This window comes from Leucoraja erinacea, chromosome 17 (assembly GCF_028641065.1).
Source record: "Leucoraja erinacea ecotype New England chromosome 17, Leri_hhj_1, whole genome shotgun sequence".
Lineage (NCBI taxonomy): Eukaryota > Metazoa > Chordata > Chondrichthyes > Rajiformes > Rajidae > Leucoraja > Leucoraja erinaceus.
In genome coordinates this window covers 16,371,355-16,439,064 of record NC_073393.1, presented here as the reverse complement: position 1 = coordinate 16,439,064, position 67,710 = coordinate 16,371,355, and the positions used below count along the sequence as shown (strand labels likewise).

Genomic DNA, 67,710 nt, shown 5'->3' with positions numbered 1-67,710 from the left:
GGTGTCCATAAGAAATGCATATACTCCTGAGCTACACTGTATAGAGATATAAAATGAGTGGATGGCATTCATACAGTAAATCGGTTAAAATGGAACACACTGCCCTGAATAAATGCTTAACCCAATGCCAAGAATTGGAGGAACTATATAAAGAAGTAGCTACTTTGGTTACTTCTGCAACATTCACGTGGTATATATTGCTCATTTTCTATTTATATAGCACCCTTTTATTAACTATTTTATCATCATAAAATAAGAAGGTTGTGGATTCAAATTTCACTGCAGAATGTATCGTGTACGATCTAGACTTCATTTGGCCTGTTGGGTGAATGTAATGGCCACTAGAGGAATATTTCAAGGACATTCTGAGAGAAACGCTACTGTAGGTCTTTAAAAAACGCAGTGGGTAGTAGGGGATTTTAACAGAAAACACTGAACACATCAGGAAACATCTGTGAGGCAAGAAAGTGACTGAACATTTCAGGTCAGGAATCTATCTATATTACTAAATCTCTGATCTTGACCGCTTTTGGCCGACTGTGCTGCGATTTCCGAGAGAACGCCGCCACCTACTGCGGTCATTTTTGGCCTCCTCGCTCAGAGACCCCCTCCGCCATATGAGTGCAGAGGATTTGTTCTGTCGATGAAAAATGAGGGAGATATTAATGTTTTTACAAAATTACCCATTCTCTCTGCTGCCCCCGCTGGCGGCAGGGGGAGGGACTATAAAACCAGGAAGTGTCGTGCCTCTCTCAGTCTCTGCCAGACCAGGAAACGAGAAGATCACGGCTCTCTGAGCTGTGAATAACACTGAACGCACGTCTACTCCACGGTGAGTCCCCTCGATGCGGCTGTAAAGTGGCTGCAGCCCTTTTTAACAAGTTTGTGTTCACAAGATGAATTTTGGTTGTCGGGTGTCTGCAGCTCAATTGTTTGCCTTGGCTTGGCTTTTAAAATCGTTACAACAGTTGGATGCCTGCCCAAGCATCCATACGGCCCACAATGTCTATACTAGCCCTCTGGAAACTAGTACCATCAGCCTGCAACACCCATACTAGCGCAACAGACAGCCCCCCCCCCCCCCCCCCCCCACTGGCGAGCAGTATTGGGATTGGTGGAGGTGGAATATTTCGTTGGTGACCAGCCCTCCCGTGTGATGCTGGGACCCAACTGGTCCCACTTAGTCTAGTCCTTCATACGGGTTAAAGAAGCAAGGGGAAGAAAACCTAACATTAATAGAAAGGAATAGAAAACCAAGGTCATAATCAGACCAGCCATAATCTTGAGGAATAGCAGAACAGGCCTGAGGGGCTGAGTGGCCTAATCCTGCTTCTAACTTGTACGAAGATGAAATGTTAAAAGAACAAGGACAGGGAAAAGGGTTGGGGACAGAAAGAACAAACAAAAGGGATGATAAATTATTGTGGTTACAGCAACAATGATTGAGCAACCAATAGGATGATGCCAAAGAGGGCAGTAGAACTACTGTGAGCTGTCTGAAAAATTGTGGCTATGTTTTGTGATTATTAAATAATGAGCAATCCAGAGTTTTTTAAAGTGCAATATAATAAAATGAGAACTGTTCCTTCAGCATCTAGTGAGCTTCCCTGGAACAGTGGCAACGTTGTAAAAGGCCAACATAAGAATGGGAGTGGGATGGAAAATTAACATGCCACACGGCCATAATTCATGCTTGCATATGGGCTGGAAGATTCCTGTAAGGCAGTCTTTCAATTTACATATGGTGTCTGCAGTGCAGCGCAGGGTGGGGGGGGGGGGGAGGGAGCAACTGGGACCTGAACAGCAAATAGTTTAGTTTATTATTATTGTCACGAGCCTCAGATATAGGAAAAGCGTTGTTTTGTGTGCTACCCAGTTAAACCATACCATGAGTGCAATCATTCACAAATAAAAGAGTGGAACGATTATCGTGGATAACAGTCGACCCTCTTCTGGGACAGAATGCAAAGAATCGTTACTTTCTGGCACCATCTTTCAACTCTTAGGTCCCTGAATTCAAGTCTGAACTTGCTCTCTAAAGAAGGCATTTCTGCTTCAGTTGTACGATGAACAATTGCCATTCTGAGCAGTTTCTCAGGGAATGTGACAGGGGATTCCGGTTTCTCCGCTGTCCGAGACTCGAACTCCCAAGGCTCCATCGACCGGGCCATTGGAACCACCACCCAATCATTATGAAACTGAGAACATATCTTACTAATCACTGATTGATAGACAAAGACAGGAACAATCCATGGGAGGAGTAATGAACAATGAGCCAAATGTTACCGTGAGAAGAGATGATTGGTGCAAAGTCAATAATCAGTAAGAGGGGTTTAAAAAACAGAGTGGTGAATGTTCCAATTGTAAATAAAAGAATGCAGAACATTTTGTAAATACTCCACAGCTTGCCCGGAACCTCACTGTGGCTGTGCAGGAGGCAACAAACTGAGAGGTCAGAGTGGGATTGGGATGTGGTATTGTAGTGGCAGGAATGGGAAACTCATGGTCGCTCACACCGACTGAACGCAGAGCTCCGTGAAACGGTCAACCACTCTGTGTTTGATTTCTCCAACATAGAGGAGACTGACAGTGCTGGGTTCCTCTGTGGGAATCAGGCCTCCAAGGAAGTGAACATTCATTGTCCACCTCAGTGGAGACCTGATCCGCTCAGTATGGGGCTCTAGTATCTTTGGTATGGGGAACTGCGAGAATTATAGACAATTGCTGTTACCAACATAGGAAGTGTTAGAGTTGCCAGGTGATGAAATGGAGGGAGGTAAAAGAGTGGAAATTGGGCTTGGGGATGATTGAAGAGTAGACTATGATTATGCAGAGGGAAGAATGGACTCAGAATGTTGCAATATTGGGGCCCAACGATGTGAATAATAGGCTGTTAAAAGTGATGAAAATAGTAACAAAGAGCCCGATTTCTATTTAACCTAGAATTCACTGTGAAACTTAGTGGTCTCAGCCCTGCCTTCTTGTGAATCATGTTGATCTGTGCTCACTCCATAATAACAGTTTGACCACATGAGGACTCATGTTTGACCACATGAGGATTTATGCCTCATCATTCTCATGAAATATGATGCACAGATTTGCAGGCACAGATTTCACAGCCGACACGGCTCATACAAGTACCCATCTTGTCCCTAACATTTTATACTCACCAAATTACACACAATAAACCCACTGAGTGAGGGAACAAAGAATGGCCGGAATGTACAATGCTTCCGAAAACTCCTAACCCATGATGATTTCAATTTTAGTCCAAGGCACAGGCAGCAGTCAAACCAGTTGAACAACTCTCTCACAACAGATATCGACGCCAACCAAATGCATATCATTGATTAACTTAATAAATAATAAACTAGATACAACTATTACATTATGTTTCCATTGCTTGACATGTATATCTCTTATATTGTTTATTATTTTTCTATCTTTTAAAATTAATATTGTACACTTTTGAATATCTTGTGGAAGAGTTGAATAATCTTCGAACAGTACTATTCCATTCTGTTTACTGTTCCACTTTAACTCCTTCACCAAAGATAAGATCTTGTCAGAACACAGATCAATGGAACCAGATTACCCTTCCTTGTTCAAGAAAACATTTGTTGTTATTGAAAAGGGAAAGAATCACAGTTAAATCTTTCGGTAATGTCCACAAGAATCTTCTAGCAGTTGTTGTGGTTTGCAGTCAACAAAAGAAACACTGGCCAATTCCTCTCCCTCTGCTCACTACACTACAGTCAAGATTTTAAGCAGTCAAATCTCAATGTGATATTTCTGCACCGAGCTAAAAACATATTAGGATTTTCTGTTAACCCAAGTCTCTGTATTTATTGGACACAAAAAGCTGGAGTAACTCAGCAGGACAGGCAGCATTTGTGGAATCCTTCCATCCAGAGATGCTACTTGTCCCACTGAGTTACTCCAGCTTTTTGTGTCGATCTTCAGTTTAAACCAGCATCTGCAATTCCTTCCTAAACATTTCTCTGCATTCGTTGTTCAGTGAGGCTGAACATGCATCTAGGCGGGCTCCCTTGTTTATGCTAGGTTTCGTTGAGGTTGCTGATCTCTGATAGGTCAACAATTGGGGTCTATGGTTAAAAGGACAGCGGTGGCACAGCCAGTCGAGCAGCTGTCTCAGAGCACTGGTGACCTGGATTCAATCCTGACCTCGGATACTGCCTGTGTGGAGTTTGCCTGGCAACCATGTAGGTTTCCTCTGGATTCTCTCATTTCTTCCCAAATCCCAAAGACTTGGACTAACGTCTGCCCGCGACCTGGAGAGAAGAAACCTAAAGCAGTATATACCAGAATCTGATGAATCAATTGATCATTTTCTATATGAATAAGTATCTCAAAAATTATTTTATAGCATGGGGGCATAGTAATTGTTGGAGATTCAATGTTGTTTGCGTATATTGCCAAAAAACTCTAAGTCGAGCAGACATTTTGTAGACTTGCTTATTTTCTAAGCTGAGCATTGCTGAGCATTTTTTTGAGAAGGCTGTGTGCCTTTAAGACAAATCCCCCATATAATCTGTGCTTTCAGCTTTGAGCATAATGTCTCACGAGAAGGATGAGTCATGGTGCTCATGTGGTCAAACTGTCAGTGGAGGTCAGCCTGATTTATTGGAAGACAAGCCCGAGGCCTTCACTATGAGTTGTTGGAAGTGGCGGCAGTGAGAGTTGGATTAAATGTCAAATTACGTCAGCAGATAAGCCAGTGAAAAGTAGGAAGGGAGAAACCGGAACTGCACACTGCCAGTATCCAGCCAGGATTGAACTCTGGTCACTGGAGTTGCGAGGATCATGAAACCAGTCAACAAACTGTCAGCAATGTTTTGGGCGAGTACTAGTACACGGGGAGTAGAAATCCAGAAAGGCATTGAGATGCACAAGTCTTGAAGTAGCAAATGCTCGTATTCAACAATGAAGATGTGTTTCCATTTATATGGTAACAAATAGCTGACTTCCCTACTGTACATTACATGAACCAATTCCATCAGGTCTGCAGAAAAACTCTTGAAGTTGGCATTGTGTCGGAATCCAGTCCCCCCCCCCGACCCCCCGTCATTCTCCTGACATACAGCCAATACACCACATAGAAATAGGCCTTTCAGCCCACTGCCATGGCGACCATCAACCACCCATTTATTCTAATCCTACATTCGTCCCACTTCTCGTAGATTCTACTTCTCACCTACATGCAAGGAGCAATTTACAACAGCCAATTAACCCTCAAATCACATCTATCTTTGGCTTGTTGGAGAAATCTGGAGCACCCGTATGATACCCATGTGGTCATAGGGAGATTATTTAAAATCCACGCAGACAGCATTTAGGTTTGATTGAACCCGGATCCGTGGTGCTATGAGGCAACAGATCTGCCTCTAGTGCCAAGCTGTTGAGCCATTAATGGAAATATACTAGGGTGGTTCCTGGAGTGGGCACTTGTGTGGAATGTTGACAATCTTTGTTCTTTGCTCTATTTGGGCCTGTGTTGGTTTGCTACCCGTTTCAAAGAGGAGTCAAGGCCACTGACCCGGCTGATTTCCTGGCAGAAAATATATTGATATCTTTTTACTTCACAATAGAATTAAGAATTTCAACTCCCCTTTGTAATCTGACTTTGTTTAATGTTTTTTCATGGTTCACTATTTCACAGAGTACCAGAAGGATCTCTCTCAGACACCTCTCTGAAGGGTTAAAAACTATCATCTGACAGAATTCCTTTGGTCATGACTCAGTTCTTTAACTTGTGTTGAGTAGATACAATAGTGCTTTGAGCCAAATGACCGGTTTAAGATTTGCTAATTCCACTTTTGAACTACTGAGGCAACTTCGGAGATCCTGCAAAATTTCAATTTAACACAGGAAGGGGAGAGAGAGTAGCTCATAGGAATGGCATTTCCATTTCATCTGTTCATTCATGGGAAGATACAAGGAACGTTTTGAACGAATGAACTGCAACAAATTCCTGTCCCCAACTGAGGCTGTTGGGGGGGGGGGGGGAAAAGAGTCTAATTTTCAATGGGAAGATACAAGGAACGTTTTGAACGAATGAACTGCAACAAATTCCTGTCCCCAACTGAGGCTGTTGATTACACAGATTTGAAAGATGTCCCAACAGCTGAATAATTAATTTTCACAATGTGCGCAGATGAGGTACAAGCGAAGTGCCCATTAAAGCCTCTGGAACTGCAACACAACATGAGCCTCAATGCAAAGGGATTTGGATACCCCTCCCAGCTCAAAGATCAGACACAACTTGGGATCAACACCCCAACTCTTCTTAGGGTCAGAGATTCACCGTGATTAACCCAGTTTACTCCCAAGTTTTGTGTTGGTTTAACACCTATCGCATGAGAGGTTCAAGTCAACTTCCAATTGAACTTCATAAAGAATATAACACAGAAACAAGCTGTTTGGCCTGCCATGTCCGCACTGTGCAATGCATTTTATTCCCATTTTCAGCACCTTCATAGCCTTCAATGCTTTGGCTATTCAAGCGCTTGGCTGGATACCTCTTAAGTAGAGGTTGTAAGAGTCTCATCATCCCCTTCCTGTTGGTGGAGGCAGTAGGAATTCATCCAGAACAAATTCACTACCTAGAGCGACACAGTAGAGGAGTTGGTAATGGCACTGCCTCACAGCTTCAACCAACTGGGTTCAATCCTGGCATTACATACACATTCTCTTGGTGACTACCTGGGTTTCCACTGGGATGCTTTTTCCCCTCTTTCAAACGACTTGCATGTTACTTGCTTAATTGGCTGCTGTAAATTGCTTCCTAGTGAGTGAGGGGAGTTAATGGAAGAGTGGGGAGAATAAAATACATGAGGCTATAAGTGTAAAATAGGTGATTGATAGTTGGTGTGGACTCTATTTTCCATCTCCAAATTGAAGGTAAGAAACTAGGAATTTTGCAGGAGTCAAAGTTATTATGGATAATGTTTGCGTCAATTAAGAGGAGAGAGATACATCAATTAGAAGCATAATTGGACCCAACAGGTTTAGCTAATGTGGTCATTGTGCCACAGCTGAATTACTTTATTGGGTTTGAAGCAAATTAAATAACGGTTTGTGGTAGTTATTGTAGCTCTGTTTTTCGTCATTCTCCATGCAGGTTTATCATTTAGTCCAGAACACTATTTTGAGTTTTTGTCTAATCAACGAAGAACTCAATCCAAACCGGACAGTGCTGAGATACGATTCCTCCCCATTTCCAACCATCTGGTATCCAGGGACTGCTGAGACCTTGTCGGATCACTCCCCATCTCCCTGTGAAGAGAGGAAACAAAGATATGTACTGCCTTCAATAGGTTCACAAATGGCAAATCACACAGCTGCCACATTCAAGGCTCAACCTAGTATTTGGACACATGATGTCAGTTATGAGAAAAGCCTGAATCAAAGTCTTCAAGGCTCAATGACGCACAACACCTTAGCATTTGGGGGCAGGTAACATAAATAGGTCAACAGGTCATTTCTTGAATTGCAAAAAATTGTTGTATCCTCCCATTCACTGTTTGGAGAATGATGTGAAGTGGCGGAGATTTAGAAGCTGATCAAGCTACAAGGCAAAAGACAAAGAAGAGCTGGACAACCAAGATGGCATCATTGGTATCTTTTACAGAACCTTTAGCCAGAGGTAATAATGTTTCAGAGCATGATTTTCCATTAAAACAACTTCCTTTAAAAATGTCTGTATCTGGTGTGATGTTGGACAGATATAAGAGAATGGCAGAGAGTGAGGTGAATCCCTTTTCTCTTAACTACACCCACCTCAATGCTAACTAATAGGGTGATCAACCCCATCAGGCTTGATTGTTTTAGGGGTAATTTCCAAACCATCTAAAGAGCAGGGACTATCCAAATCTTCAAGGTGAATGCCCCACTGATGGTAACCTGGAGTTGAGAGCTTGGAGCCTGACCCGGGGCTCCACAAACCTGGATTGCCTGGAAACCTGAACCCGACTCACATGCTACCACATCACCGAAGGCCTATTTCAGAGCGAAAATTAGGAAAAACATTTGGGTTATTTTCCCCATCTTCAGGCATTGGTGTAAAATGCATGAGGAAGTGACTAGAATTCTTACTTCTCATCAAAAACTGAAAGAGAGCAGATTTCAGTGAAAGAAACACATCCTCATAATCTCACAGAATGAGCTTCATTGCCTGGCTCCTCAAATGATGCAGATACTTAAAGGAAATTGTTTGATGGAAAATTGTGCTTTGACCCATTCTCATCCCTGGCATAGTGTTCTGTAAAAGACACCGATGATGCAGTCTTGGGTGTCCTGCTCGTCTCCACCTTATCCATCTGAACCTTGGAGCAGGGAAGTCAGAGACAAGCTGGAGATCAGATCCCCTCTCACTCACTCTGCTGCTGTCAGTGCACAAATGCATTGGGCTAAGAAGCTTGGTGCACTTTACATCATAGCATGTGGATATAGCACAGTGCCATTCGCTTCTTTGGGCCTCATTAAAAAGGCACACTTAGGTATGTGGTTTGTGAATTTTTATGCTTTTAATTAATTTAATCTATTTTGCAGTACTTTTATTTGAATTGCTTTTGTTCATTTGAACAACCTAAATGTTTCTGATTCTTAGAGATTTGTAAGAAGTTCAAAGGGACTTGGGCCCAGCCACCGTTTGCAGTCTGCTCTGCATCAGATAGTCATACAGCACAAAAACAGGCCCTTTGGACGAGCAAGTTGATGCCGCCTTAGTCCATCTGAGCTAGTCCTATTTGCCCACATTTGACCGATTTCCTGTTAATCCTATCCAATCCATGTACTGGTTGCAACAGCCAAGCCTTGAGCGTTTCAGTCACCACAGAACCTCAAATGTGCAGGAGCCCGTCCACAGGTCAATGGCCACTGTGGCTTCTACAAGGGAATCAAACTGGGCAGTAAATAGGAAGGAGACACCCTGATGCATGATCTGTTACTGATGAGGAGCGGCTACCTGTGTAGGCACCCTGGGCAGGCTGGTTCCACCAGATGTTGTCCTGACAGTCATCCCCAGTCTTGTTCTTGCTGCTAATGTTGGTGAACGTGTCGCTGGGTACACAGTGCTGGAAGTGATTTTCTCTTAACAGGTTGAACTCTGTGGTATCAGGCTGCAGACCAAAGTGTCCCAGAATGATGAGCTGCTTTTGTTCTGGAAGACAGAAGAGAATGTTGCTCACTTTAATGAAGCAATTCAATCAGGAAAACCTATCACATGATCACTTCATAAAAACTCAAACTGAACCTTCAAAATTCTTCGACCGTTTTATTCCCATGCCCCAACAAAGTTTTCACTGTATATCAGTACACATGACCATCATAAACCAATACCATTTAAGTCTTGCTGTACAATCGTTTGAAGTTTCTCTTGCACATGCTGCTCTCACCTTTTTAGGCTATTCATTCCATAGATCATATTGCTGTACAAGAACAAAACTCTGCTCGTGCTGCCTTACCTTAAATCCTTAACCTTATTTTTGTAAGCCTGCTGAGCATACCCTAGGCCTGTAGGATCAGGTGTCTTGGCTTTCTCCACCCAGAGGGCAAAGATCTTGAATATTCTGTCAGGGTGTGTGGTGGAAGCAAAGTCACCGACACCATTTAATAAGGTGTAACTGAGCATTTGAATTGCTTTGACATAGATGAGAGTAATATTAGTAATGGCCGCAGACTCCAACAGGATTAACTGACTCATCAGGAAGGCTAGCTCTATCCTGGGGGTGGAGTTGGATTCATGGGAGGTGGTCTTGGAGAGGAGGATGCTCCTCAAACTGCGGAGCATCCCGGGCAATACAGTTCACCCCCCTCCATAACACACTGGTCAACCTGAGGAGTATCTTCAGCAACAGACTGGTTCCACCAAGATGTAGTACAGAAGGAGATTCTTCCCTGTGGCTATTACACTGTACAACCCCTCCCCCTTCTGTCGTTGGGTAAACTGACTGACTCCCCTCCCCAATATTTGCCCATCCCCACTCGTCACTTTAATTTCATGTTTCACGTATCTTGTGTTTTATGACTGTTGGCAGATCAATTTCTCTCCTGGGATAAATTAAGTTCTATCATATCGTATGGTATTATGGGTGGCCACTGGCAGATGTAGATGTGGTGGATCAACTGGTCTGTTTCCATGTGGTATGACTCTATGACTATGACTCTACGATGAGTACAATGAGAGTCAGCAGATTCTGAAGCCTGCACCCAATCTGTTATTCCCAATCCTGAGAGGTAATAGCGACAGAGATCCTCACAGAAGCTTGTCTGATCGTTCTCTTCGCTAGCTTGGTAATTCAGAGATCAATTGCCTCATCCCTATTAGTGTTGTACAAGATTAGTTAACAGATTTCTGCTTACATTGGAATTAACCTGCTCTTTGTGCCTGAAGAGTGGACTATACACCAGGACATCGAATACAAAGACATATCCATTGGATTAGAATAGGGGCGACGGAATACCAAAATTCTAGAGAGCTATCTCCAATGTATCTATGGAGGCAGATACAAACTTCAACAGCAAATATGTTGATTCTACTTTTTAACCATTTACATGGTAAATCTGAGGATTTTGCCAATCTCCAGCTGAACCACTGGTTAAGTTATGCTACCTTTGGAAGGGTTTGAGATGGTGTACAATATTTGGGTGAGGAAGGGCCTGGAGTAGGGGTTGTATGTTAATTGTGTTACCTCCTTATACAGAGACGAGTAAATAATAAGTGGCCATCTGTCTATGAAGGAAATAATTATTATTTGATGTGAGTGATGGTCTAAGAACTTGGGTCCGCAGATAACAGTGTTTACTGAACAGACCAATTTTTTGTTTCCGTCTTGTCATGTGGTTTCTTCCTATTCAGTGATGACAGGCTCTTTATATATTATGAACAATCCATAATGTGTTCCACAGAGGAAGGTTATTCAGCCGAATATGTTTGTTCTGGTTGGGAAAAGCTCTCCAGCATAATTCCACCTTCCAGCACTTGGTCTCCAGCCTGAAGATCATGCCTATTCAATGAACATGTGTGAGGGTTGATTAAAAATGTCCTTTCAGACACTGGAGTTCAAGACCCCCATTACCCTCTGGATGATTCCTTATAAATTCCTTACATCCTCTATACTCACACGTGTCCTGCATTAAACACTGCGGCTGCACCACTCACCCGACCGACTTGACTCCTTCTTTCACACGTGCATGGCAACATTTTTGCTTAATTTACCAAAATTGTCCACTAAAGCTTCCCGTTTTCATGGAGTGAACAGGAGGTACCTGTGAGGTGTGGCCTTAGGATGTCGAGGTCCAATGCTTTGTTGCTGCTGCTCGCTTGAACTCCAGATAACTGGTTAGCCTTCAGATGGATATTGACGAGGTTGAGTGGGAGTTCTCCTATCTACGCAAGTCAGACCCAGAACAAACAGAAGGAAAATCTGCGTTAGTTTTTGAGACCTAAGGACCTGACAAAAACATTTGCAGCTTTACTAAAAAGATAAGAGGCCCCAAATTTCCATGGGTAAAAATCCTGGTTAATCCGCTCACATATGCCCACCAGTTAACGTTTGCCATATGCCAGGGTAATTTTGCAGACACTACTTTAGATCGGTACAAGCACTATTTTGGCACCACATTTCAGGGATGGCCTTCCCTTGCCTATGTTACAATGACGTTAGTAACACCTTTTCATAAGGAGTTATATAGTTATTCCACCGGGTGGTGCTTCAATGGCAGCCTCGCCTACAGTCTGTCTGTCCTATACGTCTTTTTTAAATATATATTTAGTGTGTTTTAAAAGTTTGCATTAATGTTCTTCGGTTTGTTTTACGTGGGAGGTGGGGGAGGGGGTGGGGGGAAACTTTATTTCATTCTCTTACCTTGCCGGAGATGCGATTGTTTTCCGGATCGTATCTCCGGTCGCTCTGCGGCCTAACATCGTGGAGCTGGCGGACTTGCTCGGGACTGACTTTGAGCCCCACCGCGGGGGCGTGGACTTACCACCGGAGCCGATCCCTTGCCTGTGATCGACGCTCCAACTGCGGCCTGCGGATTTTACCATCGAGAGCTCGCAGTCTCGCGTTGAACTCCAAAGGCCGCACGACATTCGACTAGCTCCGACTCAGGGTAGATCACCCGGCACGGGGGGAGCTGAGATTACCCCCTGATGCAGGAGCTTGATCGCCCCGATAAGGAAGGCCTACCACCAGCTACGGGAGTAACATTGTCCCGTCAACGGAAGGTTAGAGGCCCCCCGACCGCTGGAGGACGAAGAAGGGAGAGATTGAACTTTTCTTCGTCTTCCATCACAGTGAGGAATGTGGAGGAGTCACAGTGGTGGATATTCATATTAAAATGTATTTTGTGGGTTCTGTTGCTTTTTATTAGTATGACTATATGGCAAATGAAATTCCTCGTATTTTGCAAAACATACTTGGCTAATTAAAAAAAACCGATTATGATTAAAGCACCAATAATCTGAAATCTGACCATTTTGAAACCCTGATGATTCAGTGTCTGATTCAAAGTAATGTTTGCCATACTTTCTTGCAACTCACTGGTTGTTCCCATGCCTCTTTACACTTACTGGACCCAGTCTGTGCACTCCCTTCCCATCCACCAGTTCCCAGAACCCCAGTCAATTCACCACACCCTGTTCTACCCTCACCTTGAAACCAACCAGGGTCCCATTTCCCGCACTCCCTACCAGGTTCACTGTAAATAGTACAGAAAATGTACTAGTCCTGCACACCCCAACATCTCCAGCAAAATGTAATTGCTGTAAACAGCACATTTTATTGTAAACTGAGTGTAAGGAAGTAGCAGCAAGGGACATGCAAGGTACGTCAGAATGAAGGAAATGTTGGCAATTGGCAACATAACTACAGGACATTGGCTCTAGTGTTCTAGACCATTCCCGAATCTGTTCCACCCATGAGGCAAGTTAGAGAGTGAGAACATGGAAAACAAAACACAAAGAAGACTGCAGGAGTTGTGAAAGCTGGAGTTTGTCTATGTCCCCATCCTGTAACTCATTGACCAGGTAGCCTGGTTAACAGCTTATCAGTCAATATCAAAAAGGGTCCTTAACCAAAAAGCACTCTGTCCATTTCACTCCATGGATGTTGCATGATCCAATGAGTTCCTCAAATATTTGCTCAAGATTCCAGCATTTGCAGTACCTTGTGTCCCCTATGGTTACCCTGGTTTTACCCCACCCGAGGCATCCCCCCTTTCCCTACCCTCTCTGGTTTATTTTCCATCCTTCCCAGTTCTGGTGAAAGATTTTCAATGTAAAAAGGTGATGCTGTTTCTCTCTCCACAGGCATCTGCTTTTCTTTTGATTTTCATAGGCCCATCTGAATTTCTTCATAGAAATTACATGAAGTATCTGCCACCATTACAAGTCCACTGCAGTCTGAAATAATAAATTGTCTGTGATTTTTTTTTTGAAAGAATGAAGCAGTGTATATGCTGAAACCTTTCCTTTCCAGGTAACTTGCTGTGTGTTCCAGTAGATGGCACCATCCACTGATGGCCAGTCTTATTGCAATGAATAGGCTTGGATAATATTGTGACATACAATAAAACAGCCCATCATGACCCCACTTACACTAACCCCCTTTATCATCTTCAAATTTATATTATTCACTCCCCCCCAAATTCTACCACTCACTGAGACATTAGGGTCAATTTGAAGGAGAGGTAACTGCTTGAAACATTAAACCGAATAGATCCTCAGAGATGAGTAAGGTTTCAACAAATAGTTCCTGAGACTGTGACCGTGTGCTAAATGATACTCAACAGCAAGGGAAGGCAAGGCAAACGAGAAGATGGGGTTGGAAGAAGTGGCGAGACCAGATCACTGGAGGACTAGGAATGAAAGTAAAGGGCCTGTCCCACTTGGCCGTCATTTACAGTGACTGTCGCACGCGCCATCATGCGTCTTCATGCGTCAGCACGGCTGTCTGGAGCGAGTGACGTAATTTGAATACCTAGTTTATGATTTTGATGGTGATTTTCTAAAATGTTTCAGTTTCTTGAGTGGTAGTAATGGGAAAACTGCAGATGTAATGCCCCTATTAAAAAAAAGAGGGGAATGAAAAGTAACAAGCTGCAGACCAAATTAATCTGTAGGAAGGAACTGTAGATGCTGGTTTCAATTAAAGATAGACATAAAATACAGGCTAACCGCGCAGGACAGACAGCATCTCTGGAGAGAAGGAATGGATGATGTTTCAGGTCGAGACTCTTCTTCAGTCTGAAGAAGGGTCTCGACCCGAAAGTCACCCATTCATTCTCTCCAGAGATGCTGCCGGTCCCGCTGAGTTACTCCAGCATTTTATATCACTTATCTGGTTTGCTCTTCCATTTCTATATTGGTATGTATTGTTACGTAACCTTTCAGGAATGTGTGTTCAAGGATTTCCAGCTCGTTCTGAATACAAACATCTGCCAAACCCTCAATGTCTCATTCCTCATGTGAATTGCCTGTTGCCAAAGATTGCCAACATTCCCATTGTTCTAAAAATGCTAAATAATTATTCGCAATGTACTCTTAAATCGCGCGTGCTTATATCCATGACGCGTAAAAGGTGGGCCGACTGCGTATGGGCGGCGCGTGGCGGGGCATGGTTACGCACGGTGATGTAATCATGCGTCATCACGCACTACAAGTACGAGGTCAGGACGTCAGCGTGCGACCGCAGTACGTCCGCGTGCGTAAGTGATAAACCACACTGGTGGCGCACGAAGATTTCGTGCAGCACGATATCCTGGAGCACCGCCCGATACCGCGTGCAACTCCACACTTCTCCACACCTCTCCATGCGCCCGTCCCACGCTACCCACATGCTACCCGTGCATCACAACGTGACAACCACATTTTTGGAGGTTGCGTAAGTGGCGTGAAAATGACGGCCAAGTGGGACAGGCCCTTAAGGATTTGAGACTTTTAGTGCTGAGAAACTATGAATCTATGAGTGCATAATGTAGAACACTGTAGAGGTGATGAACATTAAAGTTACAGACACAAAGGAGAGTCCCAGGAGATCTGATCAATAAGTGAGAAACCAGGGAGCTAGGGTAACAAATGAATATGGCACGTGCAGAGATTCAAACAGTTCCCAAATAGAAGCCCTGGTTTTCTGCTCCCCCACACCTCTCCTGCCCCAGGTCCCACCCCACCCCCACCCGCCATCCTCTGCTGCCGTGATCTGGAGAGGCCAAGGTGGTGATGTTGCTCAGGTATACTTTAAACTGCATCGCATTCCCATTCCTTGATGCACATTGGAAAGGCACTGATAAAAACGTCCTTTTTAACAGTACGTTACCTTGAAGTATCCCAGCACAGGTTGGTTGTAAGGCTGGTGTCCGTTGTTCTGCTCCGGCAGCACCTCGAGGGTGTCAGCCTCGTTTAGCTCAAGGCCCGTGCTGCTGTCCCAAAGAAAGGCTACACGTTCCATCTCCTGTGAGAAAGATGGGAGCAAAATTGAGACAGCCACACTTTATCTCAAAAAGACAAATTCAAAGATGGTTTGCAGAGAGTGTGTCTTGGCTGTTTGTCTGGTGAACTGTTGCAGATGCACTGCTCTAATTATGTCAGAGCCTGTAAAAACTTGACTCAATTCTCTGCAGAGGCGTCCTCAAAGAGCAAAAAACATTTTCTCCAAATGGAAGAAAAGTTAACAGGTGGTGGCTAAAATGAGTGCAGCTTATGACTGACCACATCCAAGTACAATAAACTCAAAATAAAATCAGATAAGAGAAACTTATGGAATTAAATTAAACTGAATCCTGAGAGTTTCCGCTCAATGATCAATTATCACTGATCATTTCCACAGAATCTCCTTCAATGTGGAGATTGGAACTGACGCCAACCCTGACAGTTGTTTTGTAAAAATTGATCATACCTTCCTTGCTTTTGCACAAGAGACCTTGATGCAAGAAACCCAGGAACTCCCATGAGTTTTCAACTGTCTTTTCAACCCACCCTGCCAGCTTCATAAATTTGTGGACATTTACACGTCCAGGTCTCCCTGAAACTACCTTCCCTTTAGAAATGCCTCCTCGGTAATATACCACCCTCCTCATTGTTCACGTCACATCATTCTGCACAAAATCTCATCTGCTATCTGACTGCACATGAAGTCCAAGCTCCTTGTTGCTCCCCACCCAGTTGAACATCATTTATTGGATTTTGACTTTGTGGCCTGAACACTCAAATCCAAGTTGGTAACACAAGTTGGGAAACACAACATTCCCAGTAATCAACATCTGGGGAACTACTATCTAATTTCCTCCAATTGGGAAAAATAATGATTCACCACATAGGAACAAAATAATGAGGAGCAGGAGCAGGCCATTCTGCCCATCAAACCTCCTCTGCCTTTTAATAAGATCATACCCACAACCCCAACTGCACATTCCTATTAATTACTTCTGCCTCCTTGCTTATCAAGAGTCCATATACCTCGGCCTTACAAAGGAAAATAAGAGACTGGTTCCACTGACTTTTGAGGGAGAGATTGCCAGAGACTCATAACTCTAAGAGGAAACGTTTTGCTTTATCACTGTCTTGAATGGACACCCTTTCACTTTTGAGTAGAGACCCCCAATTGCAGATTCTCCCACAGGAGGATACATCCTCTTTACATCCACTTTGTCAAGACCCTCAGCATCTTATAAGACTCGATGGAACCTACGATTTTTGCAACCAAACAAGAGTTTTTATCCCTGATGCCACTGCTTCTTTCATCTTTCTTGTGGACATTTTTATTATATCAATTTATTAAACATATTTTTGAAGGCCATTTACCCTTCATGCATAAAGTCCTAATCAACATTCTCTGTTACATTTTCAAAAAACTCAGATTAGATAAATGCCATCCCTCCTTTCCCCATTGACCTTGAATTCATCCTATGGGTTGGGTGATTTATTCATCCCATGTAGACAGAGCCGTACATGTACCTCTTTATTCATTTTGAATCCTTCCACCATTACAATGATGTCCTCTTTGGCTCACTCAGTGGCAACATCTGCTTGACTGATGCAAATTACTCATTCAATTATTCCTTCTGCCTTGACGAGCAGGACCCAAATTGTCCACTTTCTTCCTCGAACTATTCAATGAATCTGCTCATGGAAGATCTTAGTGTTTCCTGTGTCTAAGAGTTTTAAAGCTGTACTGAACAGAAACTGGCCCTTCGTCCCACCTCATCCATGCCGACCTTTTTGCCCTTCCATGCTAATGCTACGTGCTGCATTAGGAACATATCTTTATTTGACACCTCTTTAAGTGTCTGTCTAAATGCATCTTAAACCGAGTAATTTTATTTCATTCCACACCCCCTCTGCAGCAAATCCCTGGTATTAAATCAAACTCAGTGTAAAAGGCTTACCCTTCATATCTCCTTTAAAACTGCTTCTTCTTTAAACCTATGCCCTCTGCTTCTTGATACTATCAGGGGAGTAACATTTTGACTATACTTTATCAGTGGCGCTCATTATCTTATATTCTTCAATCAACCACATTAGCTTTTTCGCTCCAGGGAAAACAAGCCCAGCCTATTATGTTGACTTTGAATCTATTTACTCTCGAAATCCTCTGTTCCACCCAGTTCTCTCTTGTGCTGTGAACCTGACAACTATTATGTTTCATTGTTCTTTATCTCTCTACCCCATCTATATCTCCCATTTCCCTTTCCCCCGACTAGTCTGAAGAAGGTTCTCAACCCGAAACGTCACCCATTCCTTCTCTCCCGATATGCTTCCCGTCCTGTTGAGTTACTTCAGCTTTATGTGTACATATCTTTGGTTTAAACCAGTAGGTGCAGTTCCTGCACTTATTGTTTCCCTTGTTCAGTGCATCTTATTCGCTCTTTTTTGTCATTTAAAGAGCTGCAGCTTCAGTTACTCCACCTTGTCCCTTGAGCAAATGACCCATCCCTCGTTAAAGGTTGCTCATTATTCCATCCGTATTGTTTCTGGCAACATTAGGGTTAATGTTTACTTTCAACTCACTAATTCTGGTTCTCCTCCCTTTTAGTTTATTTTCAATGCAAACTTGCTCCGTGAACTTTTCCAATGCTAACCAAATATTTATGATATCTTAACCGATGGTTTTTATATGTTAGCTTCAAAATACCAGTTTGAACATTCCAGTTTCCCTGAACCAATTCAGCATGTCTTTCTTCCCCACTGGAACCCTTACAAATGCACCAGAAATTCTCTCTTTCTTTGTCTTTTACACTATTATAATCACTGCTTATATCAGGATAATGGGGGTCCTTGTTGCGGATGTAGCCCAGTCCATCACATAGTCCAGACCGTCCACTGTTGATTCCATCTACACCATGCAGCCTCGTAAAAGCAGACAGCTGAAAGACTTGACCCACCCGGGCATTCCTTCTTGTCCCTGCTGCCGACAGGCATGTGATACAGAAGTTTGAAAGCATGCACCACCAGACTCAGGAACAGCTTCTTCCCCTCTCTCACCAGGCTTTAGGACGGTCCTTCCATAAGATAGGGTACTGTCCAATTCACCTCCACCCCCTCCGGTACTCTGAAACTGGTGTGCTAAATGCTGAGAAATATATACTGCACTCTGCATCTTTCCCTTTGCCCTACCTGTTTTTACTTGAGTTTGCCTTGATTGTACCTATATATATTATCTGATTTGACTGGATAGCATGCAAAAAAAAAGCTTTTCACTGTACCATTTTCACATGACAGTAATAAATCTCTGAACCTCCTCCAAACCCTCACTGTAAAATGGCTGTTATAACGGAGTCATTTCCACAAAAAAAATTCATCTGCCAACCATTGAAAGACTCCTTTAGAATAAGCCTATATTGTTTCGTATCTCTAACTAAAAGGATTCCTTCTTAAACCTTTAGTCTTTCTACCTTCACTCCTGCTCTTGAATAGAGAAGCAATGAATGTAGTTTTGTTTCTTATAGCACTAGAGTCCTTGGTTCAATGCTGACTTTGGATTTTGTTTGTTTGGAGTTTGCATGCTTTCCCTGTGATTGTGCAACTTTTGCTGGGTGCAGCGGTGTCCTCTCGCACCCCAAAAGACATGGTGGTTGGTAGGTTAATTGAGTAATATAAATTACTTCTAGTGGGGATCGGTAGGGTGTTTAAAGTAGATCATAGGGAAATAATGGGGGAATGGGGTTGATGGGATTGCTTTAGTAGCTGCACAAACCGGATAGGCCAAATGGCCTCCTTTGCAGTTGTACGAAATATGATGATATAGAACCTGTCACTTCAAGAACATTTGGTATAATGAAGACACAAGGAAGTATGTATGCTGGTTTACCAAAAAAGACACAATGTGCTGGAGTAACTCAGTGATCCAGGCAGCATCTCTGGAGAACATGGATGGACGATGTTCAGAGTATGAAGAAGGGTTCTGACCCAAAATGTCACCTATCCATGTTTTCCTGAGCTGCTGCCTGACCCGCTAAGTTACTCCAGTAATTTGTGTCTTTTTTTTGCTTACTATGATGACCTTACATGAATCAGTATCAAACTTAAATACATAGTGCCCCTGTGAAGTACTTGGCCCATTTTAATACATTGATTAGCTATACAAAGACAAAATGCAACTGTTTACTTAATTAGGTGGAACTGATAATTTAGTGAAATAACTTTAACCTTGATGGTACCTTTTCCTCTTGTCCTTCTGGGTTTTCCAACACAACATACTTCCAACTTCCCCGGTCAGTTTTCCATTCCTGCAATGCAGCAATGGTGGGCTTCTCGAATTCCGAACATAGCTGGGGAAAGCAAAGACAGCAGAGGATTAATAATGTGATGCACATGGGAGATGATGACAGATACATTAGCTGTTGGGGAGTGAAGTACAATAATGGAATAATCAAGTAAGATCAATAAAACTTGTTCACTCAGCGGATGTTCAGGACTTCTTCAAATCAACCTGTGGCAATAGATAATATCAACCTAAAAGGATAAAAGGACACAAAGTGCTGGAGTAAGTCAGGCAGCATCTCTGGGAAACATGGATAGGTGGCGTTTGGGGTTGAGACCCTTCTTTAGACTGATTGTAGGGGGAAGGAAGGAGAAGAGAAAAGAAAAGGGGAGAGGCAGGACAACAGGGCCAGATATAGGAATAGTAGGTGTGAGACAGGTTTTGATGAGTTGTGAATGGTGAAGCCAGGGGAGAAGAGAACAGTGAGTCTACTAGGGGGGGGGGGGGGGGGGGGGGGGGGGGGGGGGGGGGGGGGGGGGGTGGGGTGGGGGGGGGGGGGGGGGGGGGGGGGGGGGAGATTTGGGGGGGGTTGCTTAGAGGTTACCCAAACTTGGAGAATTCAACATTCATACCATTGGTTTGTAAGCTACCCAAACGGAATAAACGGTGCTATTCCTCCAGTTTGTCTGCAGCCTCACTCAGGTAATGCAGGAGGCCCAGGTCAGAAATGTCAGCATGGGAATGGGAAGGCAAGTTAAAATGAGAAAATGCATTTCTACTCAGACATAAATGGCTTCCTCCCCAACCTTAAATTGTGACCCTTGATCCTAGAGTCCATGGCCATTAGTAACATCCTGCATTAGTAATCTCCCTGCATTGATTCTATCCAGTCTTGTAAGAATTGTGCCTGTTTCGATACTATATCCTCTCTTTCTTCTAATCAATAAAAGTGTAAATAACCTAATTTGCCTTCATTGGTCAATCCTGCCATCCCAGGAATCAGTCTGGTGAATCTTCTTTGAACACCTTCCACAGCAAGAGCATCCTTCCTCGTAATGGGAACCCCGGAACAGAAACTGTATAATGCTTTTACCTAAAGCCAGGGAAAGATCCAAAGCCAATACCACTCTGCAACTGTGCAGGAAGGAACTCTCTATGTTTCTGTCTGCCACCAAAATAAACATTTACAAGTCTGGATTGTTTACAGGTTAAAGTATGCACTACGTGGCTCTCATATGTGCCTGTTTGTAAATGGACTAATTGAGGATTTCTGGAACACTAAGATGTACTCTGCCAATAGACTGCAAGTGCTTAGCTGTAGATCACCTAAAGGTTTTTCAAAATATATGCTGGCTAATGGCCACTGCTGGACAAGAGCAGATGTTAAGTGAAGCAAATGGCTGCGGTTCTACAGATCTGTTGAGACTCACTGGATAAGTCCTGAAGAACAATCACTTGTTCAGAGTGGCAGAGAGAAGCTAGTACTCATGGAAATTCACCCCACAGCAAGGCATTAGTAGAGGGGGAGTTTAAACCCAACATCGATGATATACGCCTAGATTTTCAATTGTAGTACACACTCCCTGTCCCCCAACGCAATATACAAACACTCACCCATAGCCCCCAATTGCACAGGTGTGGCTGATGGGATCCTGTTGTGATGCCAGAGATCCCCGTTGTGACGAGAGTCAAAATGACAATCTCAAAATGGGCACGGCAACCCTTCCCTAACTGCATACGGATAGATACCGGTCTCGGAAACCCGCCCCCAACTGTGCAGGGTGGCTGGCCAGTGGTGGCACGACTGCCAAGTTTAAAATGTCAATAACTTTTAAAATATAACAACAATCTGAACGAAACTCGCTACTGCATACCCCAGGACAATGGCGAGTGCTATCGTGTACCGTTTTGGCTGTATTTCGGGATCAAATAAACAAGTCAAGTCGTCACATTTATTTATATAGCACATTTGAAAATCAACTCTCGTTGGCCAAAGTGCTTTACATTTGTTATAAGAATAGTATAAACAAACAAACTACATACATATATACACAGAGCCCTCGCTCAGTGGACGTCAGGAAAGGCTTGGGAGTATAGATAGGTTTTTAGTCTTGACTTAAAGGAGTCGATGGAGGGGGCAGTTCTGATGGGAAGGGGGATGCTGTTCCACAGTCTAGGAGCTGCAACCGCAAAGGTGCGGTCGCCCCTAAGCTTATGCCTTAACAAATATGTACACAAACAAACAAGATGAGTGTTTTAGGTATATATATACCTAAATATATATATATATATTGAACATAGAACCGTACACCACAGGATCAGGCCCTTCAGACCACAATGTTGAACATGATGCTTACTTGGCTAATCCCTTCTGTCTGCACGTGCTTACTATCCTTCCATTCCCTGCATATTGTCTATCTAAAAGCCACATTAAAAAAATACTATTGTATCTGTTTCCACAACCACCCCTGGCAGCACCAGCATTCACCAATCTCTGTGCAAAAAACTTGCTTTGTGCTTCTCCTTTAAACTTTCTCCATCTGACTTTATGGTTAAGCCCTCCAGTATGAGATTGAGAAACAAGAATAATACTGTTAGAGACATCAGCCAAACCTTTGGCTTACCAAAATCAACTGTTTGGAACATAATTGAGAAGAAAGAGAGCACTGGGGAGCTTACTAATCGCAAAGCGACTGGCAGGCCAAGGATGACCTCCACAGCTGATGACAGAAGAATTCTCTCTATAATAAAGAAAAATCCGCAAACACCTGTCTGACTGATCAGAAACACTCTTCAGGAGTCAGGTGTAGATTTGTCAATGACCACTGTCCGCAGAAGACTTAATGAACAGAAATACAAAGGCTACACTGCAAGGTGCAAACCATTGGTTACCCCCCAAAATTGGATGGCCTGGTTATAGTTTGCCAAGAAGTACTTAAAAGAGCAACCACAGTTCAGGAAAAAGGTCTTGTGGACAGATGATGATTAACTTATATCAGCGTGATGGCAAGAGCAAAGTATGGAGGAGAGAAGGAACTGCCCAAGATCCAAAGCATATCACCTCATCTGTGAAACACGGTGGTGGGGGTGTTATGGCCTGGGCATGTATGGCTGCTGAAGGTACTGGCTCACTTATCTTCATTGATGATGCAACTGCTGTTGGTAGTGGCATAATGAATTCTGAAGTGTATAGACACTTCCTATCTGCTCAAGTTCAAACAAATGTCTCAAAACTCATTGGCCGGTGGTTCATTCTACAGCAAGACAATGATCTCATACATACTGCTAAAGAAACAAATTAGTTTTTCAACACATCTGATCACAATTGAGCATGCACTTTATATGCTGCACTTTATAAGAGAAAACTGAACGGGACAAGCCCCCAAAACAAGCAGAAGCTAAATATGGCTGTAATACAAGCCTGATAGATAGAGCATCACCAGAGAAGACACCCAGCAACTGGTGATGTCCATGAATCGCAGACTTCAAGCAGTCATTGCATGCAAAGGATATGCAACAAAGTATTAAACATGACAACCTTCATTTACATGACATTGCTGAGTCCCAAACATAATGTTGCCCTGAAATGGGGGGGACAATGTATAAACACTGCTGTAATTTCTACATGGTGAAACCAAAATGTATAAAAATGGCCTTTATTAAAATCTGACTATGCACTTTAACCACATGTGATTGTGTCTATTACAAATCTCATATTGTGGAGAACAGAGGCAAATAAATAAATGATGGGTCTTTGTCCCAAACATTATTGGAGGGCACTGTACATGGTGAGCACATCCAGGGGGGGGGGGGGGGGGGGGGGGGGGGGGGGGTGAACTGAATTATTGCCAGATATTTTTACAAGTAGTCATTATGGATCACAGAACCTAGACCATCAAGGTCAGAGTTCAAAGGAGAAAGAAACATTCTGACTAGTTAGTGTGGATGGAATGTGAAATGAAGGCAACAGATGAGGTCGGCAGGGAGTTTGTTTGTGTAGAACACACCAGGATGAGAGAGAGGTTAAACTCGGCAGGTCACTAACTCTGTCAAATCCATTCCTTCTGCCCTGTCATTCATTTACTACATCTGCTCAGAAACAGTTCTGTTTGGAATACTTACCAATGCCTACAGAAAAATATTTCCCCATTTTCTACTTTCTAGCATTGCACATTATAATGTCCCTGAATAATTCAGATACACTAGGTGAGGAATTCATGCACATAAAACCAAAAATATTATTTTAAGATATTGAAAAATCACATGATGGCAGAGTGAAGTAATTCTCCCAGGTTTCTGGTGGCTTGGCAACAATCCTGATTAAATTACGTGAGATTTTATTGTTCTCAAATGCTGCTTATCCAGTGTTAAACTAACCCTAAACACAATACCAACAGAAATGCAATGCTCAAGTTTTCCACTCCCTGATGGAACTTACCACTAAGCCACTTTATTCTGAAAATTATACTCGCTGTTCACTCACAAAATATCCAGCTCCTCTCAGCCAGAGGGCTCAGAAGCAATGATATTTAAAAAGGGCCAAACACATAAAACATGCATTTACAATCAGACTGCTGCACAGCACTTCAGTTCACTGTGCAATGCTCAGACTTTTGACAGAACCTTCCCTGCGTTTTGAAGTAGGCAACATGGACATGTGTCTAGATCTATCATTGCTCTTCATGCATGTCATAGACCTGGAACGGACATCTCCCATGGCAACCACCACAGAATGCAACGTGTTATGTACCATGAGAAGCCACACTCTTGTCATTGCTTCTGGGGGAGGAACAATGGCTACTCAGGCTGTGCCATTAAAAGGTAGTCAACACTGACATCTGTAATGTCATAAAACCTTAAATACAAGCTTGCAAATGTGCCTACACTGCCCTGATAGTCAAATCACCACCTTCTCAAGTTCCTAACCCCAGGATCTTTCCACTGCAGTTGCTGATGTAGTCACAAAGTATGATCACCATTACATTAGAGAGGTTACTGGCGCTCTCTACTCCATTAGGCCACACTTGACCTACTTGCTCATTAGTCAAGCACCCTGGGTATTTGTTGCAGGTGGGTTCCCAAAGGTCCAGACATTCATGCCAACTGGAACTCCCATTGTTGATCTGAATCTGAATCTGAATCTAACACTATTCATTAACAGTGGAGCTGGGATGGACTATCAAATGATTAGCCTGATCAAAGTCCTATGCAGCTGAGACATGACTTCTTGGTTCTTATTCACAATGATCTGATCAATGAAGGCAAGCATTTATTTTTGCCTTCTTTACAAGAGCCGGTAAATCATGCAAGGATTATTAGTTAAGACACAGCTGAAGTCCAGTGTACACCTCTGGATACCAACCTACAGGATGAAAATGGGTGAAAGCATTGGAAGAACATAGGAGATTTTTTTTCAGGTCATTGCCAAAGCTGGTCAATTATAGTTATGAAGAGAGACTGACAAGGCTTGAGTTCCTATCTTTTTAACAGCAGAGAGGTACAGGAGATTAGTTCAAGGCGTGTGAAGTGATTAAATGTCTAGACAGGGATTAGGGAGTTGAGAGCAGGGAAGATTCAAACAAGAGGACATGACTTGAGAATTAAGGGACAGAAGTTTAGGGGTAATATGAGGGGGAGCTTCTTTACTCAGAGAGTGGTAGCTGTGTGGAATGAGCTTCCAGTGGAAGTGGTGGAGGCAGGTTCAATTTTATCATTTAAAAATAAATTGGATAGGTATATGGACGGGAAAGGAATGGAGGGTTATGGTCTGAGTGCAGGTAGATGGGACTAGGGGAGAATAAGTGTTCGGCATGGACTAGAAGGGCTGAGATGGCCTGTTTCCGTGCTGTAATTGTTATATGGTTATATGGTTATATGGATGAGCACCTAAAAGGATGAGCACCTTGCCTTACAAGGCAGCAGATTGAGAACTAAAATATAGTAGCATTATTTTTGGCCACCTTGGACATGATGATTGAATGGACACTTTCTAATTTGTAAATTTTTAATGTTTCCAATACCCTGTCCTCCCTTGATTTTGTACTCATCCCTTGAACTATTTACTAAATCTGCTATATCCCTTTATTGCCTCTCACCTTAAGATCATCTGCCCCTAAAGCTATAACTGCAGAATTGTCCCTCCATTCTCAAAGTTGTGCCATCACATAGGAATGTTGCTCCCAAAGATCCCTTCCCCCACTAGCTTTCTAACAGCTGAAGAAAGCCTCCTCATCACATTCACCTCTTCCCTATGATTGTCTCCTGCAGGCCACTGGAGCTTCCAGTCGTAATGGGACTTGAGCTCTCTGGATCCCCTCACCCAGGTCAGCTGATTGTCTTCATTCCCTCCTCCCGATTCCCCTCTCCTTCCGCAGACTCAAGCTGTAGGTTGTTCACTGTGGGAACTTGCTGAGTTACCACCAGCCCTCTGCTCACTCCCTGCAGCAGGAGCTGTGCAGTCGAGGTCTGAGCCTATAAATGATCTCAGTTCCTATGGGGCAGCATTGACAGGGCTTCCTCCCCTCTAACCATCAGTCAGTTAGAGCACTAAATTAGGTTTTATTTAACTTCCAGGAATAAATGTTTTGAAAGCAGAAATGTTTAATTTGTGATCACACTTCTCATTTTGCGAGAGGTCATTAACAAGGCTACATTTTGACATGAGATCCTTTAGACTTTATACTGGAGCTGAATGTTGCACAATTCAAACAGAACTGTAATCTACTCAAAGTTCATTGTGCAACAAGTGACACTACTGACTAAGCCAAAAATAACATTCATTATTGATTGCAAAGTATTCTACTGTAACTTCCATGCATAACCAATCTCTGATAATAGGGTACTCAGAAGATCATAAGAATTAGGAGCAAGAAAAGACGATCCAGCTGATCGAACCTATTACATAGATACATAGAAAATAGGTGCATTCGGCCCTTCGAGCCTGCATCGCCATTCAATATGATCATGGCTGATCATCCAACTCAGTATCCCATACCTGCCTTCTCTCCATACCCATACATGCTTGCCATCAAATCGCTGGTGGTTTAGTGCTGGCATGAAAGACCAACAGAATAGAGAGCAAAGGAAACAAACTGAACATCATGGTCTGAGATTCACTGGCCCCCCTGGGCTACTCCATACCCCCTGATCCCTTTAGCCACAAGGGCCCCATCTAACTCCCTCTTAAATATAGTCAATGAACTGGCCTCAACTACCCTCTGTGGCAGAGAGTTCCAGAGATTCACCACTCTCTGTGTGAAAAATGTTTTTCTCATCTCGGTCTTAAAGGTTTTCCCCCTTATACTTAACCTTGTCCCTATTCTATCATTCTCTCCACATTCTTGGGATAATATACTACATGGGCCTCTCAGTCCTTAAGATTACCTCACCCCACCGGTCTCCCCCAAAAAAATCCAGAACTGTCTCACCCCTCTTGTCCTGCAAAATTAATTGATTCTCTATAAATACCCCACCACCCCTATTTCTTTTCTTATAGGTGTTTTTCTAACTTTCCTAATATGATGTTGGGCCAATAGGTCAGATGTTTCCTATGTTCTTTTGTTCTCCATTTTAAAATATATAATAGCAAGATTTCCCTTGCAAATTAGTACGTTTTTGGAATTTTCCCAAGTGTTTCGTTGTGCTTACAGTGAAAAGACTCTATGTGTAAAACTAGGCAAGGCAATTAAGCGAAGAGTTACCTTATCCAAGGCATCTTCATGCAGCACCTCCTGAATGGCCAATAGCTTGATCCTGCAACAGATGCAACAACATTAGTCACATCAACTGGGAACCATTAAGCCCTCAACAAGTAATCATTCACTTTTCACAGAATGGCGTTAAATGGAGTAGGGCGATTTTGGTAGCATTTGAACCTCCTCCTTACCAACGTCATCTCCACCGATTGGAAAATCCTTCTATTATTTTCTCACTTTTGTGATTATTTCCTTTCTATTTTCTTAAACACCCCATTTGGTTAGTTTTACTTTTAATCTTGTTAAATAGATAAATATATCGAGGACAATATTTGCAGTAAAACTGAACCTCACATTGGTATGCATACAGAGGGAGATATCAGTAAACATGCTTGAAAAACAGAAAGCAAGAGGATTCCGATATTGGGGTAGATGTTGATTACTCTGGGGAAGGGAGCAGCCAAACTGGGCCGAAAGCAATGGTCACAGCTTAAAAAGGCTTTGTAGGGACTACATAACGACTTAAATGACTGGAGGAACAAGATGGAGATTGAGGATTTTCCTTCTCTTTCCCTCAATTTACTAAAGAGTTACCACAACTTCTTGTCACTGGTAATCAATCCCAGGAGACACAAAATACTTTTTTGCTCAAGATTTCAGCATCTGCAAAGTCCTGGAGGAACTCAGAGGGTCAGCCAACATCTTGGGGGTAAAATGGACAGACAACATTTTGGGCAGGACCTTTCTTTAGACTGATGATTTATCTGTCTGAAGAAGGGTAGACCTGAAGTTTCATCTGTACATTCCTACCACAGATGCTGCCTGACCCTCAAGTTTCTCCAGCATTTGCTTGTTGCCAGTGAATCTCAGACCATGATGTTCAGTTTGTTTGCTTTGCTCTCTATTCTGTTGGTCTTTCATGCCAGCACTAAACCACCAGTAATTTGATGGCAAGCATGTAGCATTGGTGCTGCATGCATCTCCCAAGACATTATTTCCATATTGCAAGGAAAGTATTACAGAATGCATGGGAAAAAAATAGCATTATGTTCTTTGTACAATAATTGGTAGCTCATAATGGATCCCCATGTGGTTAAAAACTAACCAACTCCTTCATTTGTAGCACTGAAGGAAGCAATATTATGAATACCACAGTTCAGAGAATGGAATAATCAGCAAGGAGAGACTCAAGATATGGCTTGTCATCTTGGTGTAGGTTCCTGTGATGGGGTGGAAAGGAATGACCATATCTGGACTAGAGTGATAGCAGAATCAGGCATGGTTGTGTGGGACATGATACTGAATAGCACATCATGCTTCACTGCACAAACTCACAGAGAAAACCAAACAAATCTATTAGTCCAGTGTCCATGGTACTATTTTCTGCAGCCATGTTATTCTTTGGAGAGGACATAGAAAATTGGATTATTTTTGTTTGAAAGCTGGTGAGCGGTGGATGCAAGGAATAACAGTTCAATAGAACTTTTAGGAAGAACTATCTTCAATGTCTACCTCCTCAATAAACTGATTTTTTACCGAAGGCATGAAACCAAGTGAGATTGTGGGGTACAAGAGGAATGTAAAGTGGCTTTCAGACTGATAGGAGAAGTTGAGGGTCTGAGCAAACAGATGACAGATTCAGAATAGTTACTGTCAATACTTTGGTAGAAAAACAAAAAGGCAGAATATTATTTAAATAGTGATAGATTGGAAAATGTTAATGTATGAATAAAGATATGAAGCAAACATGGGCATCAAGCAGTTAAAAAGCCAATGGAATGTTGACTGTCATTGTAAGAAGGTTTGTATACAGGATCAAAAATGTTGTTTTAGAATTATACATATGTTTGGTGAGACTATTCTTGGAGTGTAGCATGTAGATTTGGTCTTCTTGCCTAATAATATAGGTACTTTCCATAGAGACCATACAGCAAAGCTCCACTAGACAGATTCTTGGCATGGTAGCAGTGTCACGTGAGGGGATGGATCAACTATGCATGTATTAGGACTAATTTATAAGAGCAAGAGGCACTGGGCTAAATGGACTGAAAGCAAGGATTTTGTTCCGTCTGCCTGTGGGTTCTGGAATGAGGATCACACTCAGCGCACAGTGTAATATGTTTGGATAAGGGGACAATTCTTCACTTAGTGGGTGGTAAAGCTGCAAATTCTCCATCACAGAAGGCCATCATTGAATATATTAAAAAATACACAGATAGATTTATGGACTCAAACGTTATCAAGGTTTATGGGAAGTGAATGACAACAGGCAACATGATAGCAGGAGAGAGATTATGCCATGTCCATATGAAATGGCAAAAATAACTTACTGTGTTATTTTCTAAACTTAATGTATGCTTTGAGTCCCATTCCTTGCTTGGTTGTATATGTCTGAACTTCAGGTACTAAGAATCTGGACAGAGAAAGTATGAGTAACAAGACGCCCACATTATGTTTACATTTATCTATCTATTTCCTGCCATTACACATACAAGGACATACCTTTAAAAAGGAGATGAGGAGGAATTTATTTAATGAGGGAGTGATGAATCTGTGGAATTCATTGCCACAGAAGGCTGTGGAGGCCGTCAATTGATATTTTTAAGGTGGAGATTGATAGATTCCTGATTAGTACGGATGTTAGGGGTTATGGGGAGAACTTGAGAAGGAAGGAGAATGGGGTTAAGAAGGAAAGATATATCAGCCATGTGGAAGAAAGATCTGCAGATGCTGGTTTAAACTGAAGATAGACACAAAAAGCTGGAATAACTTAGCGGGACAGGCAGCATCTCTGGACAAAAAGAATGGATGGCATTTTGGGTCGCGACCCTTCTTCAGACATCATTAAGTGGTGCAGTCTTGATGCAGTGGTGCAGTCTTGATGGGCCAAATGGCCTAATTCTCCTCCTACAATTTACCAACATATATTCTTGGCATGTGGATGTTGCTGAAAAGACTGGTATTTGTTGTGTTGGCCTAGTAGACCAGCTCGCTTTCTGAACAAAATGATGAAGGAAGGGATACAAAGCACTACAAGTAGGGCATTCCAGGATTTTGACTAAGCAATGACATTGGAACAGCGATATCTATCTGTATTGTTCCAATATGTTCACTAAAATTAGTGATAACAGGGAAACCAGCCTTGATTCGCACTTTGCATCTTGCTAAGTAAATAGCTGCACACCTTGAGTACTGAAAGCAAACTGTAGCACCCTAGCTGCTTTATTGAAACAGTCATTCAATAAATATTGATTTCAACCTTGGTTTATAAAGAACTGCTCAGAGGCTGTTATCACCCACATAACGCTGCTTGATCACAAAGGCAGATTTGTTTCCAATCATTTAGAAGTTAGAAAATAAAATATGTTAACCAACACCACTAAGTTCCTTTTCTATAAAGGATTGAGATTGTTTATAGTTGATTTGATCTAAACACTCACTCTCTTCACCATCAATGTATCAAGGCTTCAGTGTACATTCTAAGAACATACCACAGCTACCTATTTTTCAATGCTTTTTCAACAGTCACACAGCTTCAGCTACCCAGGTTTGATTCTGTCCCTTGCTTCTTTTTGTATAGAGTTTGCATGGTCTCCATGTGACCATACGTGTTTTCCCCCAGATACTCCAGTTTCCTCCTGCATCCATATACATGCTGATGGGTTAATTGTCCGCTGTAAATTTCCCCCTGAACTTAATAAGTGGTGAATCAAAGAATGCAAAAACGTGTAGGAGCAGATGAGAAAAGATGAGGGGTATTGGGATTGATGAATTTGTTCTGTAAGGAGCTGGCACCTCCTGAACCTGCAACCTTGACTAGCAGAATGAACAAGACTAGCTGACACACCATCAATTATGTTTCCCTTTACAGAAAATATTCTATCCTTTCACTGTCACTGGGTTAAAATGCTTAAGCACCCTATATTACAGCCATCTCAAATTCAATAGACAATAGGTGCAGGAGTAGGCCATTTGGCCCTTCGAGCCAGCACCGCTGGGGATGGGCAAATAATCATCTACACCTGCAGGGATAAAGGAAAAATCTAATAATAAAAAAAAAAATTTGCTGAGGTATAGTTGAAGTGTATTGTTGGGGTTTAGTAGTTGAGTCAAAGTTAGAGGTGGACAGCATGGAAACTGGACCTTCAGCCCAACTTGTCTATGCTGACCAAGTTGCCAAACCAAACTCCATGGCCTTATCCCTCCAAACCTTTCTTCTCCAAGTATCTTTTTAATGCCATTAGTGTATCAGCTCTACCATGCTGTAGACACCATCTTCTGCATGAGAAACCTGCCCCTCAGCTCCTTTTTTAATCTTTCCCCTCTCACCATCAATCTATATATACCCTCTAAAACTAGTTATCTGGAACTATAGAGTATAGATTTATTGTGAAAGGGGAAAGACGCCCTGACTCTGGGCAGAAGACCGTGTCTGTTCACATTATCTATTCCCTTTAGGATTTTATACAACTCTGTAAGGTCATCTCTCATCCTCATATGTTCCAGTAAAAAAGACCCAGCATCTCCATAGAGCACAGAAACAGGCCCATCTGTCCAACTGCCCAAGCCAACGAAGATGTCCCATCTAAACTAATCCCACCGGCCTACATTTGGCCCCTTTACTTCTCAACCTTCCCTATCCTTTTGCACTTGTCCAAATGTCTTTTAAGTATTGTACCTTCCCCAACTACCTACTCTGATAAATTGTTCCATATACCTACCACTCTATGTGAAAAAGTTGCTTCTCAGGCACCTATTAAAATTTTACCCTCTCACCTTAAACGTATATCATTTGGTTCTCGATTCGTCTACTCTGGGTAAAAGACTGTGCCTTCACCCTATCTATCCCCTTTATGATCTCATGCATCTCTAAGATCACTCCTCATCCTCCAATGCTCCAAAGTATATAGTCCTCACCTGTCCAACCTATCCCTATATCTCAGGCCCTCAAATCCTGGCAACATCCTGGCAAATCTTCTACACATTCTTTACAACTTAACAGCATCCTTCCTATAGCAAAGTGACCAAAACTGAACACAATACCCCTAATGCAGCCTCACCTATATCTTGTCACCAATGTAACATAACATTCCACCTTCTATACTCAATATCCTGACTGATGAAGGCCAATGAACCAAAAGCCTTCTTGACCAACCTATCTGGTGTGATGCCACTTTCACAGAACTATGTATCTATACTCCTAGAAAGCTCTGCTCTCCAACACTTCCCAGGACCCTGCCATTCACTGTGTAGGTCTTGCCCAGGTTTGACTTCGCAAAGTGCAGCACCTCACACTTATCTGCATTAAACTCCATTAACCATTCCTCAGCCCACTTGAAGGGAAAATAACAGCGTTCATTCAAGTCATGGGTGATGATTTATACTCTATACAGAGGAGTGTAATAAAATGAAGGAGGACATGAATACATCTGCACAATTGAAAGCCCAATTTGGAATTAAACTGAAGTGCAGCCAAATGCCAGGTAATACACTTTGGCGAAGGCTCACGTGGAACATAAACACAGGTGTGGACCTACGGTACTGAACGCGCTTTTTCTATGCTTTAATAGGGTGATTTCACGAAAGGTCACTGGGTCATAGGTCTTCACGCACGGAGCCGCAAAATCCAACTGGGGTACAAACGTCACTTCCAGTACATGTTATTGATGCTAGAAACGCGTACTTTCAAACCTGTTAAAAACCGCGAAAACGTTAGTTTTTGCGTTGTAAATAACTGTGCCAGTCGGGATGACCGTGAGACAGTTATCCTGCTTTAGAGTTCTAAAGATTAAGGAAAATGAAGGTAAAGAGAAGAGAGAGCTGAAGGGAAAATAACAGCGGAAGTTGTTGGCCGTGCAGATATAAAGATAGAAAATATCGGGAATTATCGCGTTTGCTCACTGCATTTCATCAAAACTAAGGCATTATTGATGACCCAGTGATCTTTTGTGAAATCACCCTATACACAGACTTTGTGGAACTGCTTTCTGTATACCAGACTCATAAGAATCGATTTGAGATAGGATAATGAATTCTTTTGGCTTAAGACCAAACACTACTTACGGCACTCGTCAGTTGCGGTTGGCAGTAAGAAGTCTGCAAACCATAAAAATTAGAGTTGTCTGTTTTTAGTGATTTGGTGCTAAAAGGGTTCAATGGATGTACAGATGGAGAGAAGCATAAACAGCGCCATGAGCCTTATGGGTTTCAGGTCGCATGATGCTAGTTCAATGATTGAGTGAAGTGATTACAAACCCCTGCTCAAGTAGGGTCATGCAGATGACTTCCCTCACTCCAGGATTGTTGACCTTGTCCAAGTTGAGACGTTGCAGGTTCCATGTGGCGACACGAATGACCCTCCTGCCGTCGAGACAGTCGGTGAAGGTTGAATGTAGAGCGTCCAGCGAGGGGGTGCGAGGCCGGATCCCCGTTTTCAGGCTCAGGTCCTGCAGGCTGCAGAAAGGGAGGGCGCTGGCCCGCTGCGCGGATAAGGTGGCCTTCGGCAGGGCAGCGCTGAGTCGGGAGTTGATGGGCGTCAGGGAGAAGGCGTCGTCACCCGTCACCCGCAGCAGGTCGTTGGCGTGCCGGTAGGGCCGGTGGAGGACGATGCGGTGAGCCAGGTCCTTGGACACCCCCAGCAAGGTGGTGAGCTGTTTCTCCGAGGCCAGGTTGATGTTCAGTGTGGCGCAGGAGAGCAGGTCGTAGCTGGAGAGGTTCTCCACGGAGCGAGAGAGCCCTCGTTGGCTCACACCGACCTCGGGCTTCCCCTGCTGAGGCTTGGTAGCTCCCACATCAACCTCGGGCCTCGTCTGCTGCAGGCCTGCGGCCCTGACACCGACCTCAGGCCCCGCCTGCAGCGTCTCGACGGCCCCCACGCAGACCTCGGGCCTCATCTGCTGCAGCCTGGCCGCACCCACCCCTGTCACCAGAGCCACGTCCTCGATCTTGCGGAAGCCCCCGATCTTGTCCCGGTACAACACGATGTTGTGAGCCAACAACCGGTTGATGCCCGGCAGGGTCATCAGCTCCTCCTCGGTTGCCGTGTTGATGTTGACCTGGTGTCCGAGATGGCTGGCTGGTCGCTCCTTCAGTCGCTTCCTTCCCTTCGGATATCGGGCCCCTGGGTCGCGCTGCGGCCGGTGACAGCTCAAAGGGTAGCCCATTGTTTAACCTTCCTGAGAAAATTCAAGTACATAGTAATTAGGACTTTCATTTTGCTGTCTAAAGCTGCTCTTTATAGTCAATTCATTAGTACGGTTCAGGAAGGCTGATGAAGGTTAATTTATCTGAAAACGTAGCTCCATTTCTCTCTTCATATATGGTGCCTGGCCTGCTGAACATTCCCTACATTTTTGTTCTTTAAAATAAAACGTTTAAGCACCTACAGTGTGTTGTTTTACATGAAAGAACAATCTTAATGGCACTGGGGTAGTCTTGTTCCATTTTCGCCAGGCAATAAAATTGGGAATTACAGAAAGACACTGGTTGTTAATGAGCTGATTTATTCTGTAGGTAATTTTCTCATTCCTATTCAATTAGTCACATGGAGGGGATGTATATTGCCTTGGTGCTAACATATTTCATCATGGTGACATAGAGGTGCTGACACAGCGCCAGAAATCCAGGTTCGATTCTGACCTCAGGTGTGGAGTTTGCATGTTCTCCCAATAACTACTTGGATTTTCTCCGGGTGCTCTATTCCTCCCACAACCCCAAAACGTGTGACCCTGTAGGTTACACTCTGGCCTCTGTAAATTATCCTCAGTGTGCAGGGAGCGGATGAGAAAGTGTGATAACGTGGAACTAGTGTGATCAGATGGTCAGTGTGGACTGAAGGGCCCGTTTCCATGCTGTATCTCTAAACTAAACTATTGAGTATGACACTTGAATGTATGGACATTAGATTATTTGAAGAATATTTAGGTCAGCACAGTGGTAGACTTGTTGCCTTATAGCGCCAGAGATCCAGGTTCAATCTGGACTACGGGTCGACTACATTCCAAAATGTACCGGTTTGTAGGTTAATTGGCTTCGGTAAATATTCCGCAGTGTGTAGGATAGTGCTAGTGTACGGGGTGATTGCTGGCTGGCACGGACTTGGTGGGATAAAGGGCATGTTTCCATAATGCATCCCTAAAGTCTAACGTAAAGTCTAAGGATAAAGAAGGCCATTTGGCACAATGAGTCTGTGCTATTTCTTAGAGCAATCCCATTTCTTGGAGCAATCCCATTCCCCCACATATTTCCCTCTATTCTATCTCACATAAGTTTGCAGATGATACAAAATTAGGTGGAAGGGTAGGTAGTGTAGAGAAAGCAGTAGGACTTGGACAGGTTGGGAGAGTGGGTAGAGAAGTGGCAGATAGAATATAGTGTAACAAAGTGTGGAGTCATGCATTTTGGTAACAGGAATAAAGGCATTGACTATTTTCTAAATGGGGAGAGAATCCAGAAATCAGATGTGCAAAGGGACTTTTGAGAGTGCTGGTGCAGGATTCCCAAAAAGTTAATCTGCAAATCGAATCGGTAGTAAAGAAAACAAACTCAATGCTAGCATTTATTTCAAGAGGGCTTGTATAAAAAGCAGGGAGGCTCTATAAGGCACTGGTAAGACCGCATTTGGAATATTGTGAGCAATTTTGGGTACCATATCTGAGGAAGGATGTGCCGGCTCTGGAGAGAATCCAGAGGAGGTTTACAAGAATGATCCCAGGGATAAGTAGGTGAACCCATGATGAGCGTTTGTTGGCACTGGGCCTGTACTCGCTGAAGATTAGAAGAATGAGGGTGGATAGATAGATTTTTGATTTTTGATTAGTACAGGTGTCCGAGGTTATGGGGAGAAGGCAGGAGAATGGGGTTAGAGGGAGAGATAGGTCGGCCATGATTGAATGTCGGAGTAGACTTGATGGGCCGAATGGCCTACTTCTCCTCCTATCACTTACGGCCTTATGACATATCTTTAGGATGTGGAGGAAACCCATACAGTCACATGGAGAACATGTAAACTCCACACTGGCAGCACTGGAGGTCGGGATCAAACCTGGATTACTGGAGCTTTGAGGGAGCTTATTACCCGTTGCATCATTGTGGCACAGGTAGTGCAGACAAAATAAGATAAAGAATCATTTGATCTTGTCTCAATCTATTCCCAAAAGATTGTATAGTTTCCCATCCATCTCATGGATTTAACTTGTTCTTACAAACATACACATTAGGAGCAGGAGTAGGCCTTTTGGTGCTGGTAGTCAATTTTTGTATTCAATTACATCATGATTGATTTGATTGTAACCTCAAATATGTATTCCCGCCTATCCTCCCTTGCTTAACAAGAATCTATCCATCTCTGCCTTAAAAACAACAGAAATGTTTCTTCCACTTCCCTTTGAGGAAGAAAGTACCAAACACTCACTGCTTTCAGGGAGAGAGAAAAATCACGTCACCTGTCTTAAATGGGCAACAATTTATTTTTAGATAATGACCCTTAGTTCTAGATTCTTCTAAAATAAAACATCTGTTTCGCATGCAACTGTTCTGGACCCCTCAGGGTTTTCACTGTGGTATAAAAGTCTCATAAAAAAAAAACAATTTTGAAATAAGTTTATTAACATCAGTATTGATGCCTTAAACAGAGAAATGTCTTTTTAGGCATTTACCATACTTAAAATACAGAGGAGGTACTAAGTGAGAGCCGGAATTTAAACATTGGACTGTTCTGACACGCCCTCCTTTCAAGTGAATTATGTTGTTGGTGCCATAATCTTCTTTACAAGTTTGAGCCATCATGCCTTGTTCTACTGCCCCAACTGATTCAATACCTTATAGCGGATAATCTTCAGATTTCTACTAAGGGTCTCACCATTCAATAGCAATTAGGGAAATATGTACCTTCTCATATGTTTCCCTTCGAAAAAAATTAGAATCATTCACTGAAATATCCTGTTCAAAAAAGTTGACATCCAATCCCATGGTAGAATATCCCAGGAACTTCCATCTCATTCAACTGTGATGTAATTTTCCTAGATTCAAACCACAACAAAACTTTTATTTATGTGCCTCGACCCGAAACGTCGCCCATTCCTTCTCTCCATAGATGCTGCCTCACCTGCTGAGTTACTCCAGCATTTTGTGTCTACCTTTTTTTTTTATAGGGCTCCTATAACACAACCAAATGTCCCAAACACGACACAAGAGCACAATCCTACAAAATTAGATACCAAGCCATATAATTTGGTATTAGTGCAGATGATCAGAGGTTGGTTGTAAGTAATGGCTTAAACAAAGGATTAGAGGAGAGGCGGAATGATTTAACAAGGGAATCCCAGAACTTAGAACAGAGATAATTGAAGGTGCAGTAGTGGAGTTCTAACATTTTGTAAAGACCTAGAATCAAGAATTGGAGGAATAGCAATTTTCGGGAGGATTGTCGGATGAAGGTTTTTAATGGATGTGGGAGGGAGTAATCCTCTGAAGACAAAAAATGGTTAGAGAAATGGATGAGCTGAGCCATCTGTTGCTGGCCCCGGTTTGTTCTGGCCTTTTTATCGCCTTCAGTTTCCCCCACCTCTACTTTCAAACTGAAAGTCACCTATTCTTTGTCACCAGAGTTGCTGGCTGCCCAGCCTGTTGAATTACTCTCGCACTTTGTGTCTATCTTTGGTGTAAACCAGTATCTGCGGTTCCTTCCTACACAGGGGTGGAATTAGAGTCAGTTGCAAAGACTGAATTGGTCAGTCTTGGTTCTGATGCTTTTCTCTTTTGTTTAACGTAGATACTGCACCTGCCAAGTGCTTCCAGCATTTTTAGTTTTTATTTCAGATTTCAAAACTCTGAAGTTTTTTTTAAATTTTCCAACTTTAGTAATGATGTGGATATGTATCAGAAGTTCATCTCATGTTCAAATACGACACCCAATTTATGAACAGCCTGATTCAAGTTTGGACAATTACCAGAGAGGGAGACAGATTCAATAGCCAGAGAACAGAATTGATGATAGGGAATAAAGACAATGGGATTATTTTGTCCAATATTTAATTGGTACTATTAAAAGGTGTATGACTTGTTGCTTAAGAGCTTTTTGTGCAGAACGAGTCAAAAACAACTCATCGGATTCAGGCAGGAATCCTTCATTCTCTCAGATCCTACAGAAAGTGTACAGATTGATTAGCTGGGAGGTAGTGCACTCAGCCTGCCGAATTCACTCCGACAAAAAAAAAACACATCTTATAATCCCGTGAACCCTATGATCTTTCCGTGTCACAACACCAATCCACTCCCCAACTTATTTTGCAGCACAATCTTTACTATCTGCAATAGAGCAAACTCAAGGACCAATCGTTTACGTGCAGTCTTCTCACAGACATATTCAGCTTGTGCTTGGCAGAGATTAATGTTATGTGAGGTCTTATACAGAATTGGCCTGACTTTGGTATGCAGCACTGCTTTAATGCTCCTTTTAAGGTATGATATATTTTCAAAGACAGTGCCTTGAGAATTTGTCTATATTTTCTTGCAGTTTGTACACGGGACGATTTACAGCAATTAAGAAATGATATATAATGTTATAAAGGAAGAGTGAAAATCAAGTCACAAGTGAATGATACAATGTAAGGATCTCTAATTATATAATGAACACAATAGCCACTGTTATTATAGCTCTCCTGGTGCATTTATTAATTGAATTCCTGAAACCAGCACGTCAATAATCTAAATGATAATGTTTTTTTTGGATCTGTGGCTTTCATTCTGTTAGTTACTGTGTCACATTTAGGATTTGTTAACAATTCTTTAGGCCCTTCATCCCAGACTGCCTTACACAACAGTCATTAGAATACAAATGAGCTCTAAGAAATAGGGTTGTAGGATATTGATCTAGCAAGCAGAGGTCATTTTCCCCAAAGGACCTCCCATTTAAAGAAACATAGAAAATAGGTGCAGGGGTAGGCCATTCAGTCCTACGAGCCTGTGCCGCCATTCAATATGATCATGGCTGATCATCCAAAACCCAGTTCCTGCTTTCTCCCCATATTCCTTGATTCCGCTAGCCCTAAGAGCTATACCTAACTCTCTCTTGAAAACACCCAGTGAATTGACCTCCACTGCCTTTTGTGGCAGAGTATTTCACAGATTCACAACTCTCTGGGTGAAATGTTTACTGGTTCTGGACTCCCCCAACATCGGAACCATTTTTCCGGCATCTAGCCTATCCAATCCCTTAAGAATTGTATATGTTTCTATAAGACCCCCCGTCATCCTAAATTCCAGTGAAAATGAGCCCAGTCGATCCATTCTTTCATCATATGTCAGTCCTGCCATCCCCGGAATTAACCTGGTGAACCTACGCTGCACTCTCTCAATAGCAAGAATATCCTTCCTCAAATTAGGAGACCAAAACTGCACACAATATTCCAGCTATGGTCTCACCAAGGCTCTGTACAACTACAGTAGGACCTCTTTGTAGATGTAGCTGGTTGGGTTAACTATTGCCTATTTCCATAATATATCTTAAGAAAACTATAATTTTCAGATAGTGGTGAAGCTGGGCTGGTAATGAGTCAAACAGTCACTATAGCTATATTTATGCTGCAGTTATATGGTGGTCAGTCTGGATTGAGAATATATTTTTTTTAAAAGCAAGTTGGACCACCGATTAGCTACTAAAAACGGGTGAGCCCCCAAAATAAAGCAAGTGGAGAGAAACCATGGATATCTCTCACTCGCGTTCCTGCAGATGCACCATCTCCAGTGGGTTAACAAGATCTTTGCACCTGTGCAAAGTACTGCAAATGCCAGAAGTGCAAGGTAAAGGGCCTGTCCCACTTACGTGTCCTTGGCACGCAAATTACGCGACCTCGTTGTCGTGTTGAGGAGCACGGGCATCGTGTGGCCGCGTGGGGTATGTAGTTGTGCGCGACATCGAGCGGGGCTCTGAAATTTTTGTAGCGAACGAAATCTTCGCGCACCAACGGCCTATCGCGTAACTGATGGCCAAAGTGGGACAGGCCCAAGATCCTGGTGCGACGCTATGTCTCACCTTCAACAGCAGCAAGCAAACGATCGCCGAACTCAGCCTGGAGCTCACGGCCGTTGCAGTCCGGATCCGCCCCCACTTCGACTCCCAGAGCGGGGCCAAGAAAATTGAAGCTAGACAAAAATTGCTGGAGTAACTCAGCGGGACCGGCAGCATATCTGGAGAGAAGCAATGGGTGACGATTCGGGTCAAGACCCTTCTTTCAGACTGAAGAAGAGTCTCGACATGAAACGTCACCCATTCCTTCTCTCCAGAGATGCTGCCGGTCCCACTGAGTTACTCCTGCATTTTATGTCTATCTTCAAATGACATCATGCGCCCCAGACGGCTGTGTGGTCAAATGAAATCACGCACAACCTTCGCGGTACCGTCGCGCCTCAACGCGACCATGAGGTCACGTAATTAGCGTGCCAAGGACACGCAAGTGGGACAGGGGCTTAAGAATGTTATTGCTGTTCCTCTCTCCACAGATATTACTCAAAGCTCATAACCTAGGTGCTTCCTGCACTTATAGTGATCCAAGAGCACAAAGGGTGCAATGGATTGGGAAGAAGCTATTAGAGGCAGTCCTTTTATTTATAATGGCACTTGCCACAGTAAGAAGTAACCAGCTGGACTGAGAAATAGATTCAAAGATGTGGTCAAAGCCTCTTTGAAAAGACAATCCATCCTCACTGCCTCCTGGCAATTTCTGGCGCATGACCAAAAGGAAAAGGAGAATTCAGGATGGCATTGTGAGCCTTGAGTGCACGTATCGGGGGTACAGAGAAGCAAGGAGCATGTGGTGTGCAACTCTTCACAAATATCAAGTATACAAGTTGCAAACAAATATAGTACAAAGCTCATCTCCAAACCTGTGGAACTTGGAGTCAGCACTCACCTCTACAACTGGATCCTCGATTTCCTGACAACTGACCACCAGCAGTGAGGATATGTGACAAATAATCTTCTACGATAATTCCCAACCCTGGTGCCCCACAAGGATGTGTTCTGCGCAGTCAAATATAAATACAACTCAATTTGCAAATTCACAGATGACACCACTGTAGATTGCCGGATATCAAATAATGACGAGACAGAGTACAGGGAGGAGATTGAGAACCTCGTTACCTGGTGCCAAGACAACAACTTTTCCCTCAATGTCAGAAAGACAAAGGAGATTGTGATCAACTTCAGGAGGTACACATTACATTAACAGCGCTGAAATAGAGCTTCAAGATCTGTGGAGTAAATATCACCGGCGACTTGTCCTGGACCATCCATATCGAAGCAACAGCCAAGAATGCACACCAACGCCTCTACTTCCTTAGAAGGCATGAGATGATGTTTGGCATGTCCCCAACAACTCTCACCAATTTCAACAGATAAACCATAAAAGCATTCTATCACGATGAATCACAGCATGGTTTGGAAACAACTCCATCCAAGTCTGCTGGAAATTGCAGTGAATTGTGGACGCAGCCCAGACCATTGCGCAAACTAACCTCCCTTCCATTAACTCCATCTACACTTCACGTTTTCTCAGCAAGGCCACTAACATCAAGGACAAGTCTCACTCTGGACATTCCCTCTTCTCCCCTCTCCCAACAGGCAAGAGGTACAGAAGTGTGAAAATGCATGCCTTCAGATTCAGGGACAGTTTATTCCCAACTGTTATCAGGCAACTGAGCCATCCTACCAACAACTAGATAAAGGTCGTGACCTACCACCTACCCCATTGGGAACCCTCAGATTATTTTTCTTCGGACTTTACTCGACTTTATCTTGCACTAAACCTCATTCCCTTTATCCTGTATCTGTACACTGGAAGGCTTGATTGTGATCATGTATAACCTTTCCGCTAAATGAATAGCACACAACAAAAAAGCTTTTCATTGTACCCCAGTACACATGACAATGAATTAAACTACACTAAACAATGCACGGTGCAAAGGCATATTAACGCAGTGCCACATACGAGACTCACTCACTTCTGTTTATGGCACCATGTGACAGTACCTGTTGGTCACATGAACCAGCTGTGGAACAGTCTGTGATCTCCACATTGGCTTCAGTCATCTTAGAATTTACAAACAAATGGAAGCAACTCATGCTTGGTCCAAGGGACTGCTTAGGAGGATTAATGCTAGTGTCCTGTTGTACAGATAAAGGCTCCATAATACAATGCTGGCTGAGACTTGCACGTATTTGAACAATGTCAAAAGAGGAGTGAAGAGTCACAGTTCAGCTGTACTTTCCAGTGTATAAAATCTCCCGGAATGTCCCTGTCAGTCCCCACCTTTGTTTATCATGGGAGCAGGTGGCACCACACCTCCTAGTAATTTAGAGACATTGGCCGCTTATTCACAGTATAGAACAGGGTGGAAATATCACTTAGAGAAAATTGAAGTGAAGTCTGTTGAGGTTACTCATTCCTTCCCTTGGATCCTGTATCCTCTCTGTGCCAGGAAGTCACAATGGCAGACTGTGATTTCATTGCTAAACACTTTTGACTGGAATTTAAAAAAAGGCAAATTCTGCCAAAGTAAACTTTCATTCACACCCTCACTCCTAATATTAAATTAAATAATACCAGGCATCTCTGCCAGGGCCAGAGTACAAAGCTGGGACAATACCAGTTTGTCAACACTCTAAAGAACAGATACGGTCTAGTTATAATCCTGCATCTAATATAGAGGTTGCTTTCCGCTTTTAAACGAATACCATTTTGTATTTTAAGGCTGATTTCCATATCCTTCAACAAACTCAAAATTGTGCCAGACACCCGCCTGTTCTGAACTGTCAGATCTGGTATATTTGAAGGAAGGCGAGGGTTGACGATACGGTTCTGGATGAATTGGGTCCAGATGATTGATTCAAACCGAAACAAAATCCGACAGAAGACTGAAAAGAGAAATTTAACGTGTTGTACTCCATAACTTAATCGAGAGTTGAAACCATTTCCCTGCTGCATTATCCCGAGCCACGCTAGTTTACATATACTAGGTTACGAAAAGTATTTGAGTGTAATTAATGTAAAAGTTACCTGTATGGTCTTGATAAAAACTACAGTTTCCAAGTTTCTTGAGCACAATGATCTGGTTGTAACCTTTTGCAGGAAGAATCTACATTGTGCCCGCACGCTGACACATTTGCGTAAATACTTTGTTGCAGGTTGACGGGACCAAATATCAATCCTTAATAACTTTGAGAGTATCACTGTTTAGGATAGGCTGACGCAGAGAGGTACCGCCTTGGGTCAAACAGCATCAGAGAGAGGCGTGTCATGCAAATCACCAACTTGATGTTTAATATTTGAGGACTGCCCATTACTTCTCTTTCATCGCCAGGGTTGCATTTCGACCAGAGGCTTTTTTTTCCCCCCAAAGCCCTAATTGTCTGATCGTGTGAAGCATGCCTTTCAAAAAACAAAAATTGCAGTTGCAAAACATTTAAATATACACAAAAAAAACCCACTGGAATTTTTCAGGAGAATCAGGCAGCAACCGCTGAGGGAAATAAGACAGATAATATTTCCGGCCGTTAACTATCATTAGGATTGATCATCAACGTGAAGCATTAGCAAAAAACGGTCTGTTGGAGGAACTCAGGGGGCCAGGCAATGTCTGTGACAGACGACGTTCGGGTCTTCCAGTACTGCCTGACCCGTTGAATATTTCCAGCATTTCTTGTTTGTCTTGCCCCAATTTCATGAGGTGGATTTGATGTCTACCGTGGGTGTGCGGTGGTTCATGGGTTGATTCAGACTCCATCTGGAGCACTAATTGCTCAGAAATGATACATTAGACTGGGTGGGGCGGGGAGGGGTAGTGAGATTCTTCAAATCGACACCACAGCTTTGTGCGTAAAATTGTATTTACTTGAGTTTGCTATGTTGAGAAGCGACCTAATCACGTTCTACAGAGTACCAGGGGTGTTTGTTTGCAATTCGAGTCAGTGATTCAATTAGAACTCCGGACTGACTGCCTGTTAGAGCTTCCAGCGTAAGAGGATGAGACCCTCAAGCTCACTATGTTCGTGCCAAACAAGATGCCAAATTAAACTAATCTCTTCTCTTGCAAATGATCACAATCCCTCCCTTCTATCTATTACATGCCTTTATGAAAGCCTCTTCAGTGCCACAATAGTGTCTGTTTTTACTATCACCCCAAGGAAATTCCAGACACCCACCACTCTCTGCAGAAAAAAATCTTGCCCCTCATATCCTTAAACATTCCCCCATTCACGTTAAAGCTATGCCCTTTAATATTTGACAGTTTCACGCTGGGAGCAAGGGTCCTGACTATCTATGTCTCTCATAAATTTATAACATTTAATCATGTCTCCTCTCAGCCTCTGACACCAGAGAAAATCAACCAAGTCTGTCCAACCTCTCATTATAACTAATACTCTCTAGTCCAGACTGGTTAAACTCTTCTACAACCTCTCATGCCATCTAAGAATCCCTTAGCTTTCCATCCTTGTCTCTCCCATCTTATTGGAATAAATGGTGCTGAACTCTAATCAACTGGTCTTTAAATGACCTTCACACATTGCCCATTAACATCTGCTCCCGATTTACTCTCCCTAGTTCCTGCCTAATAATATGGAAATTCCATATCCCAATTTTGTACTTTTTCCAAGACCAGATTTATCCTTTTTCATAACTATTTTAAAAACTGAAGGAGTTGTGATCACTGTTCCCCAAAAGCTCTCCCACTGAAACACTGGCCAATCTTGTTTCCTAATGCAAGGTCCAATATGACTCTGTTTGAATATCTTCATGCTGTTTCAATAAACCCTCTAGGATGCACTTAAAGAAAATTCTGTCCATTCTAAGCCTTTTGCACTGAAAATGCCCCAGTCAATATTGAGGAAGTTAAAGTCACTGAATACAATAACACTGTTGCTTTTATATATTTCCATAATCTGTCTCTATGTCTGCAAAAGGCAAAGTTGTGGTAGAGAGGGATAATGTGTGCATTCAGCAAAGCAAACAGGTTGGTGTGTAATATAAGCAAATTCAAACAGGTGTCTGCTTATTTAAGGCAGCTGTAAATTAATTTTGAAAGAAAAAAAGTTGTCAATCATCCATTACTATGGTGATTTCAAGGATACCAATGAGAAAATGGTGCTGTGCTAATAAACACTGACACCAGCCACAGCACATCAAGGTTAAAACAACCAACCAGCAGAGCATTGTAGCCAAACCCTCCTCTAATTATCCTCCTCGAACTTGCTGCTTCATGTTGGGATACAGGTTTGGCTGGTTTCACTGGTCGCTCATCCAAGTGGCGAGGCACTTATTCATGTGTGCACCGAGGTCACGGGAGGAAATTCCATGCAGTCCACCAATTCCAGAGAAATACGGAAATTGTCAACTGTGTACTCATGCCATTCTCATTAAAATACGGCAATATTTTCAGACATATGAGGTCCTTGCATCCAAGCCACACACCAAGGAAAAGGTTATTGACTTCAGGAAGTGAAGCAGTACACATACCCCGTTACCGATGCAATGACAGTGCCGAAGTAGAGATGGTTGAAATCTTTGTTTCTAGGTGTAAATATCACCAGCACATTGTCCTGGACCACCCATATCAAAGCCATGGACAAGAAGGCACACCAACAAATCTATTTCCTTAGAAGGCTTAGGAAGTTCTGCATGTTCCCAATTTCTACACATGCACCATAAAAAACAAATTTTCGGGATCCATCACAGCATGATTTGGGAACAGCTCCATCCAAGACTGCAAGAAACTGCAGAGAATTGTGGACGCAGCCGAGACCATCACACAAATCAACCTCCCTTCCATTGACTCAATTTACCCTTCACCCTTCAGCAAGGCCACCAGCATAATCAAGGATGAGTCTCACCTTGGTCACTCCCTCCTCCCTTCTCCCACCAGGCAAAAGGTACAGAAGTGTGAAAATGCGCATCTCCAGATTCAGGAATAATTTTTGGGGTGGAAGATTGCAACCTTCACGTGGTCCGCCCTGTTTCGACTAATGCAATCAACTCGACGTGCACAAATGGAAGATCAAATACAACAAGTTGTCCTACAACTTTAGGATGTGCACGCCATACGAAAGAAGAAGGAGGAATAATTTCCTCCCAGCTATTATCAGGCAACTGAATCATCCTATCAACAACTAGAGGGCAGTCCTACCTCATCTCAAACTATTTTTAATTGGACTTTTCTGGACTTTATGTTGCACCAAACCTTATTCCCTTTTTCATGTTACACTGTGGATGGCTCGTTTGTAACCATGTATAGCCTTTCCACTGATTCATTAGCATGCAACAAAGGCTTTTCACTGTACCTTGGTATGCGTGAGAATAAACTAAACTAAACTATCCTGACTTTCAGATGTATTGCTGTTTCCTTCATTATTTTGGGTCTAAATTGAATGTTTTCATATGGCGATCTGAGGATAGGAATTCATTTATTCTATTTAAGAAGGTCATTATGAGGTTATTGCCATGGTGCACCCACTTTACAACACTACTAAATATGGTATTTTTACAGCTGTGCGATTATGATAATAATAATGAGCATTGTGGATGAGCACAAACGTTGCTGCCTGCTGGACAGATTTCAGCTCTCGAGTCACTTGGGTAATTAAATAAATGGTAATGTATTTTAAATTCATTTTCTGGGTAAGTTAGCATCACTGACAGGGCCAAGGTTCATTGCCACACCTAGTTCCCCTTGAGAAGCAGGTGGTGAGACTTCCCTCAAAAAACGTAATTGCTTCTGATGAAAAGGCTTCCATGGTGCTGTTGGTGAGGAGTTCCTGGATTTAGACCCAGTGAAGATGAAAGATCGGTGATATATTTCCAAGTCTGGATTTTGTGTGACCTGAAGACATGCAACTCAATTTTTCAGGAGAATCAGGCAGCAACAGCAGAGGGGGCCAGGCAGTATGTGTGACAGATGACATTCGGGTCTTCCAGTACTGCCTGGCCCGTTGAATATTTCCAGCATTTCGTGGTTGTTTTGCACCAATTTCATCGGGCGGATTTTATGTCGACCGTGGGTGTGCAGTGGTTTATGGGCTGGTTCAGACTCCATCTGGAGCACTGATAGCATCTTACGATACCTCAGAAATGACACATTAGGCTGGGTGGGGCAGGGTGGGGAGGGGTAGTGACATTCATCAAATCTACACCACGGTTTTGTGCGTAAAATTGTATTTACTTGAGTTTGCTATGTTGAGAGGCCTGTTTCCATGCTGCATCTTTAAACTAAACTAATTTAGTTTCCTCTCCTGCATATAAAACTCGATGGTAGGTTAGATACAGATTGCACCGGCAATGGTTGGGTGTGGTAGCCAGGCAAAATGCCTCAAAGTGTTTTTGGAAAAATTAATTTGTTTCTAGGTGGGGCCAGGTCACTTAGTTCATGGGAAGTTTCCATCGGATCATTTTTCATGGCCTGAACGCCACTTCCTTGGTGTTTTAAGGATTTAAGTTTCCTTTAGTCAATATTTTGCACATTTTTGTAAAAACATATGAGCTGTTTTTCTTCATGTTGCCAGATCTTAGAGGTATTGGGAGGAAAGAACATGTATTTGTATCAGCAGGTTATATTTGTCTGTAGGTTTTGAAACAGGTAATAGCATTTAAAGTGTAATCGCTCTGCCATGTAGAAATACAACAGGTTAGTGCACAATCTCCCATAATGGTTAAATATGCTGGAGTAGAATTCCAAATTAGAAAGGCTGATCTTCTCCAACCAATTAAAACTGAATGGGAATGTAAGTGACATTTTCCCTATGATTTTGCGAAGTGCTCACCATTCAAGTTAGTAAACCACAACCAACGATGCATGCGATGCATGCGATGCATGCTATCAGCATTGCATTACTGCGAGTGGAAGGTTTAAACTGTGTTATTTGGGAACTATCTGTCCCAGTGCGATGCAAATGCCAGCAATTATAAATTACAAATTGGTTTCTAATCTCACCCAAGGGCCTGTCCCACTTGGCCGTCATTTACGCGACAGGCTGGTAGTGACTGACGCACGGCGGTTGCGCGCGTCATCATGCGTCCACACAGCCGTCTGGAGCGCGTGACGTCATTTGGAGATAGACACAAAATGCTGGAGTAACTCAGCGGGACTGGCAGCATCTCTGGAGAGAAGGAATGGATGATGTTTCAGGTCGAGACTCTTCTTCAGTTTGAAGAAGGGTCTCGACCCGGTATTGGGGGTTCAGTATTGATGTGGATAAAGAACTGGCTGGCAGACAGGAAGCAAAGAGTAGGAGTAAACGGGTCCTTTTCAGAATGGCAGGCAGTGACTAGTGGGGTACCGCAAGGCTCAGTGCTGGGACCCCAGCTATTTACAATACATATTAATGATCTGGATGAGGGAATTGAATGCAACATCTCCAAGTTTGTGGATGACACGAAGCTGGGGTGCAGTGTTAGCTGTGAGGAGGATGCTAGGAAGCTGCAAGGTGACTTGGATAGGCTGGGTGAGTGGGCAAATGCATGGCAGATGCAGTATAAATGTGGATATCCAATGTGAGGGTTACTCCACTTTGGTGGCCGAAGGAAAAGGGGAGATGGACAAGACCTAGTGTCATGGTACATCATTGAATAGGTGGCTGATTAGTGAAGAAAGGGGAGTTGCATTCAACAAAAGACCTGAGTATAAGAGCAGGGAGTCATGCAGTTGTACAGGGTGTTGGTGAGACACAGTCATTGCGAAAGTTTAGGTCTCCTAATCTTGAAAGGTGCCTTAGAGGGAGTACAGAGAAGGTTCAGCAGACGGATTTGAGTGTAGGAGCAGCTGGGAGGTTGTACTAGGGGGCAGTTGTACAGGGTCTTGGTGAGACCACACCTAGAATATTGCGTAAAGTTTTGGTCTCCTAATCAGAGTAAAGACATTCTTGCCATAGAGGGAGTACAGAGAAGGTTCACCAGACTGGCTATATTTAAGAGGGAGTTAGATGTGGCCCTTGTGGCTAAAGGGATCAGGGGGTATGAAGAGAGGGCAGGGATAGGATACTGAGTTGGATGATCAGCCATGATCATATTGAATGGCAGTGCAGGCTCGAAGAGCCGAATGGCCTACTCCTGCACCTAATTTCTATGTTTCTACGTTTCTATGACCTGAAACATCACCCATTACTTCTCTCCAGAGATGCTGCCGGTCCCGCTGAGTTACTCCAGCATTTTGTGTCTATCTCCAATCGTCTTGGTCCCGTTCTGGGAGTAGGATTGGGGGCGGATCTGGATCCGCAACTGCCGTGAGACCCAGGCCGAGAACGGCGATCGTTTGCCTGCGTCTGCTGCTGTTGGAGGTGAGACGTTGCGCCGTGCCAGGGTCTTGGGCCTGTCCCACTTTGGCCGTCAGTTACGTGACAGGCCTGTGACGCACAAAGATTTTGTGCAGGATGAAGTCCACACTCCATGCGCTTGTCCCGCGCTACCCACATGCTACCCACGCGCTGCCCACATGTTACCCACGCGCTAGCAGGTCGCGTAAATGCCGCGCGAATGACGGCCAAGTGGGACAGGCCCTCTCCCAGATTTAATTTGAAGATAGACACAAAATGCTGAAGCAACTCAGCGGGTCAGGCAGCATCTCTGGCAACCAAAAACAGGTGACGTTTCGGGTCGGAACACTTCTTCAGGCTGAGGAATTTTTGAGGGATTAGCCATGTTTGTGTTGAGCAATGAATTTTACATGGTCCAGGTGCCCCCTCTACTGACTGAAAATAGGTATTACAGCAGCTCAGCATTGTTAGGCCAATAGTGGGTGATAAATTCTACAGTCCCAAATGGGATTGTAATGGGCCTGTTCCACTCACGCGACTTTTTCGGCGACTGCCGGCACCCGTCATAGGTCGTTACAGGTCACCGAAAATTTTCAACATGTTGTTCCATGACGTACCAGAACAAGGTATGTCTCTTTGGGCGACTACTCATGACCATGCAGGCTTCACCCCGTGACATGTCGCCAGGGTGTCGCCTGTATGGTCGTGAGTAGTCTCCTCAGTCGCCCAAAAAGTCGTGGTGTCTTTCTGGTCACCGTTGAATTTTTCATACGTTGAAAATTTTCACCGACCTGCAACGACATATGGCGGGTGCCAGCAGTCGCCGAAAAAGTCGTGTAAGTGGTTCAGGGTCATTAGGATCACAATGTTAAAAGTACGATTAAACCACACCGATTGATTGCTTCGTGATATTTTCATTTTGAATGATTATGTTCTGTCCCATTGCTCAGTGGCTGAATATATTAGTTGGGGGCCAATATTGTTAGATATCATGAAATACTGTGTAATTAAGTGGAGGTCCATTGATACAATACAATACAATACCATTTATTGTCATTTGAGCCTCAGTGAGGCTCAAACAAAATTCCGTTTCCACAGCCATACAAACAAAGACAGTTTCCTACAGACATACACACAATTTAATTCACACAAACATCCATCACAGTGAACCCACTGTGATGGAAGGCAAAGTCTTTTCTCTCCCCTGTTCTCCATTTCTCTCCCGATGTCCAAGCCCCAGGTGGGCGATGCTAAGTCCCACGGCCATTTTAGGCCGTGCCGGGCAATTTACGGCCCCGCTCCCGGTCTAAAAGTCACAATGTTGGAGCCCCCGGCGGGTGCTGGAATGTTTCACGGCCATGAAGCCGCGCCGGGCGATGTAGCTTGTCCAGTCCTTTTATAATTTTATATGTTTCTATAAGATTCCCTCTCATCCTTCTAAATTCCAGTGAATACAAGCCCAGTCTTTCCAATCTTTCCTCATATGACAGTCCTGCCATCCCGGGGATTAACCTCGTGAGCCTATGCTGCACTGACTCAATAGCAAGGATGTCCTTCCTCAAATTAGGTGACCAAAACTGCACACAATACTTCAGATGTGGTTTCACCAGTGTGTACAACTGCAGAAGGACCTCTTTACTCGGGTCCAAGCTTAAGACATTTTCGACTTATTATGCTGACTCATTACCTGAACCTGTTTGGGGAGGCAATCACGCCCGCTTAGATAGATTATGATAAATTCGATCAGTCATCAGGGATACAAAGGTATTACAGAGGAAGGGACATAGGTGGAAGGAGAAACAAAGGAATGGGAAGAAACAGGTGTGATTCCAGTTGGGGCATAGGGAAGAGAGGGGGAAAAAGGGAGTGGAAGAGAAAAGATGGATTTATTTAATATTTAACTAAAACTGGAGAATTCAATGTTCATACCATTTGTTTGCAAGCAAGCCCAGCAGAAATGAGGTGCTGCTTCTCCAGTTTGCACGTGGCCTAACTGTGGCAATGGAGGAGGCTCAGTATAGAAAGGTCAAAATGGGAATGGGAATGGGAGTTAAAATGCTCATTTAACTCCAGCAGGCCTTGTGCAAGTGTCGCCTGTTTTATGTGATCTCGCCGATGTAGAGGAGGCCACATTGGGAACATCGAATAGAGGAGGTGTACGTGATCTTCTGTCCCACCTGGAAGGACTGCTGGGGTTAATGGATGGATGTGAGGGAAGAGGATTAGGGAAAGGTGCTACATCCGCCCCCAAAAACATTAATTTCCCAAGTAAAGTTACTCTCACAAACACAGCTTCAAGTTGAAATGTATTTCTTTCACAATGGGATATGGTGTTTACTGCTGGTAATGCAGTCTCTTCCATTGTAGGGAGAGAAATACAGATTGCTGGCTATTTTGTTGAACATTTCTGCTAGCTATTTTCCAGTTAACTTGTCACTTGAATTCAAGGTCTTTCTCCCTCAATGCTCTTCATTGGTTTCACTTAAAATACTTTAATTAGTTTCTGCTTATGTTTGGCCTCACCTGACAGAATCCCGTTCAATAGACAGGAGAACAAATGTAAGCATCATGTAAGATTGCATGACTCAGCAAATTCACACAAAAAATCTTGCTCCTAAAATCCTGGGTTTAAACTTACTTGTTTGGATCTGAGATAGCTTTTGTAATTGTACACGGTGGATATAGGGCCCACTCATAGAAATGAAGAATTGAACATATCCAGTCAAAACCCATACATGTTATCGGCTGGTGAAACGTCCAAATTTGACTTTTGCCCAGCCTGTGGCTAACAGTTTAATTTTCCCAGTCAGGAAATGTATTTTTATTTGAAATGCGTTTTGATTTTAGTGAATGGAATGGAGCGAGTGTAATACCGATTATCCAGAATAATTGTGGAGATTAAGGGAGCCAAAGGGCAGGTTACATAAATGTCTTTTCTTGTTTTAAAGTGTAGACAATTGAGCAATGTTCAAAACACTGCTTTTGATATGGTTGGTGAAGAGAAATAGTTCAGGAATACAGAACAGGGATAGTCAATCTTAAAAATAGAGCCGAGCTTGTGAAGGGAAGGTTATGAAGTATTTCCTATGAAATACAGTTGAAAGGTGAAATTCTCTTTGCAATTGGATTCTGAACATTGAAACAAGGGCCTGTCCCACCAGCATGTGATTGCATGCGTCTAGCGAGACCAAACATGGTCGCTTGAGGTGTACGGTCTTGCGGGGCTAGTCCTACGGCATATAGAGTTGTGTGGGGCTGGTCCCGACATCGCGCGGGGCTCCAAAAATCTTGCACTGTCCGAAAATCCCGCACACCAACGGCCTGTCAGCCCGCAGCTGCATTGAAACATAGAAACATAGAAAATAGGTGCAGGAGTAGGTCATTCGGCCCTTTGAGCCTGCACCGCCATTCAATATGATCATGGCTGATCATCCAACTCAGTATCCTGTACCTGCCTTCTCTCCATACCCCCTGATCCCTTTAGCCACAAGGGCCACATCTAACTCCCTCTTAAATATAGCCAATGATCTGGCCTCAACTACCTTCTGTGGCAGAGAATTCCAGAGATTCACCACTCTCTGTGTGAAAAATGTTTTCCTCATCTCGGTCCTAAAAGATTTCCCCCTTATCCTTAAACTGTGACTCCTTGTTCTGGACTTCCCCAACATCGGGAACAATCTTCCTGCATCTAGCCTGTCCAACCCCTTAAGAATTTTGTAAGTTTCTATAAGATCCCCCCTCAATCTTCTAAATTCTAGCGAGTACAAACCGAGTCTATCCAGTCTTTCTTCATATGAAAGTCCTGACATCCCAGGAATCAGTCTGGTGAACCTTTTCTGTACTCTCTCTATGGCAAGATTGTCCTTCCTCAGATTAGGAGACCAAAACTGTACGCAATACTCCAGGTGTGGTCTCACCAAGACCCTGTACAACTGCAGTAGAACCTCCCTGCTACTATACTCAAATCCTTTTGCAATGAATGCTAACATACCATTCGCCTTCTTCACTGCCTGCTGCACCTGCATGCCTACTTTTAATGACTGGTGTACCATGACACCCAGGTGTCGTTGCATCTCCCCTTTTCCTAATCGGCCACCATTCAGATAATAGTCTGCTTTCCTGTTTTTGCCACCAAAGTGGATAACCTCACATTTATCCACATTATACTGCATCTGCCATGCATTTGCCCACTCACCCAGCCTATCCAAGTCACCTTGCAGCCTCCTAGCATCCTCCACACAGCTAACACTGCCCCCCAGCTTTGTGTCATCCGCAAATTTGGAGATGTTGCATTCAATTCCCTCGTCCAAATCATTAATATATATCGTAAATAGCTGGGGTCCCAGCATTGAGCCTTGCGGTACCCCACTAGTCATTGCCTGCCATTGTAAAAAGGACCCGTTTACTCCTACTCTCTGCTTGAGGCCGTAAACAGCGTCTCGACGGACGTACGCAGCGTCTTGACGGCGTATGCCTAGCGAGTGGCGCTGCGCGATGACACTACTGCCCGGTGTGCCGTTGCGTGATGACGTCACCGCCTGACGCCGTGCGACGTCCAAATTCAGTCGGTCCGCCTCCTGCCCAGCTGAGTATGATGTCGGGACCAGCCCCGCATAACTCCATACGCCTCCACGGTTTGAAGTGGGACCGGCCCAGCACGGCCGTACGCCTCAAGCGACCATGTTTGGTTGCGCTAGACGCATGCAATCGCATGCTGGTGGGACAGGCCCTTAAGGCTGTTGCCAAGAAGGGGAAAACACTACGCAGCCTAAAAATAGTTCTGAAAAAAACATAGATCCTGATTAACTAAGAACAATTTGATGTGAAAAGAAGTAATTAGAGTCATAGTCACAGAGTGATACAGCATGGAAACAGGGCCTTCAGCCCAATTGGCCCACACCGGCCAACAATGTTTCAGCTACACTCGTCCCACTTGCCTGCACTTGGTCCATATCCCCTTAAAACTGTCCGATCCAAGTACCTGTCTAAATGTTTCTTAGGGGTGGGAGATTGCAACCTTCACATGGTCCACCCTGTTTCGACTAATGCAATCAACCGACATGCACAAACAAATAGATTAAATAGAACAAGTTGACCTACAACTTTAGGCTGTGCATGCCATACACAAGAAGAACAAGACTGATTCTTAAACAATGGGATAGTCCCAGTCTCAACTACCTCCTCTGGCAGCTTGGTCCATGCACCCACCACCCTTTGTGTGAAAAAGTTACCACTCGGATTCCTATTAAATATTTTCCCCTTCACCTTGAACCTGTGTCCTCTGGTCCTCAATTCCCCTCCAAGAGACTCTGTGCATCTCCCTGATCTATTCCTCTCATGATTTTGCACACCTCTATAAGATATGCCCTCATTTCCCTGCGCTCCATGGAATAGAGACTCAGCCTCTCAACTTCTCCCTATAGCTCACACCCTCTAGTCCTGGCAACATCCTCGTAAATCTTTTCTGAATCCTTTCAAGCTTGGCAATATCTTTCCTGTAACATGGTGCCCAAAACTGAACACAATATTCTAAATGCGGTCTCATTTAGTGAACCTCAGCAATTGCATTTTGCAAAAGGCAACAGTATCCATATGAATTTAAGATGTGCTTCAGCCATGTTCTAACGACAGGGAAGAACTGGCATGAAGGATTGAATCGTCAAATCTCGTTCCCAGGCCTCATAGTGGAGCAACTTTCTACATTTGCCATTAATTTAAAGGAATATTACAGTGCTGATTACATGTTTGGTGTTGTGACATCAGTGTTAAAAATGTGAATAAAGACTGTTCTTTGTGCAATAAGCTCCACTGGGACTTTTTTTTTTAGAATTTTGGGGTATAAAGCTGGGATTGAATTTTTGAAAAATATTGATGGATTAAAACTATGCAAGCTATGCAGTGACTTCTGTATCTATATTGTTGCAATGCATGTTTTACATTGTGTAATAATGATAACTGAGGTGGTTTAATCTCGTGTTTGAACACAATAGTTTTGATAAAATATTGCAACACTCTCCAGAAACACTTGAGTTCAACAGTAATTTTAGGTCTGTGCAAATTGCAATATTTGGGCCAGTCTTTGTTCTATTGATAAGAGGATATTTATCTTCGGTACATTGGCATCTTTCAATGTAACAACGTAACCTTTGAAAGCATTCCTTTGTTTGACAATGCATCTTGCATGGTCTATGTTTGAATGTTTCAGGAGAAACTTTTGTGTAGTTTTCAGCAGAATTGGTGATCTGTTTTGTTGGGAATTGGACGAGTGGAAAATTTATCGAAAATTAAGGAATTTAAGACTGGCTACTTCACCATTTCAGTTATTGTCCATCCACAGATACCGGCATAGATTCATACTGTGGGGAGGTCACAAGGACAGCCAAGTAGTACCACAGTCGCACAATCATTCTTTCTCAAACAGTAGATCAAACAATAACAAAAGTAAAATTGCCAGGTTTAATAATATCCTTGCCCAAACATTATGCCAGTTAACCCTCTAAATGGGATTATTGACTGGTAAATTGCAATGAGAAACATGTCTCTTCGTTCACTTAATGCCAGAACTGTCAATACTTATGTTTACGTATATACGAGAGCAGTCCCTCAGGATTGAGGATCACTTTCTTCCACTCTGGTTTTGTGGGTTCTCTGCGAGAATTGCTAACTTTTCCTCATGTGGGGCAGGAGGTGGATGGCAAGGAGTTTGGGTAGGCGGGCTGAGATTGTGTGCCCATTGCCCTGCTTATGTTAGACCCCTGAATGCCTCTTGTGAATATTCTCCATGTTCTCAACACCTTCCAAATGGCCCTCCTGTAATTTGAGTGCTTTCGGATTAGAGATATGTTTCCCAGGTTTTTTGTAATTCATCAAATAAATTTGGGGTACATCTTTGATATTTGTTCTCCTCTCTCACACTGCTATTCTCTCTTCAAGCCAGAGCTTTGAGTAATGTCTGTTTTGCAAGTCTGCAGTGGGGCATGTAAATGGCAAACCCTGCCCTTTGTAGCTGAGTGCTGGTGATGTTATTGTTGCAGAAAACCTTCAGTGCCTTGCTTGTCCTTCCAGTAAATTTGGAGGCTTTTTGTTAAGACAGGTTAGGTGGTATTTTCCCAGTGCATGGAGATGCTGGCTGTGGGCAGTCCAGGACTCAGAAGCATACAAAAGAGAAGGAATTACTGCTGCCAAGTAGTCCTTTAAATGCATGCCAAATCTGAGGTCTTAATCTTCAAAAACCCTTTATTGACTGCAGGCTCTGAAGTCGGAGGTGAACCCCATCATCAACGACTGCCTTCGCTGAGAGGTATGGGATGTATTTGATGTTTTCATTGCTCAGTGCAAACCTTTGTTGTCAGTGGGCAGTGTGGTGAATGGAGGCATGTTGGAAGTGAGCTTTTATTAAATTGCAGTTAAGATCAGATGAAGCTTCCTCGTCTGTGCAACGATAAGGCGGTGGAACATGCCAGCTGGCAAGACCAAGCTACAGAAAAAAGAAAAAAAATGAGCCAAAATTATGACTGGAATAGATGGAAGATGGGTTGGCGGTCCTTAAGCCTGAGATGGGCCTTGTTACAGTGCAGGAGGCCACAGATCGAAAGGTCAGAGGCCTTTCCAATTGTGACCATCTGTAAGTGGCCTCTTTCTACTACCCTTCATTAACGGTACATTACATAAAGAAGCTTAATCTGATTTTAAATTATTTTGAAACATCATATTCTATACATTGAGTCTCACTCAACCGTAGATATTTCCTCTGTTCTCGCCATCCCTACCACACCTTCTCTGCTGCCTAAAACAAACTAGTTTTCTCTCTTTCTCAGTTGTGATAAAGGGTCGCAGACCTGAAACGTCAGCCGATTCACTTTCCATTCATGCTCACCGATCTGCTGTGTGTTTTCAGCATTTGCACCACTATATTAAGGCAAATTCTCTGATCTTACTATTTGGAGGATCTTTAAGTTATAGAATCAGCATTATTATATGGGAACCTTATTTCGATCTACACTATGACTCAGCTCAAATGCTATACATATCCCACTGCCCCCCCCCTGCAACTGCACAAATAGACTGCAATTTGTTGTGTATTACATTGTATGAAGCTCAAGGTTCTACAATACAGCATGTCATTCAATCTGCTGCGGGCAACAAACATGTGATTTACGTTGTGCATGTGAATATCACATTACCAAGCATCGATGACCTCAATTTATAATGTCATGCGTTGTTAGAAACAAAGGGTATTTAGTGGGAGAGGTTGAAATTTGCAGGCAGTTACTGACTAATGGCTTTATATACAGTTGAAATGTGTTGAACTTGCCTAGTAAGATGGGGTTCAAAGGCACAGGCCAGGCAAGTAGCTAAACACCACAGCGATCCTGACCTGGAATATCACAGGCAATTCCATTGTTGAGTCTTAGATTATACAGCATAAAAACAGATTCTTCAGACCACACATCAGTGCCAACCAAATTGTGTTTTCGAATTTGTCCTATTTGCCTTCATATGGCTCATGTCCCTCTAAATCTTTCCTACCTATGTACCTGTCCAAATATCTTTAAAATCTTACAATTGTATCCACCTCTACCACATCCTCTGACAGCTCATTCTTAATACCCGCCACCCAGAGCATGAAAAACATGTCTTGTAGGTCCCCTTTAAATCTTTCATCAAAATGTATTCCTGAGAAGACACCCCAAAGTTATGCTGCCAGTTTTAGATTCCCCTATCTTACGATAAAAACTGTGACTATTCACATTATGATTTTACAAACCTCTACATGGTCAGCCCTCAGCTTCCTATGCCCCAGCCTATAGTCCCAGCCTATTCAGTAAATTCTCAAAACTCAAGCCCTCTAGAGCCAACAAAACGTTTGTGAATGCATATGTAAACCATGAGACTGGAGGCAATCAACAAGACCCTTCTAACTTCCAAGTAAACCAACTATTAGTATCTATTCCCAAAGATAGACACAAAAAGCTAGAGTAACTCAGCGGGACAGGTAGCATCTCTGTTGAGAAGGAATGGGTGACCTTTTGGGTTGAGACCCTTCTTCAGACTATCTCCAAATCCCTCTGCAGTGGACCATCTCTTTACAGTTAGATGAATTTGATTTTCAATGCCATCTACGGTGACACAGAGGTAGCTAGTAGACCTGCTACTTCACAGCTCCAGCGATCTGTGTTCAATCCTGATCTCCAGTGTGGAGCTTGCACATTCTCGCTGTGACAGAATGGGTTGCTCCAGGCATTCCAGTTCCTTCTCACCTCCTACAGACATGTGGGTTGGTAGGAGAGTTGGCCTTTGTAAATTGCCTTGAGAGTGTGGGCGAGTGATCGAATCAGAAGAACTGGTGGGATTGTAGAGGAATATAATATGGGATCAGTGTAAATGGGTGGTTGATGGTCAGTGTGTACTCAGTGAATTGAGGGCCTATACCCATGTTGTATTACTTTATGTTAATTACAATTGTGGTTATCCTGTTCCATACATAGCTAACATCTCAAAGTATTAAATTAGGGATTTCCTTCAGTAATCCTTCTCCTGGATTACAGCTTTTCCCACGGATAGGAGATATCAGGACACATCAGGATTTTTTTGGTCCATGAGTTTTTTCCCTCACCGCATGTGCCAGAATCCCACATATCTCACCTTTAGAATTAAATAATGAAATCATCGAGAGCATACAACATGTCAGCACAGGAACAGGCTCTTGAGTTCATGATGTCCATGCCATCAATGTTGCCAAATTAAATTAGTTCCATCTGCGAAATGTGATTCATATCCCTCCATTCCCGTAAATCCATGTGCTTATCTTAAAGATCTTAAACACCATGATCATAACTGCTTTCATCAGCATCCCTGGCTGACTATATGTTCACACCAATTTACAGGACCACACTGAAAAAGCCAGGAGTTCATACTGTTTTGTAACTCTTGTAGGGTCCCTGTATAAGCATGATAGGTCAAATGCTTCTATCTCAATAATGTTGCTTTCCTAGTAATGTTGTATATACTGCTTATACTACATGGTTTAAAATCTTTGTTTTACATATTTTCTGGCCTTATCTCTGTGTGACTCCCACACACATGCCACATCTGTTTGCCTGCCAAGTTTAAAACATCTCAAGTTAACTAGCCTTTTGAACTTTTATCTTTTGCAATTTAATTGTGTATCAATCTTTTAATCAGGACATTGATTCTGTCGGAAGGAAGATTCTACTCTTGGTCCTCTGTTTTCTCTCTCTTACATGTTTCCAATAAAGCTCTCGGTAAATTCAAGTAAAGATATTCCGTCTTCCAACTGCTTATTACAGCCCTCATAAGAACGCAGTAACAAATGTGGTTCTCACTGTAGTTTAGTTTAGACCACGGATACTGTGTGGAAACAGGCCCTCGGCCCACAGACCAGCGATCCCCACACATTAACACTATCCTATACACACTAGGGACAATTTACATATATACCAAGCCAATTAACCTACAAACCCGAATTTCTTTGGAATGTGGAAGGAAACCGAAAATCTTGGAGAAAATCCACGCAGGTCCTGGGGAGAACATACAAACTCCGTACAAACAGCACCCATAGTCAGGATCAAACTCGGGTCTCTAGCGTTGTCCCACTGCGGTGACCTAATTCACGAGTTCAGACGAGTTTGCCCCCGACTCATACTCGCAGCATGGTCGACACAAAGTCCTAGTAGGTCTTTGTAACTCTCCGTCATGCTCAAGAGTAGTCCCCGCGTACTCGAGGCCTCAGCTAGGTCGCGGCGGATTTTTTCAATATGCTGAAAAATGTCGGCGAGTAAGAAAACGTTGCCAAAGAAAAAAATTGATATATTTTTACTCGTGGGTTTAGTCGAGGTAGGTCCTAGTAGGTCATAATGCTATTTGTAGGTAGTCGAAGTTAATCGAAGGTAGTCTAAGGTAAAGCTCATTGAGAAAAAAAAGGTAAGTAAACCGACCGGTAATGTTAAATGCCCGCTAAACTTTATTAAACGTTGTCTGGCTTCTTAAAAGTGTCTCCACTCCTTCTCCCTCCTTCTCTCCCCTTCTCTCCCCTCTCTCCCCTTCTCTCCCCTTCTCTCCCTTCTCTCCCCTTCTCTCACCCTCTCTCCCCTCTCTCTCTCCCCCCCCCCCCCCCCCCCGCGCTCTCTAAAGGACATACTGAACTGTGCCAGCCGTCTTTTACCTTCCTGTTCATCATGGGTGTGAATTTTAGACAGCGCTCCCCCGCTTATCCCTGGCCTCCGCCTTTGCGGTGTGTGTGTGTGTGTGTGTGTGTGTGTGTGTGTGTGTGTGTGTGTGTGTGTGTGTGTGTGTGTGTGTGTGTGTGTGTGTGTGTGTGTGTGTGTGTGTGTGTGTGTGTGTGTGTGTGTGTGTGCAGACTGTTGATCCGGCTCGTGGTTTCATCGCTGACGGTCGATCCAACACGAGGTTTTACAGGTCGAACACAGTCGCTGAAAAGTCGCGTCAGTGGGACAGGCCCTTAAGGCAGCACCGTGCCGTTCATAACAGGATCAGTTTTGTTTTTGGGGGTTCTTGGGAGTGAACTAAATGTAGGTTTGGACCCTGAGATTGAAAATCAGTGCCTGAACAGGCGACTTGAACACTGGATCCTCTGGTTAAATGTTTAAATGTCTGATGCTCTACTGATCGAGCTATTCAGGCTGTACTGTGACACAAATCAGGATAGGCCTATACTGATATCTAGCAGTTGTTTCTCTTTATTGAGATCTCACAGACATTAAATTGAATGGTGGGCTTGAGCTGAGGAGGGAAAGCCAACAGTGGCAGGACAGTGGCACTGTCCCATGGATAGCCTATCCCCTTACTGGAATAAGTCTATATTTATAAATGAATGGACAAGAGTAACTATTACTTGATTTTTCTGCAAAAAAAAATTCTGAATAATCTGCTGTATAATTAATACTGTAATAGCAATGTCTCTGGAGGGAAGACAACTAAGGTTATAAGAAAGGTTGCCTTCATAAAAAGGAGAGAACAATCATCAGATGTTACCAAAAATCAACACAAAGGGCTGGATTAACTCAGCTGGTCAGGCAGCATCTCTGGAGAAAAGGATGGGCTACATTTCTGGTCTGAAGAAGGGTCTTGACCTGAAACGTCACCCATTCTAGTTCTCCAGAGATGCTGCCTGACCCACCGAGTTACTTAAGCACTTTGTGTCTATCTTTGGTGTAGACCAGCATCTGCAGTTCTTATTTTTTACAAGCATCAGATGTTATCTATCATGCCGACTGAAATGTTTGCACATTTGGCAAGGGTCAGGTTTGGCTCTGACACCTTCCATACTTCCACTTTGTTTGGATATCCTGCCAATTATTACCACCAGCACTCAGAAAGTCCTTGGGATGACGTTAACCAGATGAGCTGGTATCAGTACTGTCAGCTGAGGGAAAATGAGAGGAGAACATTGGGTGCAAATATTGCTTTGGTTTTCAGATCCAAACGGATAACAAGGTGATGTTTTATCTTTAAGTACGGCCATTGAGTGTTTTACTTCCTTTGGTTTGGGTGCCATACTTAGAAAACAGTGAATGAGCTCCCCCGGCACAGTTTATATTTAAGGCAGAGATCAAGAGATTGGTTTTAGATGTTCATGAAATCAAGAGTTATGGGGTTAATTCTTGGAAAGTGGTGCTGAGATCAAAGCTCATCCATGCTGTTTTTGAATGGTAGCAGGAGGGTCTGAGTGGCCTGCTCCTGGTTCTACATCTTGCTTTGTTATGACAACAGTTTTAGTGGAAGAATCATTATACCAATTAGCATGAAATGTACACCATTATAGGAAGTATTTATATCTGCTTTGGACAAACAGAAATCAAAAGGATAGCTTTAAGAATATTGTTGGTGCAAGCTGAGAGTTTCTTTCAGTGTGCAGTGTCCCATTGGACTTAACTTATCTTTTTGTTTAAGAAGGAACTGCAGATGCTGGAAAATCGAAGGTAGACAAAAGTGCTGGAGAAATTCAGCGGGTGCAGCAGCATCTATGGAGCGAAGGAAATAGGCAACGTTTCGGGCCAAAACCCTTCTTCAGACTTAACCTGTCATTTGATCCGCCATCTACTCAAACACTCCCTGTGGAGCACTGTAGCTCCAGCCTAAAACTTAGTGAAATGAAGAAATGAATTGTTTCTTGTGGAATCTGTTTACACAGCAAAACAAATTTCATAGGGAAGTCACAGAACTTTGGTTTCCTGTGCCATAGATAACCGTGGTTTGTACATTTCAGTTCCTCTCTTTGGCAGTAATTAGTTATCAGCATCATTGGAAATAATGTTGGCTCTGACCCTTTATAAGACCCTATATAATTTTGTAATGCTCAATTAATTAGTTCATTTTGGGGCAATTTCCCCCCAAAACAACTTACAATTTGCTTTTTGACACTGAGCAGGATGGCAGAAAAAAGACAGGAAAGTGTTATTGTACTTTTGTAACCCTTCTCCCTCTCAGTCTCTGAGAATCACTATATCGGGGTGAGCTACCTTTTTTTAATGGCATTTCATTGGTTTTAATTGTCTTCAATTATTTCAATTAAGGTCCTGCTAATCAGTGAACTCAGGAGGGAGAGGGTGAGGGTGAAGGGGGGAGGGTGAAGGGGTGAGGGTGGAGGAGTATAAGGATGGAGGAGTATAAGGATGAACACAGGACACCTAACCAAAAGGAGCTGGCTGGGAACTGGAAAATGGCAACTTACCTAACGAAGAAAAAACTGATATGGGCACAAATTCACTGACTCAAGGAGGAGACAAACAACAGGTGATGAGTGTAATAAAGCATTGAACTTCTAAATTTGCAATCATCCCAGTCAAAGTTGTTGTAGGAATCTTCCTAATGTTGCCACTGATTTGAAAACCAACACATCTATCATTCATCAGACTGGAATAATATGATTATGTGAAGATCAACTCTGATATTTAGCTAGCCTCTCTTAACAGACAGTGGCAGGCAATGGAGGTCCTTAGGATATGTGTGAGGTCTTGCAATGTGTTTTGATAAGCTGAATGATACAAAAAAAGTAAAAATATTCCATCTTGTTAACCAAGCCCCAGCTTTTCTCAAACGTTTCTGATAAAAGTATATGTGTGATTGCGAATTAATTGTTAGTGGTTTTAAACTTGTCATAGCAATCGTTATTATTTTCCTTTCCAAAATCAAATCTTAATTTACATTGGGAACATTGCATTGGATATCTAGTTGCTGCAGCTATTAAGCTTATTGTTCTTTGATATTAAATCCCAGTACAATAAAACATCAGTTTCAATAGTTTGGATCCATTCTTCTTCGGAGAATTGTTATGGATTATAGAGTATCCTGTTGCCAATTTGCTCAGTGGTGTTTGGTTACTGCAATGGAATGTTTTAACTTTCTCAGCAAACACATTCTCACTTAGCTTAGCAAGGTTTCAGACTGATCACCAGTCTCTCCTTTTCCCTGCTGCTGTATTTTTTAAACAAATTTTAGAGGCAGACACTGCCACAGTTCTCTCAAGCAAATCTCCCTGATACAATATGTTTGGCTGCATTTACTGAAGGCAACCAAGGCTTAAACATTGGTTCATGCACAGTGTTGCCACTGACCCATATCACATGCATCAGAAAGCTGGAACTGATAGAACCTGATATCTCTACCTGCAGTGAAGCTGAAACATTATCTTGAGCTGCAAACGTTCACTATCCCATCATACCTTATTAATGGAGTTGGAGAGACAAAGAGACGGAAAATAACGGCTGCACCTCTTCAAAGGCTGCAGTTACCATTGAGAAGAAAAGATGTGTTAAAGCACTGAGCAGGTTCTGCAGTGCATCAAGCTGTTTGCATGTTTATCATTTTCCTCAAAGGCACCCTATTGAAATAAATGTTCGTGGTGCTGAGAGCATGAAGGTGGATATCCACATACAATGTATCAGCTGAGACAGGAGCAGCACTCCTGGCTAAGACAATGCACCATCCACCTCACTCTTATCAGAAAACAAAGAGGAATAGCGTTGGGCACCCTAAACTGAAAAACATTTCTACTGTGGACCCAAACGGCACTCCAATAATTGAATTTTTTCAAATTTTGTTTTGATTTAAATAACAAAAGAACAAAAACCCAAACCAAACCAAACGTAAAATACAAAACTAGAAATTCAAGATGGGAATTGCCGAATCATCCGGAGGTTATCAGTTCAATCACAATACATTTTGGATAATGCAGCCAAACTACATTCCCGTATTGCTCAAGAAAGCTGTGTGACAGCAAGCAGGTTAGTTGAAGTGAGTCAGCTACACCCCTTTATATAATTGAAGTGAATTATAATTGCGAATACAAGCAAAAGGCAACAATATTAACATCTAAAGTAACTTAAAGTAAGAGCAGATTGGACGAGGAATTTTTTATAAAATAAATCAACAGAAAATAGTAATAGTGTGAGGTGCAGTACAAAGACTGGAACTCAAGCACAGAGATTCAGAGAGAAAAGTGGGACAGCCTGCTAATAGAGGTCCCATGACATATAGAACTTGGAGCCTGTACACACTGTGAGAACACTATGCTTTTGTTGGTATTTTTGTCGGTCTACGGACATTGACACAAAAAGGCTTGTAACATCTTCTGGTTTCAACTAAGATCAACTCCCATACAGTGTTCTATAGGCCGGGCACGTTCCCTAGGCAATCCAGCCTGTCATGATGAAGCAATAGTCTAGTTTGCCTTTATATTTGAAAGGGCAAACTATTCTGTTAAACCTATTATTAATTTCATATTTATTTTGAAACAGATGACACGCTAGCATTTATTGCCAATTCCTTAATGTCTTTGAGGAGATAATACTAATCCACCTCCTGAAATACTGCAATCATTTCAGTAAATGTGCTTCGAGGGAGGACGTTCTAGGATTTTGATGCAACAATAATGAAGGAACAACAACAGATTTCCAAGGCAGAATGGTGTGACTAGGTGGGAATATTCAGCTGGTTGTATTATCATTAGCTTGATATCCTTGTCCTTCTCAGTGGTTTAGTTTACAGGTTTCAGAGATACTACCGGGAGTAGCCTGGGTAAAGAACGGCAGTGTGGTTTGTAGATTGTACACACTGTAATCACCTTTGCACCGGAACGGGAGGAAATTAGTGTTTATGGTGGTGGATGGCGCACCTATTAAGTGGGCAGTATTGATATGTTTAGTGTTGGAACTGCACCATTCCAGAGTGTAAATAGTATTTTAACAACTCCTCATGGATGGTTTAACCGCCTTATGGATGGTTGAAAATTTCTGGAATGTCAGGAAATGAGACACTCCCCACAAGATACCAGCCTCTGACTCGCTTCTGTAGTCACAGTATTCATAAGGCTGCTCAATTCCTTTTCTCCTCAGTAGTGAACCACATGATATTGGTGGAGAAGCTGATGCTGGCAATGCCATTGAATGTCACAATCGGTTGTTACTCCCTTACTCTAAATAATCAGTGCCTGACCTTCTGCAGTGGAAATTGTATTAGATATTTATCAGGCTGTTTTGAAATGTTGTCCAGGTCTTGTTACCTGCATACATGGATTCCTTTATTTGCTGAAGGGTTGTAAATGTTGCTCAATATTGTTCCAGAATTGGATAACATCTTCATGTATAATCTTATGATGGAACAAAGGTCTTTGGTGGGAACACAGGAGACGGCAGATGCTTAAATCTAGAGAAAAAAATAAACTGCTGGAGAGCTCACAAGGTCAATCAGCATGTGTGTAGACAAAATAAATATGTTGACATTTCAGGTAATGACCCATTAGTTGACAGTTGCTGATCCATTGGGTTCTTCCAGCAGTTTATTTTATCATTGCTGAAGCAGCTGATGATTGTTGTGCCTAGGACATCATCTTGAGGAATTCATGCAGTGATGGGACTGAGATGATTAACCTCCAAAACCTGTAAGCAATCTTCCTTTGAATGAGATTTGATTCCATTCTCTGATCTGGTTTCCCCTCGATGTTCATTGACTTCAGTATTACAGGAGCTTCTTGATGCCACACTTGGTCAAATGCTGACTGATTACCTCGCCTCTGCAATTTAGTTATTTGGTCCATGTTTGGACCAAGGCTACGATGAGGCCTTGAGCCAAGTGGTCCTGACAAAACTAGTCAACCATGTAGAACATTACTCAGGTATGGAACATGTGACTATTGGTAAACAGGCACTCATTGACAACACTACTAACAAACTAACCAAAAAGTCTTTAATCGCTTTGCTGTCATTTGAGCGCAGGCTATCTGTGTAGTAATTATCCAGGTCAGATGTTCCATATCTGAGTAATGTTCCACAGGGTTGGCCGATTGCTAGAACTGTAACTTTACTGGAACAGCCTTGACTGCAAGCATGGTCAGTGCTAGAGTTCAAGTTGTCAATGCTGCAGCTTTCCCCAGAGCATTTGTTGTATCATGTGCTCTCAGACATTTCTTGATTATAACAGAGTTTTTTAAATAGCAAATCTAAATTTTCTTCATAAAAATACAAAACAGTAAATGGTTTTCTTAACATTCGTAGGTGTTGTCAAGTCTATACATTCAATGTGCCATCAAGGTAATACATTCTATGTACTAAGCACCTATGTGGCCGCATAGCAGAAGCATCCATGTCACGGGGCTGGAAACTGGAAGTATCCTGAGCTAATTCTGCCACCAGCATCATCTACTGCGACAGGTGATGGCTTCCACTGATTGTCGGCGGAAGCTTGCGTCCTTTTCAGGACAGACGATGACAGCGAGGCCAACATTTGTAACAGGATGAATACGAAAAGAAGAAGAGGCACCAATGTTACCCATGTGGCCTCATGAACAATACACTTTCCAGTGCTCCAGGGAACCAGCCCGTCAGTGCTCTGTGGTAGAAATAGAGTGGGTCTGGTGGACTGCAGACTGGCTTTACGATGATGGAAAACTTAGCTCATAGCTGAGTTCCAAATCCAAATCCAATTGTTTTTGACATATATGAGCTATCTTCTGCCA

General features: G+C 42.9%; 1 protein-coding gene across 1 annotated transcript; it reads right to left on the bottom strand.

Annotated features, from left to right (window-relative positions):
- Positions 1-7,027: 7,027 nt before the first annotated feature.
- LOC129705210 (endonuclease/exonuclease/phosphatase family domain-containing protein 1-like) lies at positions 7,028-43,690 on the bottom strand. Its single transcript, XM_055648677.1, has 8 exons — positions 43,474-43,690; positions 33,674-34,593; positions 27,425-27,476; positions 19,681-19,791; positions 15,342-15,476; positions 11,290-11,410; positions 8,987-9,181; positions 7,028-7,296 (listed from the first exon to the last, which is right to left on the bottom strand). Exons 2-8 carry the CDS (start codon positions 34,579-34,581, stop codon positions 7,181-7,183), a joined length of 1,638 nt encoding a protein of 545 aa, XP_055504652.1. The 5' UTR covers positions 34,582-34,593; positions 43,474-43,690; the 3' UTR covers positions 7,028-7,180.
- Positions 43,691-67,710: the final 24,020 nt, after the last annotated feature.

What these genes read in the sequence shown, in the direction of transcription:
- LOC129705210 (XM_055648677.1), bottom strand. Translation starts at nt 34,581, where the DNA reads ATGGGCTACCCTTTGAGCTGTCACCGGCCGCAGCGCGACCCAGGGGCC. An exon ending in CCTAAGGCCACACCTCACAG is followed by an intron (nt 9,182 to 11,289) that starts GTACCTCCTGTT and finishes TCTGTCTTCCAG; the next exon opens with AACAAAAGCAGCTCATCATT. An exon ending in TGCCCAGGGTGCCTACACAG is followed by an intron (nt 7,297 to 8,986) that starts GTAGCCGCTCCT and finishes CTCTCTTCACAG; the next exon opens with GGAGATGGGGAGTGATCCGA.